The 72,089-nt window shown below is 41.5% G+C and overlaps 1 protein-coding gene across 1 annotated transcript; it reads left to right on the top strand.

Moving 5' to 3' along the window:
• The first annotated feature begins 28,242 nt into the window (after window positions 1-28,242).
• LOC122671728 (DEAD-box ATP-dependent RNA helicase 15-like) lies at window positions 28,243-62,839 on the top strand. Its single transcript, XM_043869117.1, has 12 exons — window positions 28,243-28,342; window positions 28,441-28,557; window positions 29,697-29,797; window positions 30,372-30,544; window positions 30,680-30,911; window positions 31,107-31,225; window positions 31,871-31,927; window positions 32,014-32,198; window positions 61,976-62,120; window positions 62,210-62,293; window positions 62,377-62,440; window positions 62,647-62,839. Exons 2-12 carry the CDS (start codon window positions 28,442-28,444, stop codon window positions 62,655-62,657), a joined length of 1,287 nt encoding a protein of 428 aa, XP_043725052.1. The 5' UTR covers window positions 28,243-28,342; window position 28,441; the 3' UTR covers window positions 62,658-62,839.
• The last annotated feature ends 9,250 nt before the right edge of the window (window positions 62,840-72,089 follow it).

Raw genomic sequence — 72,089 nt, 5'->3', positions numbered from 1 at the left:
AATTCTATCGATCAAGTGTATGCTACTGTGATAACTCGGGAGACACTGAGGGTCACTTATCCTATCGCCCCAGTGAAACCTCAATTATCACGAGGGGACCTACACCGGTAGAAGCCATCATGACCACCCAGTAGCAGACCCCGATAGCCATGACTACCCCTGACCTGGCCTCAACTGTCTCCACAGCCATCAGGTGCTCAGACTATCCAACACATAAACCCCTATTGGCAAGGGTCATAGCATGAGGGAATACGCATCCTAGCCACAAATATACTATATGCAGGTCCTATCATCCCGAGAGGTATTTCGGGTGCATCAACGTCCCATTCCATCTAGTACCCGGGTACCAGCATGGCACAGCACATACAGTTTAAGATGTCATATAGCAGTTTTCACAATTAAATAAATTGGGGTTTCAGCACCGGCACACCCGGCACCGTAGCCCGATATAATGGAGAGCATAATATCACATTCACAACAATTCACATTTAAGATAATTAATGCAATGCGCACAATGCTTACAAATATAATAGCATGCTTAAGATTTCATATTATATATATATATATATATATATATATATATATATATATATATATATATATATATATATATATATAGATATATATATATTGAAACCCAACAAATCATCCAGAACCCACTCACCTAACACGGGTGTCACCGTGTGTGGTTGACATGAATCTCACCTGGGCTTCCCGCTATCAATCGAGTTGGGTACTCTAGGAATACAAAAAAAATCATTAAAGCATGCCTAGGTGGGTCCCATGCTAGACCCCCAAGGTTAAAATCAAGTTTCGGCCAAAACAGCACGAGCGAACTCACGAACGGTTTCAGCAGAGGTGAGTCCGTCCCTGACTCCGTTCATGCCAAAAGGTAAAAACAGAGCGAGCGGACCCATGAGCAGAACATCTTACTTGGATCCGATCGTGTGTCCGTTTGATACCACAAGCACACCAGAAAGGGAGCGGATCAACGGGCGGATGTGCTTCTTGGGTCCGCCCCTGCATCCATTCGATCCCTGAGACATACCCGAGAGCAATTGGCCTCGAGCAAATGCAACAGACTTGAGTCCGTTAGTTCATCCGTCCAGGTTATTTCACAGGGTTTATACTGGGCGGGCTTGTGGGCGGTACCATGATTGGTGGATCCGGTCATGCGTCCGCCAGTAATCCAGTCCGAGATTTCAAAGAGCTTCTTCTCCAGCTTGAAGCTTGGAGCTCCTTTTCTCATCAGGGTCATGGAGGGCTGTCTAAGCCTCCCTAGGGTCACTAGAACCTAGGTTCACCTCTTGGATCCAAGATCCTTCAAGAGTTTGGTCTCAATTGGTCCAAGGGTTAGGTTTTAAGTGTTCAAAACCAAAGCTTCACCAACCATAGCTACAATGCAGCAAAATTAGGTCTGAAATGGGGTTTGGTCTATATTATTAGGACTCCCAAATTAGGGCCAAGCACCACCTTGAGTCCCAAGTGGAACCCTAGGTTAGCCCTAGCTCAAGAAACCATCAAAATACAAAATGGAAATGGAGGGAGATACCAAGCTTGGAGTCTTACCATGGTGAGATTCTCCTTCCAACCATCCTCTCCATCTCTTCTCCTTCACCTTTCTCTCCTCCCTTAGTCCGGTCATCAAGAGAAGGAGATGTGGGGTAGCCAGCCATTTTGGCATAGCTCCCATCTTCTTCCCTTCCCCTCCTATTCCTCTCCTACTTCTACTTCTTCTTCTCCCTTCCTCCTTCTCCTCCTTTCCTTGTCCTTTCTCCTCCACGGTTTACTTGGGAGGGGGAGAGATAAGGGAATAAGGATTCTCTTATCCTTTTAAGGGTTAAATGGGCCTTAGGCCACGTTTGGTTTAGGTACCCCCAACCACTTAGTGGCCCCCTTAGGTTTTTAAATGGGTTTTAGTTAGGTCTTAGGGCTTGTTTGGCCTTAGTCAAAACCATTAGGTCCATTAGGTCATGTTTGGGGTGCACTCTAAGTCCATAGGACTTAATTGTCCTCTAAGGTCTGTTTAGTTTTAGGTTAGGGTATATAAAACCCATTTATTCTTTAAGTTAGGCTTTGTGGGCCTACTTCGTAGCCTAATTAACCAATCAATGGTAAGGGTAGGTCCATATGGTCCAAAGGTCCAATTATAGTATCCGGGACACGAGGATGTGGGGCCCACAGAAAATAATCCAAAAGGGCAAGTAACAGTACGAGCGGATCCTCGAGCGGATTCAGTACAAGTGAGTCCGTTCGTGACTATGGTGTTGCTAAACTTCAAGCAAAGTTGCGGGGGGCTTTGGCCCACACTTCCAGGTCTTCACGGGGATACTCTTAGTAATATTTTAAGTCTAAGGTTACAGGTGTTGGCCAGTGCCACCGTGGCATTGCCCTCTAGGTAAAGGCCTAAATTGCCCCAGGGTATAGGGGTATATTTGTGGTGTGGGTGTAACAGTTACACTTTCAGAAAATCAAGTCGTGATGCAGTCTCATCGTTACTCTTTCAAAAATTCGGTTGCGATGTCATCTTATTGTTATATTTGATTGCGATGTTGTCTCATCGTTACACTATCATCTCTCAGTTACAATATTATCACATCATCAGAAGTACAGGTGAGCAATGCCCAAATATTAGGTTCCCGCCTAGAAATGTTTAAACGCCAGGAGGAAATCTGGTCGAGCAATGTTCAAAGATCAGAATCCCCTTAGGTTCAAACTTCAAGCAGAAACCCAGCTGAGCAATACTACCCATCAGGTAAGTACACGCTCAGGTAATGCCATCTGAAACCTTAAAAGGTTTTACCAAATGGTTTGCCAAAGCGTTGTTTAAAAATCCATTGCCCATGAGCAAAGTGTCACGCCCCTATCCCGATGTAAGATATTTTACCACATAAGGGTATGACTGGGACAATCACACATCATCCCAACACCTACCAGGATCGTAGATACAGTGTCCTAAGCCACAGTCCACCCTGTCATCACATCTTGATAACAGGAAGGAGCGTATAAAAGAAAATAAAACATTCCAGATACAGAGTTAGCGGAAGCGAAATTAAATTAAATCATGTGAAATTATAGAGTATCGGTTCTCTAATGATAACGCATATACAATTCTAACATAAGTAACCATTCATTACTCTCCGTATACATAAACATACAGTTTATAGATGATTGTGGGATGAAGATAGAAAATAATAAAATAACAAATAACTGCCCCAAGGGCACCAATCTTGGGTGTACATCTACATCCAAGTCACAGCCATCGGCTCCACTTGATTCGCATCCAACGGTGCTCATCTAAGTAGTACCTCCTGCATAATCAACTAAAAAGGGGTTACGCAACGGGGCTAGCTACACTAGCTAGTGAGGGAGCAAAGGGGAATGCACATACACCATACCATCAATATCAATCAGAATGATACACGCTAATGTTAGTTTCATTTTTCACCTAGCACACAATTCTATCGATCAAGTATATGCTACTGTGATAATTCGGAAGACACTGAGGGTCACTTATCCTATCGCCCCAGTGAAACCTCAATTATCACAAGGGACCTATGCCGGTAGAAGCCATCATGACCACCCAGTGGCAGACCTTGATAGCCATCACTACTCCTGGCCTGGCCTCTCCCACCTCCACAGACCATAGGTGCTCAGACTATCCAACACATAAACCCCTGTTAGCAAGGGTCGTAGCATAAGGGAACAAGCATCCCAGCTGCAGATATACTATATGTAGGTCCTATCATCCCGAAAGGTATTCTGGGTGCATCAACATCCCATTCCATCTAGTACCTGGGTACCAGCATGGCACGGCATGGCACATACAGATTAGGATGACATACAACAGTTTTCATAATTTAAATAAATTGGGGTTCCAGTACCAGCACACTCGGCAGCGTAGCCTGATACAATGGTGAGCATGCTATCACATTCATAACAAATCACATTTGGATAATAATGCAATGCGCACAATGCTTATAAATATATAATAACATGCTTAAGATTTCATATTAATATATATTCAAACCCAATAAATCACCCAGAACCTACTCACCTAACACGGGCGTCGCCGTGTGTGATTGATATGAATCTCACCTGGGTTCCCCGCTATCCGTCGAGTTGGGTAGCCTAGGAATACAAAAATAATCATTAAAGCATGCATAGAAGGGTCCCATGCTAAGCCCTTGAGGTTAAAATCAGATTTCAACTAAGACAGCACGAGCGGACTCACGGACGATTTCAGCAGAGGTGAATCCGCCCCTGACTCCGTTCAGGCCAAAAGGTAAAATCAAAGCGAGCGAACCCACGAGCAAAACTTCTTACTTGAGTCTGGTGGTGCATCCGTTCAACACCTGAGACACACTAAAAGGAAGCGGATTAACGGGTGGATGTGCTTCTTGGGTCCGCCCCTGCATCCATTCAATTCCTGAGACAGACCCGAAAGTAACTGGCTTCGGGCGGAGGTAAACAGAGTGAATCCGTGCCTTCGTTCACTCAGGCCATTTCGTAGGGTTTATACTAGGCAAACTGATGGATGATACCACGATTGGTGGATCCAGTCGTTCGTCTGTCGGCAGTCTCTTCTGAGATTTCAGAAGGCTTTTGCTCCAGCTTGAAGTTTGGAGTGCCCCAAGCTCTTAGGGATAAAGGAGAGGTGTATAAGCCTTCCTAGGGTCACTAGATCCTAGGCTCACTCCATGGATCCAAGATCCTACAAGGTTTGGGTCTCACATTGGTCCAAGGGTTGGGTTTTAAGGTTCAAACCAGGGAATCATTAGCCATAGCTGCAAATGCAGCATTTAGAGGCCTAGGTTAGCAATATTAGAGCTCCTAACTAAGGTCGAGCTTCACCTTGAGTCTCAAATGGAACCCTAGGTTAGCCTTAGTTCTAAAAACCATCAAAATCAAAGAGAAATGGGGGAGAGCTAGGTTTGGGGAGCTTACCTTGGTGAGCTTCCTTCTTCCAGCCACTCTCTCCATCTCTTCTCCTCCTCTTTCTCTTCTCCCTTGGATCCGGCCAGCTTGGGAGGAGGTGTGGGGCTGCCAGCCACCTTGGCATGGCTTCCATCTTCTTCCCTTCCCCTCCTATTCCTCTCCTACTTCTACTTTTCCTTCTTCTTTTCTTCTTCTCCTTCTTCTCTTGTCTCATCTCCTCCACGATTTATTGGGGAGGGGGAGAGATAAGTGAAAGAGAGGGATTTCCCTATCCTTTAAGGGGTTAGATGGGCCTTAGGGTGTGTTTGGTTTAGGCAACCTCCAATCACTTAGTGGCCCTTAGGTCATTAAATGGATTTTAATTAGGTCTTAGGGCTTGTTTGGTCTTGGTCATAACCATTAGGTCCATTAGGTCATGTTTGGGGTGCACCCTAAGTCCATAGGACTTAATTGTCCGCTAAGGTCTGTTTGGTTTAGGCTAGGGTATATAAAACCCATTATTCACCTAAGTTAAGCCATGGTCCAACTAACCATCCAATGGCAAGGGTAGGGATCCATCTAGCCCAAGGGTCCAATTAGGGTGTCTGGGACACGGGCGTGCGGGTCCCACAAAAAAATAATCCAAAAAGGCAGATGATAGCACGGGCGGATCCTCGAGCGGATTCAGTAAGAGTGAGTCCATTCGTGACTCCGATGCTGCTATCAAAGCCCAAACATCAAGGAAAGTTGCGGGGCTTTGGCCCAAACTTCCAAGGCTTCGAGGGGATACTTTTTGTAATATTCTAGGTCTGGGGTTACGGGTGTTGACCAGTGCCACCATGGCATTGCCCCTTAGGTAAAGTTTTAAACTGCCCCGGGGAGCAGGGGTATATTTGGGGTGCGAGTGTAACACAAAGTGACAGCAATTTTTGTTCACCGAATGGTTTTACCAAAACGTGGTTTTATCATTCAACTCCATCACCTATGAGCAAAGTGGCAGTGATGCATGCTCCTGGTGACAAAATCAAGCGATCTTTTATCTTTGCGCTTCGGCTGTTAGCACAGGCCTCGGCCAAAGAGGGGCAAACTATAGATGCTGAATTTCCTCACCCCTAGCGATGACGACGATCGGACGCAGATGACTGGAAATATCCCCGAAAACCAAACACTGCATCAGAAAACATCTCTACTCGCCCCGTAAAGCGTACAACTGTACGTATGACCCCCAAGGCAGCCCGTGCAACCCCACAGGGTAGCATCACGATCGTAGCCCCACACTGCATGGTCCTCCCATGCGGTGTCGCATGCATGTGCCCTATCACACGGCGCTGTGGCCTACGCGACCCTGCCATGCGGCGTTGCACGAGCTGCGCGCACTAGTGTGGCCTTGTTGTGCGGCCCCGCAGGCGCCAGATCTGGATTTTTCTCAACCCCCCATGCGGCCCTTCCCCATACAGCCCTGCACATTTTCTGAGGCGCTGCCAAGCCCAAGATTTTCCTATAAAAAAGGGGGTCACCCCCTTATTTGCATAATCCAAGTTTGTGGGCGAGGGGGGACCCCCAGAGCTCCAATTTTCCAAATTTTTCCTTGTTTTGGGGCTTTTCCCCAATCCGATTTTGAGCCTTCGAGCCTCGTCCCTCTGTCCGAAGTCTGGACTAACTAAGCCTGGCTTCCTTGACCCTTTCTTGCCCAAATCTGGGAAACCTCCTGTGGCATAGCCACTCTGTCCAGTCTTTGAGCCCCTAGTTTCTAAAACCTTGGAACATCGTTATTCTATTTGAAATCTTAAGATCCGACATTCGTAAGCCGCTACTCTGTCCGACAAAGGGACAAAGCTAGTCTTTTGCCTCCACTAGAGCTGGGGGACGGTGTCCATCTTGCATAATTGCATTTATTTAAAGTGTACAAGTATACATTTCTTCCATTAACTTTTAATTTCATTACAATATAGTCCTTTCAAATATTCTCGTGTAGTGTACATTAGTTAGTGTGACATAGTTTAATTTAAATTAATAGTTTGTGCATCCTTATTTAGCCACACATGTAGGAATAGGACATTCATAAAGGGAGAATATTCGAAAACAAGCATCAAATAGAAAGATCGATTTATCCGGGCAAGGTGGGTGCCTAACACCTTCCCACTCTCGTAACCTGACCACTTACCCTGAATCTCTGACCAGACCAACCGAAGTCTCGTAGCCCTTCTAGGGCTACACCAATGGGTCCTAGGCCTTAATCCTAGGTGGCGACTCCATTTCATTTTATTGTATGACCCCCATCCCCCGATAAATTGACACCATGCCCTTGAGAAGACGCATTCCTTCTCTCCCTCCAACCGAGGAGCACACATAAAACCCCTTTATGCACCTGCCAAGTGCGGGGAAAATGATAGATCCTCACATAGAGCAATTGCATCTTTTGTCTGGGAAGGAACTCTTGGGCAGAGCAGGATACTAGACTTATGAATATTAACAAAATGTCTCGAAACTAAACAATAATCTATCAATAATGACAATAAAGTCTCACTCTTTGTAAGGTTCGCTTTTGAAAACAACATGCAATCATCAGCAAAGAGAAGATGTGTGACACGAGGGCCAGCTCGACTAGTCTTAATACCAAAAATTTGTTTATTAAGCTCAACCTTCAAGAGATAAGAAGAGAAAGCCTCTTGACAAAGAATAAAAAGGTAGGGACTAAGGGGACACCCTTGTTGGAGGCCACGTTGAGGAAGGACTCTTCCAATGACAAATCCATTGAACTTAATGTGGTAGGATACAATTGAGACACATTTCATGATCCAATTAACCCATTTCCCCTTAAACCCCATCCTAACTCATATGCTAGAGAAAAGACCATTCAACTTTGTCATAGGCTTTGCAAAGATCAAGTTTCACAGACATAAACCCATATTTAGATTTAGAAGAGCACATTTGATAGAGAATTTCATGCACAACAAAAACATTGTCTGAAATTGCTGTTGAAGGAATGAAAGCACTTTGATATGGATTGATTAAAGAGTTTGAAATAGGTTTAAGACGGTTGATAAGACACTTGGCAATGACATTATAAAAAACACAACAAAGGTTAATAGGTTTGAACTAAGAAATGTTTTTAGGATGTTTTTGCTTAGGGATTAAGACAATGGTTGTGCAATTAAATTCTTTGAGCATGTGCCCAGTTTCAAAGAACCACAGTAAAACAGCTACAACATCTTTCCCTACAATGTTCCAGTGGGCCTGGTAGAATTTAGCAAGGAAGCCATCTAACCCAAGGGCTTTATAGGCACCTATTTGGAACATAGCTAATTTGATCTCTGCTTCAAAAAAAGGAAGGCAAAGTGCAGAATTTTGATGCTGAGAGACACGAGGAGTTACGCAATCCAAAAAACTTTCAATGCCAACCAGAGTCGAGGTTAGAATCAGAAAAGAAGTCAATAATATGTTGCGAGAGTTCAGCCTCGTCACGTATCCAAGCCCCAGAAGGCCCATGAAGCCTAGAAATATGGTTGTATTGCCTCTTATAGGCAGTAGCTGTATGAAAGAAGGAAGTGTTCCTATCTCCAGCCTGGAGCCACTTAACCCTAGAGGTTGGGCCCAATATTTCTTTTCCTGAAGAAAAAGATCTTCCAACCTTTTACGACACTGACTCTCCTCAACTTGTAAAGAAGATCGGGTGGGAGAACTTTGAATCGATGAAAGTGTAGAACTAACTTTTGCAATTTCTATAGTGTTGTTATGGAACTGGTCTCTACTACATTTCTTAAGCCTAAACTGGCATCCTAATAACTTTCGAGCTAGGAGAAAAGAAGGTGACCCAGGAATACAAGAGCTCCAAGAGCTAAAAATCACATTTGGGAGATCGAGATGTCCCTCCCATTTGGCTTTATAATAAAAAGATTTACCTTTTTTCCTATTTGGAGCTAAAAGCTGCACCACAAGTGGTGTATGGTCCAATCCTACCATGGGTAGTCGGTGAACATCCATACAGCTAAGAGTTCTTAGAGCCTCCCCATTACAAAAAACTTTATCTATACTTGATAAAACCAAATCAACTCCTAATTGCATATTAGACCAAGAGAAAGAGGGCCCAGAAAATTGCATCTCAACCAAACCACAATCATTGATTGCATCTTGGAATTTTGTTATTTCAGCCAAGCTCTTCAACCTTCCTCCAAATTTCTCTATTAATGATAAAACTTTGTTGAAATCTCCAAGGCAGATCCAAGGCCCAGAAACTGTTCGCCCTATTTGAACCAACTCTCGCTAAAATCCATTCCTAAGCTCAGAGCGGGGTTCGCCACATACAAACGACAGTCTGACTGATCCTAGCAAAAAATGGAGCGATGATGTGTGTATCTATTATTGTTACACCCGCACCCCAGATATCCCCTTATACCCGGGGCAGTTTGGACCTTTACCCAATAGGTAATGGCTTATGACCATAGTCAACCCTGATGGCCTTGAGCTGGAAATACCATAGGTAGGACCCCCTCGAAGACTGGAAGTGTGGACCTAAGCCCCACCATTTTCCTTGAAGTTTAGGCCATGACAGCAGCACCGGAGTCATGATCGGATCCACTATTGGTGAATCTGATCGATAGTCCGCCCGTGCTATCATCCGCCTTTTTGGATTATTTTTCTATGGGACCCACATTCCCGTGTCCTAGACACCCTAATCAAGCCATATGGACCCCTACCCTCACCATGGATTGGTTGTATGGACCATGAAGTGGGGCCCATAAGGCTTGACTAGGTGAATAATAGGTTTTAAGAACCTAACCCAGACCAAACAGACCCTAGTGGACAATTAAGTCCTATGGACTTAGGGTGCAACCTAAACATGACCTAATAGACCTAATGGGCATGACTCAAGCCAAGCAAGCCCTAAGACCTAAACCCAAAACCCATTTAAGACCTATGGGCCAACTACATTCTAAGGCCCCTAAACTAAACACACCCTAAGGCCCATCTAAACCACCCTTAAAGCTAAAAGAACCCCTCTCATTCACTTATCTTTCCCCCTCCCCCACAAACCATGGAGGAGAAGAGATAAGAGAAAAGAGAAGGAGGAAGAGGAAGGAAGAAGAAGGAGAAGTAGAAGAGGAATAGGAGGGGAAGGGAAGAGGATGGAAGCCATGCAAAGATGGATGGCATCCCCACACCTCCTCCTAAGCTGGCCAGACCCAAGGGAGAAGAGAAAGAGGAGGAGAAGAGAAGGAGAGAGTGGCTGGAAGAAGGAAGCTCACCAAGGTAATCTCCCACAACCTAGCTCTCCCTCATTTCCCTTTCATTTTGTTGGTATCTTGAGCTAGGGCTAACCTAGGGTTCCATTGGGACTCAAGGTGAAGCTCGGCCCTAGTTGGGAGCTCTATTGGATGTTGACCTAGGCCTCTAAGTGCTATAATTGCAGCCATGGCCATGGATCCCTTGGTTTTGAACCCAAAACACAACCCTTAGACCAATTGGAGACCAAACCGTGTAGGATCTTGGATCCATGAGGTGAACCTACGACTTACTGACCCTAGGAAGGCTGAGACACCTCCCCCGTGTCCCTGAGGTGCTATGGAGCTCCAAGCTCCAAGCTGGAGCTGAAGCTCTCTGCAATCTTGGAAGAGATGGCCGGCGGATGAACGATCGGATCCACCTATCGTGGTACCACTCGTCAGTCCGCCAGTATAAGCCCTGTGTGTTGGCCTGAGCGGACGAAGGCATGGATTCACCCTGTTTGCCTCCGCCTGGGGCCTGTTGCTTTCTGGTCCTGTCTCAGGAAATTGAACGGATATAGGGGCGGACCCAAGATGCACATCCACCCATGGATCCGCTCCCTTTTATGATTACCCTAGGTGTCGAATGGATCGACCACCGGACTCAAGTAAGAAGTTTCGCTCGTGGGTCTGCTAACTCTATTTTTACCTTTTGGCCTGAACGGAGTCAGGGGCAGAGTCACCATGTTTTCCTTCGCCCGTGAGTCCGCTCGTGCTGTCTTGGTTGAAATCTAATTTTAACCTTATTGGCCCAGTGTGGGACCCATCTATGCATGCTTTAATGATTGTTTTTGTATTCCTAGGCTACCCAACTCGATGGTTGGCGGGGAGCTCTGGTGAGATTCATGTCAACCACACATGGCGATGCCTGTGTTAGGTGAGTGGGTTTTGCGTGACTTTATTGGGTTTGTATTATTATATTTGATAATCTTAAGCATGCTATTGTATATCTATACGCATTGTGCGCATTACATTTTATTCAATTGTGATCTGTGATGATTATGATAGCATGCTCACCATTGTATCGGGCAATGGTGCTGGGTGTGCCCGTACTAGAGTCCCAATTTATTTAAATTATGAAAACTGTTGTCTTGCATCCTGAACTATCTCTGCCGTGCCGTGCTGGTACCTGGGGACTAGATGGAATGGGACGTTAATGCCCCCGAAATACCTCTCGGGACGATAGGACCTACATATAGTATATCTGTGGCTAGGATGCTTATTCCCTTATGCTACGACTCTTGCCAACAGGGGTTTATGTGTTGGATAGTTTGAGCACCTGCGGTCTGTGGAGGTGGGAGAAGCCAGGACAGGGGTAGTGATGGCTATCGGGGTTTGCCACTGGGTGGTCATGATGGCTTCTACCGGTGTAGGTCCCCAGGTGATAGTTGAGGATTCATTGGGGCGATAGGATAAGTGACCCTCAATGTCTCCCGAGCTATCACAGTAGCATATACTTGACTGATAGAATTGTGTGTTAGGTGGAAAATGAATCTAACATTGGCATGCATCATTCTGATTGATATTGATTGTATGGTATATGTGCATTCCCTTTGCTCCCTCACTAGCTAGTGTAGCTAACCCCATTGCGCAACCCCCTTTTTAGTTAATTATGCAGAAGGTACTACTTAGATGAGCACCGTTGGATGCGAATCAAGTGGAATCGACAGCTGTGGCTTGGATGTAGATGTACACCCAAGATTGGTGCCCTTGGGGTAATTATTTATATTTTTATTATTTTTGTCTTCACCTCCACATGCATGTATAAACTGTGTGTTTATTTAGTAATGAGTAGTTACTTATGTTAGAATTGTAATATGTGTTATCATTAGAGAACCGATGCTCTATAATTTCACATGATTTAATTTAATTTCGCTTCCACTAACTCTATATCTAGAACGGTTTATTTCTTTTATACGTTCCTTTCTGTTATCAAGAAGTGATGACAGGGTGGACTGTGACTCGGGACACTGTATCCACGATCCTGGTAGGTGTTGGGATGATGTGTGATTGTCCCAGTCATACCCCTATGTGGCAATATTTAGTACATCGAGTTAGGGGCGTGACAGAGGGGTATCAAAGCGTGATGCTCTGCACCGACCACAGTCCAACGTGACCTCTTGATTTACTCTCCACAATTAGGTTCTAATTAAAAATCTCAAGAACATAAACTGTTGTATGCAGACTTACGGAGAAAACTGATTGGAGTGGAAACTGGAATCTAGAGGAATAATAGGCAACATGGAACTTAGAGCTTGCAACTTAGGCTTTGAGTTATTAATTATGTACCTGCTTGGTTGAGTCATAAATAGATATTAGTTGGGTAGATATATGCTATCATTCACACACAGTAATGAATTAAATATAATCAACCCACAATAATCCACAATGATCTAAACAAGAGGAATTAAGTAATATATATATATATATATAGATAAATTATGCATAATCAATTACAAAGTCCCAATTGTTCTGAGTTCTTGTTTGGGCATGATCTCGCCCCCTTCCATCCAAAATCCGCAAGCTTTCACCTGTGTTAACCCAAACCATCTGATTTGTTCCATCCAGAATTAAGATTACATTCATCCACCACAATTTAGAAAGTTCTTAAAAGTTCAAATAGTTTACCCAACCATCTGATCAGAAGAAAGAAAGGAAGGAAAAGGGGAAAAGGGAAAACTAAAGTAAAAGAGCAAAGTGAAGAGTTCCATAAAGATCCATCAAGGACTGGATCAATAAGAGCTGAGTATGATAACTGTAAAGAACTGCTAGAGGAGAACTGGGCTAGGCATGTGCACCACCTCTACCACCGCGACCCAGGAAGGCATTAAGATCATCCATTCCTCTCTCTATGCCCTCCAATCACCGAGTATGATCGGAGAGTTGCTTCTTAACATCATCGAAGTCATTCGCCATCCTCAAGTTCAGTCGTCGGATAGCCATCAGAATATCGCTGCCTCCCCCTGGTGCACTAGAAGTACCTACTGCTGAAGGTTTGGAGCCCATGAACTCCAGATCATCATCACTATAATCCTCATCCTCCTCCCTGCCACCTTTGCCCTCCTAACACTGCACCTGCTCTCCTGCACTATCATAATCATAATATAAGTTCATTTTCTGCAGTGCATTAAAGCCAATGGGTCCCTCAGTACATGTTTCTTTGGGTTCATGGTCAAGATCATCCCCAAGGAATAAGAAAATCCTAGTAATCAAGCGACCATAGGGCAATGTGTTATTGTGAGCAGGATTCATCATCTCGCGGGCCATGTGCTGCATGACCACGTGAGGCAGACAGATAGGCTGGCCAGTATATAGAGAATGAGCTAGAACTGTAGACATCAAAGGAGGTGATGTGCTATGAGCCTTAGAAGGAGCCAGATTGGTCCTGGCTATAAAGATCAAGACACGCTGCGAAGGAGGGAATTTGGAGAGATCTTCATTCTCTTCGAACTTGTCATTGGACAGAATCTTAAACAGCTGTCGCCTCTCATCTGAAGGAAGACACTGTCCAGATGACTGCCTAGAAGGACCCCCAACTCTATTGCTGTGAAACCAATGGTAACCCCCTTTACATAGGAGGTCAGCCTGTACTCATCATCTTCCTCCTTGGTCAGGACCAGATTTGCATAGAACTCCCTGACCAATGTGGGGTAGTAGAAGTCCGGCTGGATAAGCATGTTGGTCCATTGCAGTCTCTCAAATCTAGCCCCCACCTTGTAAGCTAGAAACTCTTCTACAATGACGTCTCTCTCCACGAGAATTTTCCTGTTGAAGAGATGCTCTCAGTAAATCCCCTCGGTCTTCTCAGAAATGAAGCGGTGCACATTGTAAGCTATAGGGGCAGAAGCTACAATGGATAAGTCTCTCTTTCTTTTTGGGGCCATGATTGAATGTCCTACATACAAGGCACAAACCCAAGAAGGACAGCAACTGTAAGCCCAATTGAAATGATGACATACAATTGGCAAATAAATTATAGAAGTGGAATGCTTAAATGATATGGAGATGAATTGAACAGAAGGCTATGCATGATGAGAAAAATAAATATATACATGTGAATGATGGGAATATAGAATGTGGAATATGGATATCGTTTGAGATATGTGAGGAGAAAAGAAACAAGGTAAATTCATGTGTGAGGTCTACATGAGATCCCTAGTGTTGAAATATGAGGCCAATACAAGTAATGTATGTGCTCTTGAATATTATATATTTCAACCAATGTCAAGCAAGCATAATGTTGAATGAGAAACCCCAACAAGAGACAAGGATTATTTAATAAAGGAAAACAGGATAAGCATTGAGAATTATGCAATCAATCACAAAGATAGCAATGCATTGAGGATACACCAAGTGAATAAATTAATTGGAAGATAAAGCATAGGTTTCAAGGATTTTATCAGAATCATACAAGCAAGAGGAGATGTTTGGAGATAGGACAATGAGATAATTTTCATGAGATTTTAGAGCATACAAAGAATTAAACATGAACTTGAAGGATTAAGGTTTTACCCAACCTAAACCTATCATTATCTAAGTAGAACCATCTACACTTGGCAATCCTAGCATACAACCTTCAAAAGGCTTGTAAAGGCTTTAAAATGTATAAGAACTACAATACACAACAAAGAATCCAACCATATAGTGTCATTGATCGATTAGGGCTTGATTCACACCCAAAACCCTAGCTTAAAATCGATTTTGGGCATGATCTTGGCATATATGCCCATCAAAGTGTAAACAAAATCCAATCCAATCACAACCTAGGCTTATCTATACCAAACCCTAGAAGAAAGAAAAGAGAGATAAAGAGATACAAGCCAAAAGTTCTACAATGGGAGAAAAGAATGTATAGAGACAAGCAAATCTTACAATGGAAGAGGAGAAGAGGAATGGGAAGAGAAATTTTACCTTGAGAGTGTGAGAAGGAACCTTAAGGCTTGAGATTGCAAGAGATCCACCCAAAGGAGTGCTAGGAAGCCCAACCGAAAACCCTTGTAGAGCCCTCTCCCTTGCGGTTGTGTTTTCCCCTCTTTTGGAGCCAAAGTGAGTTTTAAAACTCACGGCTCTATTTTGATTAATCCCGCGAAAGGAAGAACGAACGGAACCACTTATCATGACTCCGCCCGATAATCTGCCCTGTATAGAACTTAAAATTTTGGGGGAATTAGCTTGAGCAGATCCACAGTTATGAGTCCGCCCGTAGATCCGATCGATTCATCTTCTTTCAGCCTTTTGACCTTCTAAGAACGGATGAACAAACGAATTCACGTTCCGCATCCGCCCGTTAGTCCGCTCTCCTTATTTTCGCGGAGGAGCCACGAACAGACCCAGAGTACTGACACCGCTCGTGAGTCCGCCTGAGTTATATTAGATTTTTGAGCCCAGATGTTGGAGATCTTTTGACCTCACCTATGCATGATGATTTTATGCCTATACCCTAGCTTGGACACCCCGGGTGTGTGACCCATTTGTGGGGACCACCTCAGCCTTATCTAATACCTCGAATTTGAAAGGGGTTCGGACTTATACCTGACGGAGCTAGCCAATGGGATGGCAAGCATCAGTGTGTGTTGTGACTCCCCTCCTATGTGAGAGAAGGAGAGTTACCTGTGTGGATGCAAATCCTCAGACCCTGTCAGTGAGTGAACCCAAACCCTGGTAATGTAAAAACCCTTAATGGGGTATATAGAATCCAACCCTTAGTTAGACCAGAAGATGAGATCTTAGGTTGAATCATAATAAATCAGCCTGGGTGAGCAATAAAGACCATGTGTACTTGGGAATCAGTCAAGACACCTAAAGCTAGTGACGACTTTATTTGTACTGTACTTGGTTCATCTCAACTTTATATAGACTCATAGAGGTAGTCCTGCACCGTGATTTGATTTCCAAAGAGACCTAGTATACCATACCTAGAGCTATCCTTGTTCCTATGGATTGACTCAAGTTATAGATATGTCCATAAGGATATGAATGTAATTATTAAACTTATATTTATGAATAGCGTGGTAAAAATAAAGTAATGTTTCTTTTACCCTTGTGTGAGGCTAGATTTGTTTTCCTGAGCCACAAGTGTGACTCTGCTTTGACCTTACTAGGATAGCCAGTTAAGCCCTAACCTTGGTCCACCAGACCATAGGATAACGGGGAATTAATTTAGTGACGACTGGATAGATTAGAAATGGACCCTACTTAAAGAATTTGACTCGGACTTAAACTAGGAGATGATTGTGTGGTTCTCGAAAGAGGACAAGTGTGGATTTTCCCCTATGGGATAACTTGGCAATAGGGTTAAAAGTTGTGAAAGCTGAAACTGAAGGATGTAACAAGATCTTTTCCAACAACAGATATGAAGGGAGTAATTGGTCGCCAATGCGTTCCCTCCGTACTGGGAGTGACACATATGGGGGTCCCATCAATATTCCAAATTATCCTGAAGTTGGGTTAGGTAATGAAATAATCTGAAGTGAAAGCATTCGAAATTTAGATCCTGTGCTGGGAACTAGGCAGGTTAAGCCCTGTAACCCAATGGTGACCAGAATAGTAAGGACCTGTGTGGTATCACTGAATCGGGAAGTTCCAGGAAACTTCCTGTTCTTCATCACACAGTTTAGTGTAGAAAACAATGAAGTTGTCTTTGGAATGTGGAGATTACCGACCCTTGACCCAATGGAGCTTAGCGTTACTACGAACCACATCTTGTGGTGATGAGACCCTAGGAGGACATAGGATTGTAGAACTTGACCTACTGTGTCATGTAGGCATTGCCTTACCCTGACCTGACCTTTGACTTGGTCCCAATTGTGGACAGTTAGACATGGTAAAACACAGTGCGTCAAATTTCGAGGATGAAATTTTTAATAAGGTTGGGGGGATGCTACACCCTCACCTCAGATATCCCCTTATACCTGGGGCAGTTTTGACCTTTACCCAATAGGTAATGCCTTATGACCAAAGTCAACCCTGATGGCCCTGAGCTAGAAATACCATAGGTAGGACCCCCTCGAAGACTTGGAAGTGTGGGCCTAAGCCCCGCCATTTTCCTTGAAGTTTGGGCCATAACAGCAGCACCGGAGTCACGATCGGATCCACTGCTGGTGAATCCGATCAATAGTCTGCCCGTGCTGTCATCAGCCTTTTTGGATTATTTTCCTATGGGACCCACATTCCCGTGTCCCAGACACCCTAATCAAGCCATTGAACCATATGGACCCCTACCCTCACCATGGATTGATTGTATGGACCATGAAGTGGGGCCCACAAGGCTTAACTTGGTGAATAATAGGTTTTAATAACCTAACCCAGACCAAACAGACCCTAGTGGACAATTAAGTCCTATGGACTAGGGTGTAACCTTTTTGTTAAACATGACCTAATAGACCTAATGGGCATGACTCAAGCCAAACAAGCCCTAAGACCTAAACCCAAAACCCATTTAAGACCTATAGGCCAACTACATTCTAAGGCCCCTAAATCAAACACACCCCAAGGCCCATCTAAACCCCCCTTAAAGCTAAAAGAACCCCTCTCATTCACTTATATCTCCCCCTCCCCCACAAACCGTGGAGGAGAAGAGACAAGAGAAAAGAGAAGGAGGAAGAGGAAGGAAGAAGAAGGAGAAGAGGATGGAAGCCATGCAAAGATGGCTGGCATCCCCACACCTCCTCCCAAGCTGGCCAGACCCAAGGGAGAAGAGAAAGAGGAGGAGGAGAGATGGAGAGAGTGGCTGGAAGAAGGAACCTCACCAAGGTAAGCTCCCTCAACCTAGCTATCCCTCATTTCCCTTTCATTTTGTTGGTATCTTGAGCTAGGGCTAACCTAGGGTTCCATTGGGACTCAAGGTGAAGCTCGGCCCTAGTTGGGAGCTCTATTGGATGTTGACCTAGGCCTCTAAGTGCTATAATTGCAGCTATGGCCATGGATCCCTTGGTTTTGAACCCAAAACCCAACCCTTGGACCAATTGGAGACCAAACCTTGTAGGATCTTGGATCCATGAGGTGAACCTAGGACTTAGTGACCCTAGGAAGGCTTAGACACCTCCCCCTTATCCCTGAGGTGCTATGGAGCTCCAAGCTCCAAGCTAGAGCTGAAGCTCTCTACAATCTCGGAAGAGACGGCCGGCGGACGAACGACCGGATCCACCTATCGTGGTACCACCCGTCAGTCCGCCCAGTATAAGCCCTGTGTGTTGGCCTGAGCAGATAAAGACACGGATTCACCCTGTTTGCCTCCGCCCAGGGCCTGTTGCTTTTGGGTCCTGTCTCAAGAAATTGAACGGATGTAGGGGCGGACCCAAGATGTACATCCAGTTAGATTCTAGGGTTAAGAGATAAGAAGTGAGATGGAAGAAGTTGGAGGAGGAAGAAGATAGCAAGAGAAAAGAGAAGAGAGGAGAGAATATTTTAGTTGTAATCGATTGTGTTGGAGAGGCTTCTCCATACACCATATATTCATTCAATCATAACTAATAGAGAATTACATCTACCTCCCTAGGGAGGTATAAGGGAAATAAAGAAAAAAAATAGAATTACATAATAAGGCAACTAGTAATAGAACTAGTTCCTAAACTACCCCTACTACATGACTTCTAACACTCCCCCTCAAGCTGGAGAATATATATCATGCATTCCTAGCTTGCTTAGGAAAGAGCTAAACTAAGGAGAGCCAAGAGCTCTGATGAAGATATTTGCCAGCTGATCACCAGTCTTCACAAAAGGAGTGCAAATACAGCCAGAGTCTATCTTCTCCTTAATGAAGTACCTATCAACCTCAATGTGCTTAGTCTGATCATGTTGAACAGGGTTGTGAGCGATACTGATGGCAGCCTTATTATCACAGTACAGTCTCATGGGTCCTTCAGTGGCAAATTCCAGTTCCTGAACTAGTCTTTTCAGCCAGATGAGCTCACACACTCCATGTGTCATAGCTCTAAATTCTGCCTTGGCACTAGATCTGGCCACAACATGCTGTTTCTTACTCCTCTATGTGACTAAGTTACCTCCCACAAAGGCACTATAGCCGGAGGTAGATCTCCTGTCTGTAATGGAACCAGCCCAATCGACATTTGTGAAACCTTCCACTCTCAAGTGGTTGTGCCTTGCATAAAATAATCCTTTCCCTGGAGAGGACTTCAAATACCTCAGAATGCGATACACAACATCCAAATGGCCACTCTTGGGCGCATGCATGAATTGGCTGACAACTCCCACTGCATAAGAGATATCTGACCGAGTCATAGAGAGATAGATAAGCTTCCCCACTAGCTTTTGATATTTTTCCGCATCAACAAGAGAAGGACCACAGTCCTCTCCTAGTTTGTGATTCTGTTCAATAGGAGAGTTTGCTGGTTTGCAGCCTAACATCCCTGTCTCTGTCAACAGGTCAAGAATAAACCTCCTCTGACATATGTTGATCCCTTTATTGGTCCTTGATACTTCTATTCCTAAGAAGTACTTCAAGGGACCCAGATCTTTGATCTCAAATTGTTGTGCCAAGTAGCTCTTCAATCTACCTATCTCAGCTGTATCATCTCCTGTAACCACAATATCATCAACATAGACAATGAGGGCTGTGATAGTACCATTACTCCGCTTGGTAAAGAGAGTATGATCAGCTTGGCTCTGGGAGTATCCATTCTTCAGAAGAGCCTGTCGGAAGCACTTAAACCATGCCTTTGGTGGCTATTTGAGTTAAGGAGGCACACTTTCCCTTTAGCTGAAGGCATCTTGAAGCCTGGTGGAGTGTGCATGTACACTTCCTCTTCTAAATCACCATGAAGGAAGGCATTCTTCACATCCAACTGATATAAAGGCCAATCTTTATTGGCAGCCAAGGATAAAAGAACTCTTATCGAGTTATGCTTGGCCATAGGAGTAAATGTCTCCTGGTAGTCAATTCCATAGACTTGACTGTACCCCTTGGCCACCAACCTTGCTTTGTATCTCTCAATACTGCCATCGAATTTATACTTGATTGTATAGACCCATCTGCATCCAACTGGGACACGTCCCTTAGGGAGGTCAACAAGTTGCCAAGTACCATTCTTCTCAAGTGCCATCATCTCCTCCGACATGGCTTGTCTCCACTTTGGGTCAAACATAGCATCAATGACATTCTTGGGAATGGAAGCAGTAGAGAGAGCAGTAATAAAGGTAAGGACTGTAGGAGAAATTACATCATAGGAAACAAACTGGGATATAGGATTAGTACAAGTTCTTTTCCCTTTCCTAATAGCAATAGGAAGGTCCATATCAGATGGAGGAGATGAAATGTCACCTGATTGAGGAGGATGATTCTTAGGATGTGGATCTGGATTTGAAGAGGACTCTTGGTAGGTCTTCTTTCTTGTATTATGCAAGCCTTCACCTTTTTTTGTATGTAAGGTGGTAATCCTTACCAAAACCACTTTCAACAACCAAATCTGTATTCCCCCCGGGTGGTTGGTCATCAACCTCAACCACATCTACAGTCCTGTGTTTCCCAATGTCAAGCATAAAAGGAGATGTAGGTAGAGGAGAAAGAAAGAAATCATCAGTAGTCTGTTCAGTCCCACAATTCTCCCCCTGAAGAGGATGCTGAGAAGGGACAAAGAAAGGGATAGACTCAAGAAAGGTAACATCCCTGGAAATGATACATCGGCGGGAAGAAGGATGATAACACTTGTACCCCTTGGTAGTAGAGGAGTACCCAAGCAAGAGACACTTTAGAGCTTTGGGGTCAAGTTTAGTGCGAGCAGATTTGTTAACATGCACATAACAAACACAGCCAAAGACTCTAGGTGGAAGAGAAAAAGCAGAGGCCTTGGGAGATAAGATGTCCAAGGGAGATTTGAAATTCAGAAGCTTGGTAGGCATACGATTGATGACAAAGGAGGCAGTGAGAAGAGCTGCAGACCAAAAGGTCTTGGGAACATGCATGCCAAACAATAGGCTACGAGTGACCTCCAGTAGATGGCAATTTTTTCTCTCAACAACTCCATTTTGTTGGGGCGTGTCAACACACGCTAGCTGATGGATAATGCCATGAGTAGTAAAGAAGGTTTGAAGGCCACCAAACTTGTACTCTCCCCCTTTATCAGATCGCACAATTTTGATGCGGGTCTCAAATTGAGTAAGGATCATTTGATAAAAATTCTAAAAGGCATCACAAACATCACTCTTATGCTTCAAAAGTAGAGTCCATGTGGCACGGGAAAAATCATCAACAAAGGACACAAAGTAACGAAAGCCAAATAAAGAAGTAGTAGGGGAAGGACCCCAAACATCAGTATGCACAATATGAAAAGGAGCAACAGTTCTATTACCATGATAAGGATATAAAGACCGACAATGTTTGGTAAACATACATGGTTCACATTGAAAAACATGAGAAGAGGCAATAGATAAAAATAAGTGAGGTAATTGTTTTCTCATTACTACAAAAGATGGATGGCCAAGACGGTCATTGCCATAACATAACAGAATCCACAGAACTACTGTCATTTCGACCACATACATAGGAATGAGCTATGGGCAAAAGTGGATAAAAAAAGTAGAGGCCTTATTCCTCACGTCCACTACCAATAATCCTCTTCGTCACCAAATCCTGAAAAAGACAGTGAGAAGGAAAAAAAGTGACACAACAGTTGAGAGATTTAGTCAAATGACTCATAGATAAAAGATTCAGTGTAAGGTTAGGGACATGAAGAACAGAAGAGAGAGAAATAGATGATGTCACAGGGATATTACCCTTACCAAATATAGAGGAAAGGGAGCCATCAACTACCCTAACCTTGTCCTTACCAGAGCAAATGGTATATGAATCATAATAATGAGACGTACCAGTTATGTGGTCTGTGGCACCCGAGTCAATGACCCAAGACTGGGCAGCAGTGGAAGCTGAGGTGAAGACCTGCAAAGCTGAGGATGATGAGGATCCAGCCATACTAGATGTAGAAGATGTGCTCAACTGTGACACAACCCTGCGAACCACTGCATCCATGAAGGTGGAGTCATCCTGAGGGGTATCAGCATCAGTCGCCGCTGCGGAATGAGCCCGAGCTCCCCCTCTACGGCCACCACGATCACGCATACCAGGAGGACGACTATGGAGAGACCAACGCTTATCCTTGGTGTGTCCAGTGCGTCCACAATGATCACACTTAAATCTATCTCGCCCAACTCCACTGGCACCAACTGTCTCCAGGGTATTGGCTTCCTCACGATTAGGCCCTGGGCCTCTACCACCTCCACGGATGTCTCGAACAGAACTGGAATTGAGAGCTGACCTCTCAGATGATGCTGGTGGTGGTGCCATAGTAAGCCTCCTGGTTTCTTCACTCTGTAAGTAACTACAGACTTCACTAAGAGAGGGAAGGGGAGACCGGCCTAACAGCTGGAGTCTAACTGGCTCATAGTCAGAATTCAGACCACCAAGTAAAGAGAAGACACGCTCCTTTTCCAGGGTCAGAAACACTTTGGCCTCATCCTCTGGGTTGGTCAAATGAAGGTCCCTGTAGTGATCATACTCTTCCACAAGACTAAGGAACGTACTGTAGTACTCAGAAATAGTGCTGTCACCCTGTTTCAATGAGTGAATTCTCTGATGAAGCTGATAGACCTTGGCAGTGTCACCTACTCTGTCAAAGGCCACAAAGACACTATCCCAAATAGCTTTGGCGGTGTCCTTCCTGATAAATCTTCTCCCAATCTCGGGCTTCATGGAAAAGATTAACCAGGTCATAACTGTAGAATTTTCAGTCTCCCATTTATCAAAGGCAGGTGAACCAACTGTGGGAGCCTTGATAGCACCTATTATATATCCAAGTTTTCCCTTACCCCTAAGGGAAAGCCTCACAGAATGTGACCAATCTAGGTAATTAGTACCATCAAGCTTAATAAAAAAAATCTGTTCATGTGTACTCTCATAAGTCAACTGAGGGACAACAGTGGGAGGTTGTGAATCAACAATACCAAGCACAGAGGTATCCGAATCATTCATGATGGATACTAACCATAAACAAGATCACAAAAGGCAAGGGGGGGAGTACACACTCAACCCAAACAAGCAAGAAGTCCCATAAGCAGCCTAGGATAGCACACTGTCTAGACAATCCTAGCAGCAAAATTCTAAGAGGACTTAAATCAAGCACTTCTAGTGCATTAAAATATCAGGCTAGCAGGCAGTCCCTAAAAAGGAGGCTTCACAAAGCTTTGCAAGGAGTAGTAACAACTTCAAACAAGTAAAAAAGCCTCAAAAAGGTTGTGCAGACATATCTCTCAACCAAGAGCATCAAACTGAAGCTCAAAGCAAGCAAAAAAGGTGTAAACACTCTCGGGTTTACCTGGGCAGAACAAAGGATCCCACACAAAAAGAAGTCTGCTCATATGGCTTCTTCAATCAGCAAGGGAGATCATAGCCACTCTCATAAGTGTCCTTGGGCGATGCAAATAGGCCAGACCAAGGCACAAAAGTAATCCAAGAGCAGCAGTAGCTGCAACCTGAACCTGAACTTGGCGAAAATGGTAGCAGCAGCTGTATGAAGTCCAAACCTTCAAGAGAGCTTCAAAACAGCTCAGGTTTATCCTTCAATCATCAAAAGAGGCTAGCATAAGCCTATTCCATACTCTTGAAGCAAAGTTGTACACAGAAATGTCCTCTTTGGAATCCTTAGACACAAAGGATTTCAAAGAGAAGAGAAAGAATGAAAACAGGGACTGAACCAACTCTCAAACCTTGAACCTGCTCTGATACCAAGTTAGATTCTAGGGTTAGGAGATAAGAAGAGAGAAGGAAGAAGTTGGAGGAGGAAGAAGATAGCAAGAGAAAAGAGAAGAGAGGAGAGAATATTTTGGTTGTAATCGATTATGTTGGAGAGGCTTCTCCATACACCATATATTCGTTCAATCATAACTAATAGAGAATTACATCCACCTCCCTAGGGAGGTATAAGGGAAATAAAGAAGAAAAAATAGAATTACATAATAAGGCAACTAGTAATAGAACTAGTTCCTAAACTACCCCTACTACATGACTTCTAACACATCCGCCCGTGGATCCGCTCCCTTTTATGATTACCCCAGGTTTTGAATGGATCGACCACCGGACTCAAGTAAGAAGTTCCTCTCGTGGGTCTGCTAGCTCTATTTTTACCTTTTGGCCTGAACGGAGTCAGGGGCAGAGTCACCCTGTTTTCCTCCGCCTGTGAGTCTGCTCGTGCTGTCTTGGTTGAAATATGATTTTAACCTTATGGGCCCAGTGTGGGACCCATCTATGCATGCTTTAAGGATTGTTTTTGTATTCCTAGGCTACCCAACTCGATGGTTGGCGGGGAGCTCTGGTGAGATTCATGTCAACCACACATGGCGACGCCTGTGTTAGGTGAGTGGGTTCTGCGTGACTTTATTGGGTTTGTATTATTATATTTGATAATCTTAAGCATGCTATTGTATATCTATACGCATTGTGCGCATTGCATTTTATTCAATTGTAATCTGTTGTGATTATGATAGCATGCTCACCATTGTATCGGGCAACGGTGCTGGGTGTGCCCGTACTAGAGTCCCAATTTATTTAAATTATGAAAACTGCTGTCTTGCATCCTGAATTGTCTCTGCCGTGCCGTGCTGGTACCTGGGGACTAGATGGAATGGGACGTTAATGCCCCCGGAATACCTCTCGGGACGATAGGACCTACATATAGTATATCTGTGGCTAGGATGCTTGTTCCCTTATGCTACGACTCTTGCCAACAGGGGTTTATGTGTTGAATAGTTTGAGCACCTGCTGTCTGTGGAGGTGGGAGAGGCCAGGACAGGGGTAGTGATGGCTATCAGGGTTTGCCACTGGGTGGTCATGATGGCTTCTACCGGTGCAGGTCCCCTGGTGATAGTTGAGGATTCATTGGGGCGATAGGATAAGTGACCCTCAATGTCTCCCAAGCTATCACAGTAGTATATACTTGACCGATAGAATTATGTGTTAGGTGGAAAATGAATCTAACATTGGCATGCATCATTCTGATTGATATTGATTGTATGGTGTATGTGCATTCCCTTTGCTCCCTCACTAGCTAGTGTAGCTAACCCCATTGCGCAACCCCCTTTTTAGTTAATTATGCAGAAGGTACTACTTAGATGAGCACCGTTGGATGCGAATCAAGTGGAACCGACAGCTATGGCTTGGATGTAGATGTACACCCAAGATTGGTGCCCTTGGGGTAATTATTTATATTTTTATTATTTTTGTCTTCACCTCCACATGCATGTATAAACTGTGTGTTTATTTAGTAATGAGTAGTTACTTATGTTAGAATTGTAATATGTGTTATCATTAGAGAACCGATGCTCTATAATTTCACATGATTTAATTTAATTTCACTTCCGCTAACTCTGTATCTATAACGGTTTATTTCTTTTTGTTATTAAGAAGTGATGACAGGGTGGACTGTGACTCGGGACATTGTATCCGCGATCCTGGTAGGTGTTGGGATGATGTGTGATTGTCTCAGTCATACCCCTATGTGACAATATTTATTACATCGGGATAGGGGCGTGACAATTATCCTAACAGAAAAGGAATGAATTGTAAGTGAAATTGAATTATTCCAAAATAAGACTAAACCACCTGATCTACCAACTGGGTTAAAAAAATAGGCAAAAGGGAATCCTAACCTTTTCTTTATCTTCTCCATATAACCCTCAGATTGTTTAGTTTTCATAAGAAAAACTAAACACGGACGCCTTGTAGAAACCATCCTACAGAGATATTGGACTGTCAAAGGGCGACTGATCCCTTGACAGTTCCACACCAATAGGCTTATAGCTCTTTGGGGGGGGCTAGTTGAGGGTAGCTACCCAAACCCTTTCAGCAATAGAGGAGGAAGACAAAGCTGAGGAGAAGTGTCAGTGACGTCTCCGGACTTCTGCTTTGGTCCCCTGCGGAGGGGAATGCCATGTAAAGAGAACCGGAGGATGAACTCCAAGATTAAAGCGCAGTGAGATTTGAAGTCGTTGGAATTTTGTAAGCACAAAACTTGGCATATATGGTGCTTTCCACTTTGTAGCAAGAGCTCTAACTTGGTATTCAGGCTCAATTTCTTCAATTACCACAGCTGAAGGAGCAATGTCTTCTCCTAATACTGGAGGAGTCACTAGAATAATTTTTGAAGCCTATGCAAGGGTCAAGTCATTAGGATTTGTGGCCATATTTTCTTTCTCTACTATTTATGGCATAGCTAACTCTCCATATTGATTGTTGCTATTTCCCTCAGGCTTTCCAATGGGATAGGAGTACCAAGCCTGATGTTTCTACTTGGAGAAGGAACCTGGGAAAATACATATTCATCAAAAGAAAACTCCAGTGGTTTTCAATAAATTAGTTTTTTACCCAAAGAAAAAGAAGATAAGTTGGGCGGGTAAATCCTCTCCCCATAGGTGATCCATACTCAAATATATATGCTTGAAAATGGAGTTGAACATCATTTATTTTTTTTGGTGCAATGGAGTTGAACATCGATCCACCAAAATTAGGGGCAGGCTCAGCGATAAGGGCTTGCAAAAGTAGATTCAATTCTCGAGGCTTCGATTGGTCAAGTTGTGGCCAACAAGGTTCTAAAACTCGGGTTTCGATTAGGTTTCGACCAGCCAGAAAACGAGTTCGTTTCAGTTTCGACCATATCTCGGTCGAAACTTGGGACTTTCTCCAGGCTAACTCGAACCTTGGTTTCGAGGCCCAAAAGTTGTTTTTTTGCCCCGATTCTTGTTGTGCTGCCTATTTTTGACATTGTAAACTCAATCCATGCATTAGTTACACACATAGAACACTTAAAATATTACTTGAGGTTTTGATCTAAGTTTGATACTGTATATTGTTCTTGGACATGGTATCAAATAAGGTTTGACCGGAACATAATTCCTTCAATATAAATGAGATTTAAGCAATCTTGGATCTGTTAGAAAGTTTTGTTTTGATAGCTTTCCAATAAGTCCAAGATTGCTTAAATCTGATTTATATTGAAGAAGTTATGTACTGGTCAAACTTAATTTGGTGTGCGCGAATACTGTCAAAATCGCTCTAAATGAAAAAAAAATAAAAATTTGGACATCAAAACAAATGAATATTTTACTGCACTTTTGGTTTTTAGCAATGTTTTACCATATTAAGATTTATGAAATTTTTAGATTTGAGAAAAACTCCAGCATTAGAAAGTTGAAAATTGTACCTATCGTCGAAAATCCAGTTTTTGTTCTTGAACTGGGGGGTTGACTTTTTTTTCTTTTGGAATTTGATTTTTTTAACTATTTTTATTGGATTCAAATAGAGGGGAATTTGCTTATTTATGAAGAATATCTTAGGTAAATGAAATACAACTACAAAAACATTTATTTAAATGAAATTAGGCATAACTAAGTGTCTGTCTTGGTTTCTAGCATAAGACCTATCTGTCCTAGTTTCGAACCAAGTTTCCTCTAGTTTTGATGGGTATATGTGTCGAAACCACCGAAATATGGTTGAAACCAATCGAAACCCAGTCGAATCTAGAGATTTTATAAAATTCCACTTCAACTTGTCTCAGAAAACCTGAAAAACCAAGTTAACTCGGTGGTTTCGACAAGTTTTGATCGACTTTTTGTTCCATGGAGGCTAGGTCGTTGGTCCTGAATTGGGGTGTCGGATCGTGGGTCAAAGTACCAAGATCTGACGTGGAGGTGCTTTGTCAAATGTATGTTCATCGAGGAATCGTTATCCTCTCCTGTAACTGCACGGTGCAGTACTGGTGGACATGGCTTCTGCAGCCGCCGCACGATGCAGTATTGCACCTTGCAGTAATTGCATAGGATAAAAATTCGTTCATCGAGGGTGTTATTTGTCCAAGGAACCTGCCATTATGATAAACATGGAAGAGAAGGGTAAACTTGTACTTTTGATCACACATTCATTTTATTCCTGTCACTACTGATGCCCTAACCGTCTCGCCGTCTCTCCCTCTCTCCTCCCTCTGTCACCTTCCCCTCTCCCTCTCCTACTCTCATCTTTCTCCAAATCTCTTACTCAAAAAAGCCCTGCTCTGTGGGGATATTTTCCTCTTCTGTCTTTATCTTTTCTTTTTCTCTTTATTTTTTCCTTGCAGACTCTTTAATCCCTAACCTTTAATTCTAACCTTCTCGTGGATTCAAAGGTAAAGTCGTGCGGAAGCTTTACGCAGACATGCAAACCCTAGCCTTAATTTGTTGCAGTCGCTTGGAACTATAAAACCCTAATTTTCTTTTTGTTCAGAATGGGAGAAATAAAGGAAACCGATGCTTACGAGGAAGAGCTTCTCGACTACGAAGAAGAAGAGGACAAGGCCCAGGATTCCGTCGCGGCCAAGGGCGCCGGTGAAACAGCGAAGAAGTAATTCTTTTTTCTTTGCTCTTTCCTTTCTTTTTGTGGGATTTCAGGTCATTGCCGTTCATTAATTGTTAATTTCTTTTTTTTGTTTTTCATTTCGTCGCGGGTTGTATTTATTATAGGGATTGGGTATTACGAATTTCGTTAGACTCAAGGATGTTATGCTACTTGTTTTCTGCGACTAAAGATGCTGTTTTTAGCTTTTTCAAACCGATGTTTTTAGTTTTATTGCCAGTCAATTGTTTTCTAGGTTTATCATTGTGCCTTTTTGGTCTAACTCACATGTATCTGAAGTTTTGAACTCCATTGGGAATATTCTTTTTAGTAAAGCAAGTTTTTCTTCCTCAAGTTTGCATATTTTTGTCCATGAGGTGGTCAAGTACCTTAATTTACTTTTCAACCATACTATGGATGTATTGTTGAGAAATCTGTTTTAGAAAATGGGTATATACTCCATACTATTTTTGTGGCTTCCTCACGTTGGTTCAATAGTGTAATTGGGATTTGCTGATAGTCTCTGGTCCCGGTAGGATCAATTGATTAATCAGTAATTGTAGGATTTATTGAACTATTGGATTGTTATGCTAGTCGTTATGGAAATTATTAAACACCAACACTCCTCCCCCTACCCAAAAAAATAGAAAGAAATGAAAAAGAAGGATTTGGTGTTTACATTGATACTCTATTTCAATTCTGTTTTTATTCTTAGATTGCTTGATTGTTTGATAGTTCCCAGCAGGTTTTCTCATGATTTTTATTTGGTAGACCAACATCTGGTCTATGTTCCTTCCTCTATTTTTGTTTGGTGATTCCCTACAAGTTTCCCCCCTTCAGTTTTATTATTTTCATTTTGTGTGATGTGTCATTTTCTCATTTTATTTCAGTCTAAGGCCTCTGTTTTTATTGTTGCCCTCGTCTGAGTATCCAGATGGGGCATGAGTGTTGTGTTATGTGATTTTGAAGTTTGAGACTGCAGCTTTGGTTATCATCTAGTAAATTAGCACATTTGCATGTTGGGTATGAATGCTTGGACTTGCTCTAGGAAGAGAGATTGTTCAAGTTAGGTTTTGCTTTGATGCTTGAGATACTATTGTTGATGCAATCATCTAATCCTTATTGTCTTCCCATCTTTTATGGTATAGGGGCTATGTCGGAATTCACAGCTCGGGATTCAGAGATTTTCTTTTGAAGCCAGAACTTCTGCGAGCAATTGTTGACTCAGGATTCGAGCATCCTTCAGAAGGCAAAAACTCCTAGATTCATCTTGTTGCTTACAGAAGTTGGATTTATTTGAATGCATAATGAATCTCTGCTCTCTTTTTCTATGAAGTTCAGGATGCACTGAATTTTTTTTGTAAATGATAACATGAGTTTTCAATCATTGTGGCCAATTGACATGACTTCGTGCATGTACACCTGAACGATTTTGATCTATTATGTGCACTGATAAGGTTATTTAGATGACGAAGTAATTTTCTAAATGTTTGTGAGGCAAAATATTCGGTACTCGCTGAGTTCCTAAAGCATTTTTTGGGGAAGGGGGGTGTTCAATGAGTCTGACAGTTAATGTCAATGACGTATTTCAATCTTGAATTTAATGTCAGAAACAAGGCATCTTTTGCTTTATACATTTGCTTGCATGTGTTCCCCTGTTCTTAAGGATTTTGCTTGATTCTTTTTCAGGTAACATACTACTTCCATACTACTATTTTGAGACAGAAAACTGGTTTGGTAAACCATTCAATTAAAAGGACCCGGAAGGTCTTTTATAGTTACTGAGAGTTCCTTCGCTCCAATTTTATTTGGTTCTTCATCAGTGCAACATGAGTGCATCCCTCAGGCCATCTTGGGAATGGATGTCATCTGCCAAGCAAAATCTGGAATGGGGAAAACAGCTGTCTTTGTTCTATCAACTTTGCAGCAAATTGAGCCTGTTGCAGGTCAAGTTGCTGCCCTTGTTTTATGCCATACGAGGGAGTTAGCATACCAGGTGTGTCTCTGAGACTATGGTCTTCATGTTGTGGCTTATTGTCTCGAGATTGACCCCAAATTTTGGTTTCTGTACAACTTCTTTGATGGCTATGTTATACTTGATGCAAAAGTAATTGCCAACTATTGATTGCAGATTTGTCACGAGTTCGAGAGATTCAGTACCTACTTGCCAGATATCAAGGTTGCTGTCTTCTATGGTGGCGTCAACATCAAAACTCACAAAGATTTACTGAAGAATGAGTGCCCTCATATCGTTGTTGGAACACCTGGGAGGATATTGGCACTAGCAAGAGAGAAGGACCTCTCATTGAAGAATGTCCGACATTTTATTCTTGATGAATGTGACAAGATGCTCGAGTCACTTGGTATGTTCTTATATCATCTTCAATTTTCATAAAGGTTCTAAGTTCCTTCACTACTCTTCTTTCTTTACTTCTTTCATTGTGACTGTTGTTGTCATCACCATCTTCATCTTTATCTTTGGACTTTGTATCTCAGCTTCTAGTTTGTTTCCATGCTTATGCTTCCCGTCTCTTTTCTTGGATGTGTATGTTTTGCAGACATGCGGAGAGATGTCCAAGAGATTTTCAAGATGACCCCACATGACAAGCAAGTTATGATGTTTTCGGCAACACTCAGCAAGGAGATTCGCCCTGTTTGCAAGAGATTTATGCAAGATGTAATGTCCTGTGACCAGTATTACTCAAATTTAGAAGTCAGTACTTTTCTTACTGCCAGTTTTCTGCAAGATATATGCCAGGAATAGTGATTAATATGATCTTGCAGCTGCCATGCTTATCCATGCCTAGCTATAGTGGTCCTCTGGCGAAGTGTAGTTTGGAGCTTGGAGCTTGAAGCTTGATAGAGTATTGCCAGAGAGTGGGAATCACTGGATTGAGCCTTTTAGTACTTAAGGTTATTGAAACCATAGTTTGTGCGTTGGTTTTCCTGGGCTCATGATTTCCTGCCCATTTTTTTTTTAGTTCTTGCTGTGGCCACTGCTGATTTCTTAGGCTAGCACTTCTCGTCCTCCCATTTCTGCTCTCTCTACTGCTCTTCTTTCATTCCCCCCCTTATTGTGGGGTGATGGGGGTGGTTGGTGTTCTTATCTGAGTGCAGTTTGAGTTGCCTGTATACTGGAAGTGGCAGGGTTTACACTTATTTACAGGTCATTGCCTGAAAATACTTTCTACTAGGGGTCGCTTATTGCTAATCGGGAGGAATGGAATCTTGGGCCGGGAATTGTTTCTCCATTCTGTACTGGATTGAATTAGTTTCATTAGGGCTCCTAATCTGCTTTCATGTGACATTTGTTCCCTTTCAGCCTATGGAAATTTACGTTGATGATGAGGCCAAGCTGACCCTCCATGGTCTTGTACAGGTATTTTATGTCACGCAAATCCTGCTTTCTGATTTGGTTTAAGCTAGATTCTATAAACTCATGTATCACCCTGCTATTCCTTGTAGCATTACATTAAATTGAGTGAGCTGGAGAAAAACCGCAAGTTGAATGACCTACTTGATGCCTTGGACTTCAATCAAGTTGTGATCTTTGTCAAAAGCGTGAGTAGGGCAGCTGAGCTCAACAAGTTACTGGTGGAGTGCAATTTTCCATCTATCTGCATCCACTCTGGAATGTCGCAGGAGGAAAGGTTAGGAACAGTCATACATTCTTTTGCATACAATTAGTTCAATGCACTTGATTTCATGTTAGACTATTTTGTTAGCTAGTGCTGATGTCAATGTCTAAACCAAGGTGCTAAAACTCGAAACTTGACCCTGGGAAAAATCGAGATCTCGGTCGAGTTGGTGCATTTTTTTTTCAACTCGAAACCTCAACTTAGTGGGTTTTAGACCTAGTTTGGGTTTGAAACTTGGTATTCAGCCTATTTTAGGCCATTTAAACACAATGGCATTATCAGATTTTATAAAAACAAAGTCCAAATAGGAGTTTAACTTCGGACCCTAAGTTGGTAGGCGACGACGCACTAAAATACCCTACTCTACACATAATTTAGTAATAGAAAGCACTAGAGCCAGCAAAACATTCAATTAGTAGCTAAATAACTTAAAAGAGCTTTAGAAATTTTGAAGTGTACAATACATCAATCTGTTTAACAATGTTACATTACATAAAATGTGATTGAGTAATGAATTCAGTCCCAAAACTATACGCATAGAATTCCCATGTTATAGTGTTGTTGTTGTGTTGCACATAGTTTGACATAGCATTCATATAAGTGTTGTCATCAACATATGCCAAATCCCCTATCAAATGTGTAGCTGAATCAACTCTCCCCGCAGTTTACAACTTCAAATCCAGAGCCAAAATGACTCATAGCCTTCAAATGGAGAAGAAAACAGCCTTTGGACAAAACTCGATCGAGTTCTGTCGAGTTTTGTCGAGTTAGGTGAATTTTAAAGAGGTAGATGGGTCGAGATCTAGGTCGACCAGAGATCTGGAGTAGAGTTACCCGAGATCTCGATCAAGAAAGTGTACTTTTTTTTAACTCGTATGGCAACTTGACTTGACTTCTCAAAAAAAGGAGATCTCGACTGAGCTCTCGAACTATGGTTTAAACAGTTTCCCTCTGGCCATACGTGATGGAGGGATCGGTAGGAAAGAAGTTGCAAGGGAGAGGGGTAATTGCATAAGAAGAAGAAGGTGCCAAGGGGGGGAGAAGAGTGTTCACACGCACAACCACACAGGCTACTCAACCATAACTATTCTATTCAATCTGAGTTTTAATTGCATGATTACATGGTATAAATAAAAGGAACCAAACACTTATATTCTAATTTTAACACTGAAACATAATGAAACTTTATCACTGCTTATACTGTATTCAAAATAAAACAAATGATTAAAAGATAAATCCAAATAAAAAAATAGACTACTAATATCCTACTAGACTGAATCCTAGATTTGGACCCTAATCATCTTCGTTTGGATACCCAAATGGGTTTGGGTTGGTCCAAGGTAGTGTATTTGCGTCAATACATGCATAATTCTCTAATATACCGGCTACTTGCACACATGTTCAGCAAAATGTGCTGTTGGTGTCGGAATTTCTTTTATTTTTAGAATATTCAGGGTTCACAAACCATCTAAGTTGAACCAAGCAAGGCACTTGGTGACTGTGTGACTTGGGGCCTGCATGATAACACTTCTGTTTCTGGGCCATGGTTCTATTCCAGAAGTGACTTTTTGTATTTCTATTACTTGGCCAAATTTCTGGGCAAAAAAACATGTTTGGTAATGCATAATAATTTCTATTTCTTGGCCAGAAAAGAAACAAAAACACATTTGTTATGCACAATCATTTATGCTCTAAAACTTTTATAAAATTTCAAAAATGCCATTAAGTTAAGTGATGCAGATCCTAGCCTCCTCGAATTGAAGAAGCCACCCTAAACCTAGGGTTTCAGTAGCAGCCTTAGTTTAGCTTAGTTTGTTTCCATACTTAGTTTTTATTTTGTGTTTTATTTGAACCGGGTTAAATTGGTTGCATCCAATTGGTTCAATTGGTCTAATTTAAGTGAAGTGATCCTATTGGCTAAGAGGTTCTTATATCCTATTGGCTACTAGGGAATCTTCTTTTATTTTAAGTGAAGTGATCCTATTGGCTAAGAGGTTCTTATATCCTATTGGCTACTAGGGAATCTTCTTTATTTTAAGTAGTTTAAGTTGTTTTTAAGTCATTAGGGGTAGAAGAGTCTTTTCTTTTGAGTTTTTAAATTGTTCTAAAATTGGTCCACCTCTCCACGATTTAAGTGAGAGTTGATTTGTAATAGACTTAGTAATGTAGTCCTAGAATAGGAAATAATCCTACTAGGAGCCAAGTAAAAGCAAGGTCTGGTCAAGCCTGTTGTTTGGGGCTGATTAGGGCAAAATTAGGGTTTAGAATGGGAATTTGGGAATGGGGTTTATATGGTTTTATTCTGCAGGTTTAGGGGGTCATTATGATATAAAAATATCTGGATTTGAAACAGTTTTGAATTCCTGCAAAAATTAGGGTTAGGGTTTCGGGTTTTAGAATTATGAAAAACAACAAAAACTAGGGTTTAAAGTAGGATTCAGGGGCTGGGGTTGAGGCCGAGTGTTAGAGGGATTAAGGGGAAGGTTCGGCTGCAATATGGGGAATTTCTGATGGCTGAATATGCCTAAACAGAAATTAGGGTTTCTTAGGTTTATGGTGATTAATGGAGAATTAGGGTTTAGGGTGATGGGAAGGGGCAGCAACTTAGATCGAGTATAGGCAGGGGTGTGAGGGGGCTGTGGACTGAATCTGGTTGGATTCTAATGAGGGATGAGTGTTTAAAATAACCTAGATGATCTAGGGTTTCAGAAATTCAACTAGAAAACAAGAGGGATCGAATGGGCGGAAAGAGGAATGGAACAGAAATTTAAATTTAGACTTACAACAGATATCCACAGCAGCAAATCTAACACTGAAGGATAGAACCACCTTCACAAGGAAAGCCTCCCAGCCGTCACGGCGTAAAGAGTCGCAGGATGCAAACACTCTTGAAGAGCAAGGAGCAGCAGCAGCAATCGGCCAGCAGCAGAAAACAGTGTTTTAATTCAAATATCAATGTGGGGGAGCCTCCCACGATCCCTTTACTTATAATAAAGGCCTAAGGCCAAATCCTATTACAACTTAAAGGCCTCTCCTTCACAAAATCGTGGAAGGGAGAGGTTTAAATCTAATTGGACTAATTTAAAACTTAAAATGTCCTAACTACCGCTACTAACTTAAAATAAAAGAATATAACTTAAAAACAACTAATTTAAAGAAGATTCCATAGCAGCCAATAGGATATAAGAACCTATTAACCAATAGGAACACTTCACTTAAATTAGACCCATTGAACCAATTGGACGCAACCAATTCTAACCCGGTTCAATCGAAAAACAAGAAAATAAACTAAGTATGGAAAATATAAATCATAACCTACGGCTCCCTAGTCAAACCCTAGGTTCAGGGTTTCTTCTTCTTCTTCTTCCTTCTTGGAGCTGCATCACTTAGGAATAGGCCTTTGGCCTCTTTATTTAATAGATCGTGGGATAGGTTCCACCCACAAGTTTTATGATTTAAAAATTTCATTTCTGCTGTTAGCTTTTGGCTGATGTTGCTGTTCTTTTCAGAGAACTGCCTTGTGAGTAATATCAAGGTGAGGGCTGGTGGACTCCGGCTACTCCTTGCATCTTGTAGATCAGGAGGTCCTTCGTCTTCTTCAATCAAGTTCCTTCAAGGTTGCTGCCATTGAAGTTCTTCCATTACAAGTAAGTGATTGCAGAATTCTGCAAATAACCCTTTTCTTCTTGTTCTCTAACCTAAACCTACATTCCCAATCGATTTTCCCCAAAACCCTAGCTTCTCTAATTACATTCCAGCATTCATCCTTCATCCATATTCATTACAAATTAGACCATAACCTCTCCATACCATTTCCTCCACTCGATCTCAGTTGCAGCCTCAGCTATCCATTAAAACCCTAAATCCCTCCATCACCATTAAAACCCAAAAACCCAAAAACCTGTCTAGACCTAACCAGCCATCAAAACCCAACCAAATTTCAGTCGAACCACCCTCTCACTGCCAGTAAAACTCGACCTGAATTCCAGCCCTGAACTCCCATCCTAAACCCTAGTTTCAGCCTAGATTCTAAAACCTAAAACCCGAAACCCTAAACCTAAAATTCTGGAATTTTAATTTCTTATTTAAACCTAACTAAACCTATACCATTAGCTTCCTAAAAACCTGCATATCATTACTACATAAAGCCCTAACTTAAACCCCTAGTTTTAACCCGAATTCTGTCCTAACTTAGCCTATGCTGTCCCAATCAGCCAGCCCTAGTGTGTGACCCCATTACCTGGCTCCTAGTAGGACTATTCCTACCTAGGACTACATTATTAAGTACCCAAATAATTGGTGGAGGTGGAGGTGGAGGTGAGGCGGAGGTGGTGGTGGTGGCGGAGGTGGAGGTGGAGGTGGAGGCGGAGGTGGAGGTGGAGGTGGTGTGGTAGTGGTAGCAGTGATGGTGGCGGCGGTGGTAGTGGCGGAGGCGGAGGCGGAGGCGGAGGTGTTGGTGGTGGCGGTAGAGGTGGAGGTGGAGGTGGTGGAGGTGGAGGTGGTGGTGGTGGTGGTGGAGGTGGCAGTAGTGGTGGTGGTTGAAGTTGCATTGGAGGTGTTGTTTTATTTTGAACATGAAATTACTTCGTTGCCCCATAAAATTAAGTATGTGCTCATTAAAGAGTAACTACCCCTTATTTCTTCCTTTTAATTCTTCGAGAAGCTTCAAATTGGAGCTTCTTTTTTTCTATTTCTCAGCAACTTTTTTGTCCTGGTTCATTCCCAGGATAAAAAAAAATGAACCAGTGTTAACAAACGGATGTCTCTTATTTTTTTTGTTCCTAGGAACCAAAAAACAGAGAAATAGAGAAACAGAAGTGTTATCATGCAGGCCCTTGAATTCCAGTATTAGAACCTCAGGTGCTAAGGTTGTATTTGGTTGTCCAGAAAGTGGAGTATGTGAAAAAATGCACTTTTTGATCAATAACCCATGCTTTTTGTTGTTTGATTGTCGTGGAGACTGAATGTAAGACTAGAACCAGAATAGGTCTAATTCCAGCCAGGATCAAATAGAAAATCTCCAATAAACAAGAAAGAGAACAATGGGATCTCAATTGAGGGAACTTACCTACTGTAGTAACAAATGGGTTGAATACTTCTCTTGCCAATGGGTTGATGCAGATCCGGGGTCCTGAAACCCTTTTCTGATCGCTTCTGGGCCCTCCTGATCGAGAAAAGTTAAAGCAATTGAAAGGCAATGGCATTTTCATAATAACCAGAATTTTCTAAGGGACTAGTAGTAGGAAAGTAAAGTAGAAGGGATGCAAAGGGGGTTACTATTTGTTAATTAAGGACACACTTGGAAGCAAATATAAGGTATGGGACATGGGGGAAATAAAAGGTAATGGAAAGAGTATGTCAATAAATACCAGGGAGAAGGAGAGTTAGGATTATAGGAAGATTGGTCTTCTTCCTTGCGTCAGTAACTAATGGCTGAAAAACCAGATTTATTATTAGAGGAAAATTGGTAGTAATAGGAAAGTGAAAACTATGACAAATACAAGGAACAATAATGCAAAAGCAACCTCGAACCGGGGAAACCATTGAGGGATCTGTTACAGCAGGATCAATATAATAAAAGCAATAAAATTAAATAATTGAAACTCTTTTTTTGTTGCTATTTTCTGTTTACATATGAAGAAGAACATCAAAGGTCAACAAAGAAGAAGAAAGGGACATAGAAGGGGGGGGGGATAGGATCACCTATCTCAGCCTATTATCCTCTCACCCACGGTATCTCTGTTGCAATTACATCACCAAAAGAGGCTTATTTTGATGGGAAGAAGTCTAGGGTTGGGTTATATACATGTTGGGCCTTTCATCCCATGGGTTTTCTATGTAATAGGCCGCTTTTATGGGCTTAAAGTAGGGGTACATAGGTTGCATACGGGATTCGCCCTATACTTAGTTTATTTTCATGTTTTAAATTGAACTGGTCCAAAACTAGTTTGAAATGGTGGTTCAATTTAAGTGACTTTCCAACAACATATTCTTTATCACACATGGCCAAACCACCTTATTATCTATGGATTGTCCCGATTTAGAAGAAGGGGGACCTTTTGTTATCACTCTTGGTGGATTCCTCAAGAGCTCTTTGTGATTAGGAGAGCTCCATAGGTTGCTTCGTATTGGAAATCTACTTTCTCCTAATGTTTTTTTTTCTTTTCTATTTTTCTTGCTATGTTTTGGATCTTTTAGAGCCTAGCAGATTTTTGATTCTGTTGGACATGTTTTATGTCATAGAAATTCGTATTTTACTTGTCTTTTTTAAGCTTTGGTTTCAATTAATGATGATTGAATAGGTGTCGTGAATATGTTTAGTGTTAGAGCAAAGGTTTTGTCAAACTACTTTCACAACGTGGCTTGTTTTGCTTCTAGATTTTCCTATTTAGGAGACTTATTGGAAACATATAGAGAGGGCATGAAGGATCTCCATATGGTCTTTATCGACTTGGAAAAAGCCTACAACAAAGTTCCTATAGAGTTAATTTGGCAAATACAGGAGAAGAGAAGGTGTCATGTGGATATGTTGACATTATTAAAGATGTGTATAATGGTGTAGTGACAAGCATAAGAACTGTGGGGGGGGTGTCAAGGTAGTGAATTCCCAATTATAGTTTGGTTACACCGAGGGTCAGGTTTAAGCCTTTATTTGTTTGCACTTATCATGGATGATTTAACCATGCAAGGATGTAAACGGACCAATTTCGTCGGATAGTGGCATTATCATATTAGGACGGATTCGGGTAATATCTTATTAGTTTTCGGATGGATTCGGAGAATATCCTAGCCGTTGACATCTATACCGTTTTGTTGAGGGTTGAGACATGAGAGTTCAGCAACTATCCTTTCTTCTACTCTTCTTAGTCTTTGATTTTCTTATGTTTTCTACTTTTGATTTTATCTTGTATTTATTTTAGTAGATATGTGATGCCATGTATCACAATGCATAAACCAATAGAAAATATAGAAAAGAATCACATTATCTTAACTTATAAAATTATAAAAATAAAAAAATGTAATCAGATAGACGAACACATATATTTTTGACATTTTATTACCGTCGGATTGTTAAATGAATCGGATAATAATTTGTCGGATAGGGGGATTATCATATTTGTATCCGATTAGTTTTCGAACGGATTCGGATTTTTCTAAACGGATGCGAACGCAGATCGAATACGGACTTTCGAATATCCGTTGACATCCTTAGTTCCATGGTGTATGTTTTTTGCTGCTGTTATTGTTCTGGTAGATGAGACAAAAGACAGGGATTAACGCCAAGTGGGAGTTACGAAGATCTACTTTGGAATCAAAAGATATTACGATAAGTAGAACAAAGACGTAATATATGGTGTGTAAATTTAGTCACACTTGAACGGTTGATGAGGTTTTGAATATTGCTGAGAAGGAGATTTCATAAAGTGATTATTTTAGATATTTGGGCTCAATCGTACATAGAAAGTGATATAGACGATGATGTGATGCAGAATCATCACCAAATAGGGCTTATTTCTTTAGAGATAAGCCTAGGGTTGGGTTATATACGTGTTGGGCCTTTGTTCCCAAGGGCTTTTTTTATGTATTAAGCCACTTTAGTGAGCCTAAACTAGGGGTATATTGGTTGCATACGGGATTAGCCCAATATTTAGTTTATTTTCCTGTTTTTAGATTGAACCGGTTTAGAATTGGTTGCACCCAATTGGTTCAATTGGTCTAAGTGAAGTGTTCCTCTTGGTTAGTAGGTCCTTATATCCTATTGGCTAGTATGGAATCTTCTTTTAAATTAGTTGTTTTAAGTTAGATGTCTTTTAACTTAAGTTAGTAGGGTTAATTAGGTCTTTTCAAGGTTTTAAGTTATTAGTTTTAGTTTTAATTCCTTCCCTTCCACGATTATTGAAGGAGAAGACTTTAATTTGTATTAGGACTTGGCATAAAGCTATATTATAAATATATTAAATCATGGGAGGCTCCCACACATTGAAATTTGAATTAAAAAATCTGTTTTGCTGCTGTCGACTGTTGCTGCTACTGTTACTGCTCTCTTGAGTGTGCATCCTTGTGGATTTCAAGGTGGATAGGGTAGGTGGATTCCTGCGACTCCTTGCATCGAGACGATTAGGAGGTTCCTTCAATTGCCAAGTTGCTGCCGGTGGATTCCAGTGGTGAGTTTGAGGTTCAATTCTGTTTTTTCATTCCTTCTCCTTCTCCATTCAATCCCTTTAATTGTTTGTTTTACTCTCATAAACCCTAGACTGCTGAATTCTGTCCAGATCTGTTTCTCCATCAGAAATCAATCAAACTTAGGCCATAGCCTCCCCACACCATTGTCCCCACTCGACCTAGCCTGCTGCCCCATCTTCAATAGCTAAACCCTAATTCCCCTTCATCTCCACTAAACCCTAAATAGTCAAAAACTTGTTCAGACCTAATTAGCCATCCAATTCAGCCCAAATTACTATCGAGTCTCCCCCTTACTGTTTAGTACATTCGATCAAAGTTCTAAGACTCAGGTCTCGGTGGCATCTCGGCCAAGCCAGAAACCGAGTCGAGCCGAGATCTCGGCGAGTTGGTGCAAATTTTTTTTTGGACTCGGACCCCCAACTCGGTGGGTTTTACACATATTTTGGGTCTGAAATTTGGTATCCAGCCTATTTTAGGCCATTTAAACACAATGGCATGCCCAAATTTGCCAAAAAACAAGTCCAAATATGAGTTTTACTTTGGACCATTGGTTGGTAGGCGACGAGTCATACTAAAAGTCTAAAACAACCTACTCTACATATAATTTAGTAAAACTTAGCAAATTTAGCTATCAAAACATTCTAATTTGTACATATCAAATTATCAATCAAAACATTCAAATAAAAAGAGTACATTACATCAATGTTCACTGAATTTGTTACATAAAATATGAGTGAGTAATAAATTCATCCCCATATTGATCCACAAAGAATTCTCATGTCATGGAATTGCTATAGTGTTGCACATAGTGTGACACAACTGCCATATAAGTCTTTTGATCAACATATACCAATCTCCCTATCTTAGGGTACATGGGAGGCTGTTGGTATGAAGTGTAAGATCCATTGCTACTGTCATATTGAGTTTGAGGCATGTATGGCTGGTTTGGGACTGGGAATATGTACCCAAAACTTGACCCAGAGCTTTGTCTGTCATACTCAGCTGCTGACTGCCCATGCTGACCATAGGTACTATAATCAGAACCGGTGCTCTCCTGGCCATAGTCATAGCCATGATTATGTTGAGATGATTGCCATGACTGATGCTCACTAGTAGTATCTATACTCATGCTTCCGAAACTTGCAAGCATTGTGTTCATACTGCTGTCATCATCTTGAGCATCTGACTGATGTGAGTGTTGGCGACCCTTCTTTCTTTTGTATGTTTTAGGGTGGCCACCATGGTCTTGATCTTGAGTGGCATGCGTAAACTGAGACTCATCGGTGAAACGCACAGGGTCCCCCTGCGTTCCCACCTCATGTTGGTACTGCTCGCGCATCCCCTCATGACGATCATCATAATAACCGCTACTCACCACCACCACCACCACCACCACCACCACCACCACCACCACCATTAGCAGGACTTCCTACAGCAGGCTCAAAAGGTTTCGGTGACTCTGCATGTGCACGGCCCTCTTGCGACAACATATAATCCTCAACATCAGTGCCTCTTACAGACGCAATGGTGGGGTCAGGCCTACCCCCAGGCTGATCCATATCAGGTATACCACGATCCCTCACCCACTGGAATAGGGGATCCTCATCGTCATCAGAGTCCTCTTGGAAAATGTTGGACAGTTCAATGGGTTCTTTATCATTGGCCTCAATTCCTTCACGTATGTGCCTCATCCTTAATCTCATATTGTAGTGCACATACACAAGCTGCTCCAGTCGTTCGCTACCCAACCTGTTCCGCCTCTTTGAATGTATCAATGAGAATGTACTCCAATTGCGCTTATATCCGGAGGATGAACAAGTTTGTGAGAGCACTCTCACTGTTACCTTCCTCAGGTTGGGTGAACTTGTACCATAAAGCACCCACCAGTCGGCTGCATTACATATATAGAATAGTAAGAATATGTACATTCTAAAGAGAGAAAATTATAATTCATAAATGTGAATATGTAATATCATGCCACCTACCAGGGTCTGACTTTTGTCTACCCTCTACTGCAGCTTGTCGATCGAAACTTGCTGAGGCCTCTCTAAAGTATTTGATCTATTTTCAATTTGAGGAATTAGTATTTCCTATTTAGTAATTACATTCATAAACTAACTACTAAAGTACCAAAGTCCCATACTCTCACCTCATCATTGTAAGCAGATTGTGTCTTTGGATTGAGCTATAACTTCGCAGTAACAGTTTGAACTGCCTCTAACAATTCTATGTCTAGCCCAAGATCATGGGAGTAGTGATACTTTGGATTCAAATAGTATGCTGGTAAAGTAGACACCACAAATATGATTTGTTAGTAGTGACTTTACTAACTTAATGCCTTTGGGTTTTGAATATGTAAATGTAAAAAAATTGTAACATTTAAAGTGTAAAGTATGTTGAACTCACCAGTTTTATGCAATGGATGACTCAAGTGCTTCTCCCACCGCTCATCAATGATGTTAGTGTAGGACTTTGCACTTCGAGGTATAGCAACTTTAACCATTTCTTTCATTTTTTGGATGGCAGCATAAATGTGGGCCAAGGTAGGCTTCTTCTCTGTATCAACCACTGGCTCTAATATGGCAACCACTTTCCCCAAGTCCTTCCAAAATCCATCACTTGCAATGGTCTATTGTGCTGTTTTTGCATCTTCTGACTTAGAACTTTGCCAACCAAACCATTTATCACTTGCAAACATAGACCTCAGACCTATCGCCTTAGTCTGAAAGCTCTTCAATGCAATGTAATTGGTGGCAAATCGAGTGACACCAGGCCTCCCTAAATCTCCATTACATTTCTCCCTCAACAAGGCTAAAGCATAAGAATGGTTGTACACAAAAGTTGTCACTTGTCTTGCCCTATTTACCACACTCGCCACCAAAGTCTTTTTCCCCATGTCCTTCAACATTAAACCAATAGAATGGGCTGCACATGGGGTCCAAAAGAGCCAGATCCTCTTACTCTTCTTATTCATCAACTTCTCTTCAGCCTTTTTAAAGTTGGAACCGTTATCCGTCACAATTTGGATAACGTTCCTTGGTCCTACCTCCTCCACCAATTGCTTCAACTCCTTATACAAGTATGATGCATCCTTTACATTATTTGATGCATCGATGGACTTTAAGAATACAGTCTTTCCATTGCAACTCACCATGAAATTTATGATGGATAGTCTAGTAGGTCCAGTCCATCCATCAGCCATAAGAGTAACCCCATATGTCTCCCACATTGGCTTCAAACTATCAATGTAATCTTTCAGCTCCTGTACCTCCTGAGGCAAATATACATTATATAATTCATGTGGTGAAGGTCCTTTCCATCCTGCACCAGCCCTCCCTGTAGCATCAAGGAATGCATTATAGTATGTTCTTTGTGCTACATTGGCTGGAATGCCATGGTAAAGCATAAACTTGCTGAAGGCTTTTCGTGCTTCCTCTTGTTTACCACCAAATATTTGCGGGATGGTTGGCTGGTAGGCATCTTGTTGCCTAAAAGTTGTGGGATCCTGCTAAAAAATGGGCTCTGGAGCTTGTACTCGTGGTCGGGTTTGGGGTCGTCGTATATTTCTTGTCCCAGTGCTTTTTCTCCTCTCATCTTCTTGCACTGGTGCAGCTGAGCCAGATCCACCAGCTCCTCTTGCTTGCTCATATGTTCTTATATTCTCAAAATGAAAACTTTGTCTACTCTCAGCCAAAGTCTGCTGATAAATTCTCCATTCAACCTCTGATTGAAACTTACCAGGTGGAGGCCCAATGTCATTATCATCTCCGTCACGAACCTCTACACCAGTCCTCTCTAGTACTGCCTCATCAAACTCTTGTTGCATTCTTTCCATCTCAGCTTTCTGTAATCTTCCTCCTTTCAAGTGTTGTGCCATTGCCACTTTCACTTGGACAGGAACATTTGGGCATGAGACAACATCCTTGTCTGTACCAGACTAGTGTTGCTTTAACCTAGTGGCTCCTCCAGATAGCAACTTCCCATAATAATTGCATTTGGACTTCTTTTTCTCTGCGGACAAGGGGACTCCATGTTGCCATGCTATATTAGCCATTGTGTACAAAATGTCTTATATTTTACACTGTTACATAAAAAAACATGTATTAATAACCATGGATCACTTAAAGTAAGGTATTCAAGACTTAAAGTATGCTATTCATAACTCTTAAACGTAATGTCAAGCAACTAGAACTATGAAATAACTATCTCTTATTTATCCCCTAACTCTAGTATTTATTTCTTAATTAAAAATAATATTTTGAATTTTTTTTAAAAATATTTATACCTTAAAGTATAAGAAAAATATAATGTAATGATGTATTTGACACCATTTCAAGTTGAATATTATGTACATATGTTGTACATAATTTTCCATAAGCAACAAGTATTTTTCCTTAATAGTATATATATTTTTAAAATTTTTATAATATATTTATTAAATCTGAAACAGAAAATAATTTTTTTAATGGGTGAAAATAAAAAATTAATCTATGGGGCTGTAGAGCATCCCAAGTTGTTTAACATTTACAACTAAAAAAAAACAGAGAAATGTGTATCGAGACTTGGCCGAGATCTCGAGATCTCGCTGAGATCTCGCCGAGAAATTGCAGTTTTAGGAACCGTAGGCCATCTCGACTCGCTATCTCCCGAAACCAAGAAACTCGGCGAGATCTCGCGAGTTCTCGAACCATGCATTCGATCCCAAGCCCAGCCCTCACAGCCCACTTGAAACCCTAGTTTTGGTAGTTTCCCTAAGTTCTAAAACCCAAAACCCTAACCCTAAATCTGCAGAATTATAAAACCTAATCAAATCCTATTTTTTTTATATCAAATTTATCCCCTTAGCTTGCTGATCATTACCATATATTACATTCATCCCTAACCCTAGCCTAAACCCTAAATTTGCCCTAAACAGCCCCAAGCTGCCTAGCCAAACCGGCAGCTGTATTTAGATCCTGTTGCTTGGCCTCTAATAGGATCCTTCTCCTATTTAGAGCTACATTATGATGTTACCCAAAGGATTAAAATAGGATGGATGAAGTGGAGAGATGCGTTTGGGGTGCTATGTGATCGTCACATTCCTTTAAAGCTTACACGAAAATTTCATAGGACTGTTATAAGACCTACTATGGTATATGGTGCAAAATCTTGGGCATTTAAGAAGCACCATATATGTAAGCTAAGTGTTGCGAAGATGAGGATGTTGAGATGGATGTATGGCAAAATAAGGAATGATAATATTAGAGCTGATTTGGGAGTTGATCCTATTTGAGATGATCTTTGAGAGAGTTGTCAGAGGTGGCATGGTCATGTTCAACAGAGGCCTTTAGATGCTACAATTTGGAGGAGTAGCTTGATTCAGATTGAAGGGTACTAAAGGAGCTAGGGGTAGGCCTAAAATTATCCTGGGAGAACTGTGGAAAGACATGCATAGCTTAGGCCTTGTTTCAAGTATGACCTTGTGATGCAGATGCATCACCAAAAGAGGCTTATTTTAATGGGAATAAGTCTATGGTTGGGTAATTATATACATTTTGGGCCTTTGATCCCATGGGTTTTCAATGTAATAGGCTATTTTTGTGGGTCTAAACTATGGCTAATAATGTTGCATACAGGACTAGTTAGTTTAGTTGCCATATTTAGTTTTATTTTTGAAGTCTTTTGTTTTAAATTGAACGGGGTCCAAACTGGTCCAACCAGTGGTTCAATTTAAGTGATATTTTAGTAGTTTTCTTTTATTTTCTTTTAAGCAATGTAAGTTGGGTAGGATTAGGACTCTATAAGTCCAGCCATGTGGACTCTATTTCCTTCAGTATTTCAGTTTCCTAGTCAGTTGGGTCGGGTTAGGCCTTTCCTTTTTAGTGTAGGAGTCTATTTTTGAGTCTTTTATATAAGGTTGTAAGGGGTGCAAGAATTGGACAATTTTTTTTATTAATAAAAAGTTTTTTGCTGCTCTTCTCTTCTTCTCCATTGAAAATTTGTCTTGTGTTCGATCAAGGCTGAAGGAATCGGTGTTCGATCCGACTAACACCTTGCGGTCGGAAGCCCGGGTGGATCGTTCGAAGGAATCGGTGTTCAATCTGATTAACACCTTGCGGTGGGAAGCCCGGGTGGTTTGTTGTGGTTCTCTTTGCATTCCATTATTGTTCTACAGTCAAGCAATCTGATCTCAAGGTTTATTCATCATCAACAAGTTCAAACCCCTAGACCTTTTCCCCCTTTCTTTTCCAAGTTCTACATTCATCCCAGCCTAAACCTGCCATGAGAATCTTCCCATATTTAGATCGAGTACTTCCCTGCCCCATTGGAGAACTCGGTCCAAATATTGGCTGGTTCTGACCAGCCGAACCCTAAAACCCTAATTTAGCCAGTTTTTACCGTGCTTTAACCCTATAACTGATTCACCTTTTTGTAAAAGATTCTGGTTTGGCTCCTAGTTTGACTATCAAACCTGGGACTACATTACCTTGAACAGAGCTGATTGGAGGCAAAGATCCATGTAGCTGATCCCATGTTAGAATAAATGCTGAGTTGTCTCAATATTGCTGTTTTGTTCTTTCTTTCTATTTTTTATTAATATATTTTGTTGTTGCAAGGTACCATGTAGCTGACCCCATTTAGTTGGGATAAGGCTGAGTAGTTGTTTTTGTATTAAAAGATGGCCTTGGTATGGACTTAATGAGGAGGTAATGCCCCATCTAGAAAAGACAGACAGATGGTTCAACAACTAAAGTCGGCAAGATTCTCTGATTAGTGCTGGTTAAATTAACAGTAACTGCATTCAGGATTAGTCCGGAGGTGGATTAGATAGTTATCAGCTGCCAATGTTTTGTAGGTGGTGTATTTTGCTGCATCACTCATGGAGGATTGGAGATTTCAACTCATGATATGATGATAATACCTCGGCTGTCTTGTCTGGCAGTTGCTGAACCCACCCACTCCACATGAGTGAACTAGAAAGTAGCAGTGCAGCTCCACAGATGACAAAACGCTGGAAAATGTTGTGAAACTTGAAAGTGGAAGTGCAAGTTTTCTTTGAATGTGATTATTCCTAAGGCAACGAGGCTTATATTTTGGAATTTACAGTCTAGAAATTTGCGTTTAAGTCAGCTTTATATTTTTCAGATCTATCCGGGATTAGCTTTGAATTTTTAAATTTTGTTCCCCCCGCCCCCACCTTACTCTGTACCAGTAACCCCTAAGTATTAGATGTGTTATTATATTTCATGTCTTTTTTATTTATTTTATTTCACCAACATTAATTTGTTCTCTTTGTTTGGCTTCACTCATCTTAAAGTATTTTGCCACAAAGGCATCCCATTGTAATTCTGTGGACTTCATTCCAGTATATATGATGCAGGACATTTGGGGGCTGCTCCTACTAGCCCTAGCCCAGGCCCAATTGGATACTCCAAGAGATACCATCTCAGGCCCAAGCCCAAGCCCTACCAGCCCTGCATTTAATTTATTTTTGTTTTATCTTTTATTTTTAGAGTTATATGACAGTTATTGTTGTAGAAATAATCATTAGGGGGCAGTTATTGCTGTAGAAGTAGTTGTTAAGGAGTTATTTTCTTCTTCTTTTTTTGATTTTGAGTTTTTAAAAGAATGTATTTTGAGGGGAATGAGAACAGAATTGAATAACCAAAGAATGAATTGAGTTTCAGGCTGTGTGCATGTACACCCTCCTTCCCCCCTCTCCTTTTCTTGTCTCCCTGCAACTCTGATCGCCCCCCTCTTCTTCTTCTCTTTTCCCCCCTGCAATTCTGATTTCCTCCTGGATTCTCTTTCTTTCTTTCCCTCCCCCATTATCTGGTATTAGAGCCAAAACCTGGGTGAATCTCTCTTTCTCAGATTCTTCTCCCTTTCAGTCTCTCTTCCCCTCTTATCTTTCTTCTCCTATCTAAGTTCTCTTATCTTGTTCCCTTCCCTGTTCTGGAAACCCCAAGCCAAAACTCCAAAATACTCATATACACTACCTTATCTTCTTTACCCTAACAGCCATTGACCCCCTTTAGCCACACGATTGCAACAATCAATCGTTCCATATTATTCCATCTTATCCCAAATTGGAATGAAGAACAACAGCGGAGATGCTGCAACAGTAATGACGTATGACTTCGACATTCCACTCAACAATATCGAGAGGACGTGCTGTTTCAAGATTTCAACTCCTCCTCTCGTGAATTAGCGGAGCTTTTGAACGGCATGGATGTGCATCACATGGACTGGTTTCCTGGGTTTATCCGAACTCGAGGTCAAGTTTTTTTAAAGCAAGGGAGAGTTGATGCAGGACATTTGGGGGCTGCTCCTACTAGCCCTAGCCCAGGCCCAATTGGATACTCCAAAGATACCATCTTAGGCCCAAGCCCAAGCCCTACCTGCCCTGCATTTAGTTTATTTTTGTTTTATCTTTTATTTTTAGAGTTATTTGACAATTATTGCTGTAGAAATAGTTATTAGGGGGCAGTTATTGCTGTAAAAATAGTTGTTAGGGAGTTATTTTCTTTTTTTTTTTTGATTTTGAGTTTTTAAAATAATATATTTTGAGAGGAATGAGAACAGAATTGAATAACCAAAGAATGAATTGACTTTCAAGCTGTGTGCGTGTGCACCCTCCTTCCCCCCCCCCCCCCCTCTTGTCTCCTTGCAACTCTGATCCTCCCCCCTCTTCTTCTTCTCTTTACCCCCCTGCAATTCTGATTTTCCATCTTCTGCTTCTTCTTCTCACGGTTTCTCCTCATTTCCCCCTGCAATTCTGATTTCCCCTGGATTCTCTTTCTTTCTTTCCCTCCCCCATTAATATATTTGGAAAAGTTGTCCATGACAATTGCATACTCAAGCATTCGATCGGTCAATCCTGACTTTGTTGCAGAATTTTGTGATCGAGAATGTGGTCACCTTTCAGCTCCATAGGCAAGGTTCAAAATCTCGTCTCGAGGAGGTGTCTCAACCAGATTGAGATTCTCGAGACCTCGGTGAGATTGTATTTTTTTTTGTTTCGGTTGATGTTTCCGTGGGCAAATGGCCATAGTTGGTTCCAAAACTTTTAGAGAAGCTTGATTTAGGCTTAATAAACAAATTTAAAACTTCAAATTGTGAAAAAAGCACCCAATTTTGTGCTTTGGATTTGCACCCTTGGTTGGCAGTAAATGTCGAATTCTTATGTAATATTTTCCTATACACATTTTCAGAGTGCTATGAGACATAATGGGCAAATAAAACAAGTAAATTTCACAATAATGGATGAAGACACATAATATTGAATAATTATTTAAGAAATAGTTAATGACTTATAAAGTAAAAACTACAAAGTACAATGAACAATGCATATTAAATAGACACCCAAGTACTGTGAACAATACATATGTTATAGACACCATAGTCTTTCATGTCCCAACAATACAATATTGTGAGTCTGTGAGATGTAGATCAAAACATGAAGAAGAAGAGGCCAAAACACTGTTCACGTTATTGTTCACATGAACAGTGTCACAGCCCCATATTTGACTTGGTGAGAATATTACTAGGAGATTATGGGGGCAGAATAGTATTTTATTTATTAGAGATTTAAGTGAAGGGTATATTTGTCTCTTTGGGCTTACAGTAATTAAAGGCTGCTAGTTAGAATTGAAGGAGCTTTCTTCCAAGGTGGGGGACCACCAATAAAGAGAATCAGCAGTAATATTTGATCATTTAAATAAGTGGGGTCCACAAGGAGATTTGAAGACTTTAGAAGATTTAGTTAGTAGTTTCTATTTTATGTTAGTCCTAGTTACTAATTCTTTAGTTTGTATTTAAGTCAAGTTTCTATTTTTCACTGTAACTTGAGAATGAATGAATGAAGATTGCTTATGCAAATATGATTCCTTTCTCAAGTGTTGAATGTGACTTGGAAGGGTTGAGAAACCTGGCTGAGAGAGCCGAAGCATGTTTATACCCTTTTCTCATATCTTATTCTTTTTCCTTCTTCCCTGCTCGATCTCTGCTGGTGACTGTTGCTACTACAGAAGAACACCATCTATAGGCTGCTGTGATACCTCCCTCACATCTGAGTATTGTTGCTGTTGCTGATTTGACAAAAGCAGAGGCTGAACAACCCCTGCGGATTCAAGCTCCACTTGGATTTCTGCTGTTAATGTCAAGGCTAATAACTCCTTATCCCTCCATCAAAAGTTGCTGAGTTTTGAAGCACAACTCCACCCCATCATCCGCTCCACTCGACCCCACTTCCATTCCATCCACTTGATTGTCATCCCCACCTCATTCCACAACCTGAAACTCTCAAATTCCACAAACCTTCTATATTCGTTCCACCCCCATAACTTCACTTCTACTCATCAGAACTTAATCAAACTTGCAGCAGAGCCCTCTCTCCATGGATCTTACACTCGATCCAAGTTTGATCACCATCACACGGCTGGTTTGGTCTGCAGAGAATTAGTTTCTATTTTGGGAGTTGCTGTCTTATCTTCCAGCTCAACCATCAGAATCAATTGAAACTTTCAGCAGTGTTTCTACCTTATAAGAGCATCGTTCAATCCAAAGCTGGGAGAATTCCTTTGTCTGATTTGGTTGATTTCATATACTTTCTAATTCTGCCTCTTGTTTCTATTTTGGGTTTATGGGTTTATCGATCCTACTGTAGAGTGGTTCTTGATTGAACCCCTTCTACATTATTTGGTATCAGAGCCACGGAAGAGGGGAGGTCTAACATCCCTAACCATGCTCCGTTGAATGCTAATGAAGCTCTTGCCTTTAGTTGTTCGACAGTTGACTGCAGAAGATGCTTCTATGAAGAGAGAGATGCAAGAATTGAAGGGATCCACTAGACAAACTAATGGACAGCAAACTGTTGAGAGGTTTGCTTGTTATCCTCCTCGTACACCATAAAGAATCATCCATCAACCAACCTTGTACGATGTAGAAGTCTTGATGGTCAAACTTTGTAGACATGTGATGATGCAGATTCATCGCCGAAATGGGTTTGTTTTATCAGGAATAAGTCTAGTGTTAGGTTCTATACATGTTTGGCCTTTGGTCCATTGGGTTTTAAATGTAATAGGCCACTTTCATGGGCTTAAAACATGGGTAGTAAATATTGCATACAGGATTTCCTTTATTTGGACTTAGTTTTAAGTTAGTGGATCCACATCAGCAGTGGCTATGTTTAGCTGAGTTTGGTAATGGGTTTCCCAATCCTACTCTAAGCCTTTGTCTTTAGTTATTTCATTGTCACTTAAAGTCATAGGCATTTTAGAACTTAAAAGTTTAAATATGTTTTGAGTTAGTTTCCTTCATTTAAGGGAAATTATCATCGCCACCCCTTGAGATACAACATTATTTTAAAGCAACCCCACTAAGTACCCAACTATCAAACTGAACCCAGAATCTAACGAGGTTAACTGTGTGAAATACAATTGACTAAAATACCTTTTACACTAAACATAAAAAACTGGGTTAACCTATGAAATGCAATAAAAAGATTATCCATATTTGAGTGTTTCTCCTAACTTTCTAGCCAAATTTACCCTTACTTTCTTCAACCTCCCGTTCTGTGATTTGCAATCCCTCTCCCCGCACACGGTACACCGACTACACCCCACTCTAGACGACATACCACCGTTGCCGCCCCCGTCTACATCCCCTCAACCTAGACATACCCCTGCAATCACAACCTAGACGTATCGCTGCCCGGTCTAGGTTACACCTCCAACAGCCGTCAATGGGGTTTCTCGTCAAGCACGGCGACGACCCCGAAAATGCCTCCGCGACATCAATGCATTCACTCTCTTGAGAACACAAACTTAACACATTAAAACTCAACATTAGCTCAGACCCACGTTCATTCTCACAGAATGGTGTGGTTCACAATGCCTTACCTTGAACTTGTTGAACATCTTCGGGGTCGGGATGTTGATGGGGATGAGTGAGGTTAAGAGATGCTCCAATAAGGAGTGTAAAGCAGCTTAGGAAACAAATTAGGAGAATGCAGGTACTAGGAAGCATTGTGGATGATGGGGAGGAGAGAGGTTTGGTTGGTTTTGGGAGGGGGGAATTGCGTGCCGGTCAAATCCGGACTTTCTTCTTGTTGAATGCATATTAGTAAGACCCAATTTGGGGAAAATGGTGAGTATTATATAAAAATACTAGTAACAAAGAAAATGTATAATTTTGCTGTTAAGGTTTTGGTATTTTTGATTATTCTAGCTAGCAAGAAAGGTTGGAAATGGGGGATGTGGTAGGTCATTGGGACTTCTAGAGGTGAGACAGTGAGAGCGAAGAAGAAGAGAATAACCTCCCCTCCTTTCTCCTCTCTCTCTCTCTCTCTCTCACAATTTGCCCTCTCCCCCTTGTCAATTCTATCTCTCTCTCAATTTATCTTACTCGCTTACATTTCAACCTTGATTCTTAATCATTCCAAAAAGGATTTAATCTGGTAAAACCCATAAAGGAACACGAAACAGAGACTCAGAGCTCCAGAGAGGAAACCATTTTCTCCAATATCTCAAGTTATCTTTCGCTTTTAAAATAGGGAAATTATCAGTGCCACCCCCCGAGATACACAATTATTTTAATGCAACCTACTAAGTACCCAAATATCAACCGGTACCCAGATTTTAATGGGGTTAGCCTTTTAATTGTTAAGTAGTGATGTCAGCAGATTATGTTTTTTTAAAGACATTCTACCCTTTCAAATAAAAGAACCAAACACATCCCTTCTTCCTCCTCCCACCCCTCTCCCTCCCACCCGCCCCTCTTCTATACCTTACCCTCCGCCAACATTTACTTTGGAATCTTGGAGAGAGACGGAGGGCAGCCATCGACGGTGGTCGGTAGCAAGACAGCATGAAAGAGAAGGAGATGATGAACAAAGGGAGGCATGTTCGGCGACATATCGGCACGATTCACCTGAATCCTACAATGCATAGAGAGAGGAAGGGCAGCCATCGACCACCATTGGCAGAGGGAAAGAGAAAGATGATCTGATGACGAGAACTTGAACAAGAAGAAGAATAAATTATATTTTAAAGGGTAAATTACTTCCCCCTACCCTCGATTATGCTCGAATGACAAGCCCCACCCTTGCATGTTGAGTAATAGCTCTCCCTCCCCTGAAATCAAAGGATTCTTCTATCAACCGTACCCATTCCGTGAAAAATCGATGTTAAGTAATGGGGTCACCCTTAATATATTCAATTAAACCCCAAAATGTCTTATGTATGTGATATTCAATAATACACCCTAATAACAAGAGAGTAAATTAAAAGAAAACTTCCAAAGTTCTCCTTCTTCCTTCGTTCGAACACTCTGGCGGTAACCAGAGCTTGATAGCCGAAGTCCACGGCTGCCGCCAATGAAGATGGAGTTTGAACACTCTCATCTCTACTCTCTCTTAAAGAATGGAAGAACAGTTAAAGTTGCCCAAATCCTTGCAATTAGATGATGTACTTTCCTTGGGTACCGATCAAATAAGATAACAAAAGGATGTGAGCCACCAGCATGAACACAAACGGAAAAATTGCAGCAGCAGCAGTTGCAGCATAAAAACAAATTCCTCTTACTTTTGAGCCCAACTAGAATTCTGCCAAATTTTTTTTTTTCTTTTTTTAAACTGAAGTCAGTTTCTTTGAATGGGAAGAAAAAGCAAAATCAGAGAAGTGAGCCATGAAAACTTGCAAGTGGATGGGCAGCATGAAGAGACCCAGTTGTTCCAGCAAGTTCGGATCGTACAACAATATTTCGTGGCTCCTTACACCAATTTTGCAAGTTAATATCATAAAATAGTTAATAGACGACATTCATGTTATTGTTGATGAAAGGGTTCCACATTGTACCACCATGTTTTCTTCAAAACATAGTTAATGTTTGTTTGCACAACTGTGGAAGGAAGGAAGAATTAAACTAAATAGACAGGAACAATTACAAATTTCCATCATCACCGTGACCCACTCCCTCTCTAAAACCCAAAAAAACGAAACCCATCTTCCCATCTTCCTCACTTCAGCTCAACTCAGACGATTAGTAGCTCACATGGGGAATCAAAGCACTGATAATGGATAGTGAGAGGGTTTTTTTGGCACTCCCCAACCCCCACCCTAGGGTTTTGGTATGTCTAGGATGCTTACCAACATCCCAAACTACTACCAGGATCTCGATGTAGTGGCTTGAATCACAATCACCTCAATATAATTCTCAATAATATTTGAGTGCAGAAGCAAAAGGAGTAATACATTTCCATATTTAGAAATCAAGAGTGCGAAAGGGTTTTATTAACGAATACAAGGTCCAAAAATCTAAGTGGCATATACTATTGTATATTACATTTTATCCTAAAAGATTAAGTTAAAAGTTACAACAGTAATGTTACAGAAGTGTACAATGCGACGATAAACTAAGAAGAACAGAGATGAAATCATGCCCTAATGGCACAGTCCTCGAGTGTACACAAGCATCAAAGTCCTAGGTAATCGGCTCCGAACGATTCACATCAAGAAAAAGGAGCACAATCAAAACCTGCGTGCATCTAAAAAGGTTGCGCAATGAGGGGTAAGCTCCACTGAGCCCAGTGAGAGGATGGGAATGCACACACAACATTTTCAAATAGTCCATGATGCATGTAAATGTTGGTACATTTTTCATTTAACACACAAAACTAAGTTACTAGGTATATGCTATTGTAACAACTCGGGAGACACCGTAGATCACTTATCTTATTACCACAGTGAAACCTCAATTGTTACCTTGAGGCCCGCACCGGTCAAAGCCCTAGGCCACTCAGAGGTAGACCCTGATAACCAGTGATCATCCCTGACTTGGCCTCTCTCACACTCCACAGGCAACAGAGAACCTTGATTACCCAACACCTAAACACCTGTTGGTAAGGGTCGTAGCATAGAGCATGAAACCCGAACCACAGTTATACTACATGAAACCTTTCGTCCTGAGAGGTATTCCCGATGCATCAACATCTCATTCCATTCAACACCCGGGTACCAGCACAACACGGTGTATATAGACCAATATGACAAGCAAATGACAATTTATATCATAGAGTCCCGATGTCTGTATAACCGACACCGAAACCCAACATATATAGTTATCTTCAAAACCACATCACATAGACATCAACAAGATTCATAAGTAATAGTTATAAGATGCAAAATGCAACATGCTTGATTAATGATGCAATTATGAGTAATATTATATATATGAATACATTCCCAAACTATCAACCCAAACCCACTCACAGTATAGATCGTGATTTGTAACAATAGTTCGTCTCCGCTTGTCGTTTAGTACGTCTCATCGCAAGTGTAGTTACCTAGGGAGGTGTACAAGAAGGTGTTATAAGGAGTAGGAGAGATCCCAAGAGGATCCCACTAGATTGCATAAGGCTAAGGCAATTAGAGTACGATTAAATAATGAATCAAAACTAGGGTTTGAAATAATTGAAGCCCTAGGTTTTCAATTAAGGTTAAGGGGGAAGAGGTCAATAGGTCACCAAGAGGTGAACCTTAGCACCACTTTGGGTAACCTAAATAACATGTTTAGAGAGTGAAGATAAAAACCTCTTAAAGCTTCCAAAGTCTACATAATCAATCACGAAATTAGCGAGGTCACCAGGGTAAAAGATTCAATCTTAAGACTGCTGTCAAAACATAACAGCCAGGTTTGGGCCCATTCGAGGGCCTTACTCGCTAATTGGGTCCAAGGTTTCTTCATAAGAAAAGTAGCTATTTAAGTCTAGTTTACAAAGCAACTTGAATCGCGTTGAACCGATATGTATCGACCAAGTTATGGCCAAAACATTGGGCAGAGGTTGAGTGCTTAACAACAGCTCTGGGGAGGGGTGGTTTTAAGGGCGGTTTTTAACAGTATAAGAAACCGGGTGATAAACCACCCCCAGCAGAAGGTTATCAAGTCAGGTGGTTTTTGGTGAGGTTTTACCAGAGCCTAAAACCGGGTGAAAAACCACCCAATTTCCAGCTCCAAGATAATGAGGTTTCCACCTCAAAAATCCATCTCTTGGATCTAAGGGCCATAGAGACTAGAGGGGAAGTACCCTAGGGTCCTACAATGTATCTTGAATCCATTTGGCCCAAACTTTCAGGGGATTTGAGGGTGGAACCATGAAGGTGTCCTAATCTAGGGTTTTAATGAAATGAAAACCTAAGCTCCAAGGAAGGTCTTCAATGGGATTTCAATGCCCTTTACAAGTGGCCAAGGAAGGTCTTTGAAATCCACTTGTAAAGGGCATTGAAATCATAAGTTGTCATGGCATCGCCATGGCCCCGCCATGGCGTCCTGGCGTTGGAGAAGCATGCATGGTGACCTACGCCATGGCGTCCCTCTTCGATTTCTTCTTCCTGTCTCTCTTTCCCTGTTCGATTTCTTCTTCCTGTCTTCGATTTCTTCTTTCCTCTTCGATTTCTTCTTTCCCTCTTCGATTTCTTCTTCGATTTCTGAATTTTCTTCTTAAAACTTGAGAAATAATAGAGAAAAAATAAAACATGGCTTGAGTATACATCTATTAAAACATTAAAAATAGAGAAAATAAAAAATAAAATCTCGCCATGGCGACGCCATGGCGGGCGACATGTCGATATATCGACGTGATACCCCTCCACCGACTTGGATCGCCGTGACGCCGTGAACTATTGAAATCCCATTGAAGACCTTCCTTGGAGCTTAGGTTTTCATTTCATTAAAACCCTAGATTCGGACCCCTTTATAGTTCCACCCTCAAATCCCCCGAAATTTTGGGCCAAATGGATTCAATGGGATTTCAATGTCCTTTACAAGTGGGTTTTAACAACCCAAGGAAGGTCTTTTTAGGGAGGTTTTGACAGCAACAGAAACCACATGAAAAACCACCTCTACTGAAAGGACCTTTTTACACTTCAAAACTTTCCGGGTTTTGGCTCAAACTTCAAGGGCTTCGAGGGAACTTGTATAAATGACATTTAAGGGTTAACCTTTGAGTGGTTACATCGCTCATTGAGGCAAAATTCCATCCTCTTGGTCAACCACTCAAACCTTGACTGCCCCAGTCCAAAGTCACCAATATCGACAGTTGCCCGTGTTGTAACTCCTAACAACGAAATTTCAAATTAGCCCAGAAGATTAGGGTGTATTTTGGGCGCAGGTATAACATTTTCAGTTAATGGAGGAAAAAATGAAAAGGAGAAGGAGAAAAAAGTGGGTTCAGAAGATAAAAAGAGTGGAAGAAGATGGGTTGCAGGTTCATGGAGTTCGGTTTCGGATTTCAGATGGAAGAGAAGTGAAGAGAAAGGAAAAGGGTAGAATCGGTTCGGTCGGAGTATTGGAATGGAGAGAGAATATCTTAACCTAGACAGTGGAAATCGGAGAGAGATGAGAGTGAGAGATGTGTTGTAGGTCTTGAATACCTCGTCGAAAGTTGCAGGTCTTGAGTATGAGCAAGGCCGTTGCTCCTCTCTGATTTTGTTTGCCGAAAGTTTTAGGTCTCTCTTTCGTCGGAGACGATATGACGACCTAGTTAAGGTTCATCAGTTCATCCCTTAAAGCGGAAGGTATAGAAAGATGAGGGTATTATTGTCTTTTTATTTGCATTTTTAACACCGTCAGCCAAAATGGGTACAGTTGATAGAATCTTTTGATTTTAGGGGAGGGGAAAACTATTACTCAATATGTAGGGTGGGGCTTGTCAATCGGGCATAATCGAGAGGGGGGAGTAATTTACCCTTTCCCTTATTTTAATTTCCTAGTCAGTTTAGGTTATCTTAATTGTTAAGGATTGGGTTAGGCCTTTTTTTTTAAGTACTTGAGGTTGTAAGGTGGGCATAATCGAGGGGAGGGGGTCTATTTTTGAGTTTTTTATATGAGGTTGTAAGGTTGGGGGGGGGGGGGGCAGCGTTGTACACGGAAATTGATTAATGAAAAGCTTTTGCTGCTCTTATCTTCATGATGTGAAGAAATCTTTTGTGTTTGAACAAGAAACCCCTTTTGTATGATCAAAGGTGGATTGGTGTTTGATTCCGTCGAACACCATGCAGTGTGAAGCCTGGTTGAGTTGCTTTCTTGTTCGTGTTCTGAAACTACCGATGTGCTACTGGAATTGCTGCTTAATTTATGTTTAGGGAAAAAGAACTGTGTCCAGGAGTGTGGCCTATGCCAGCACTAACTATCTCTTTCCTCCCCATATGAAAAGACACCTCTTCCCCCTTGTTTTGAGTAGGAGAGAGATAGACACATGGGAGTGATGGTGTAGGCCACACTCCCGCTACACCATCACTCCCGGACAGAAAAGTAGTTCCCTTATGGATTCTGTCATTAACAAGTAAGTTCAGACCTTGAATTTGTCTGCAATTCCTGAGTGCAGTCCTTGAGTTTTTCTTCAATTCCTGTTCTACCTAGAATTTACATGTTACAATTTTTTTGAGATTAAGCAATCCAGCCTTTAGATTCCTTCAAGATTTTGACCATATGTTCAGGAACCCCAATGTTGAACTCCATATGAGTTTGACCTAATTCTGACATTCTAGTCTTGAGAAATTTCTGTTTTCCCCATTCTGCCCCTAGCCTCTATTATTGCTACTGTTTTAACCTTGTTAAATGAATTCTGAGATTATGTCATATGCTGTTGAATCAATTGATCACTACAAACTCTAATTTCTGAATTATGACTTTCTTAGTAAATTAGTAAATTACTATTTTACCCCTACTTCGGTTACTGTTTGTTATGACATTGATATACTTGTTAATTATTGTAACACAGTAAAGGGGGTTTTCCCTCCTAACGTGACTTATGTCTTGGAGTCCTAGTAGTATGTTTAGGAGTAATTACAGTTTGTCTTTGAGTTATTTACTCGTTTCTTATTCCTATTACAAATAGGAGTCTAAATTTATGAAATCTGATTAGTATAAATAAAGACATTTGGGGGGGGGGGGGGGACTGCTAGCATTGACTATTGCTCTCTTGCCAGTCCTCCTTTCTCCCCCATCTCATCTCTTCTCTGCTTCTTAAGATTCTGGTTAAGATTATATTTCTTTAAATGGTATCAAAGCAATGAAGAAGAAGAAGGGGAAAAAACCCTACATTGTGTTCTCTTGTTTGCTGATTTATTTTTGTTAAAGAAATAGATCTTCTACTGCTATTTTGTATACTGCTGTTGCTGCTGAGGTTTCGTTTGTTGCAAGCTCTTTGTTCATCAATTGCTACTTGCTGCTATAATCAAAGACTAACTCTAATTACTCCTAAACATACTAGGTCTCCAAGACACTAAGTCACGGTAGGAGGGAAAACCCCCTTTACCATGTTACGATAATTAACACCCCTTCTCAAGCTGGAGTATACATATATGAAAAGAAGGCTCTAGCTTGGACCAATAAGAATAGATATTAAAACGCAACACTAGTCTTGAGCATAAACAGTAGTGGTAGACGCCAGTGAGGACAAGGAGAACTTCACCCAGATAGCAGTATCAACTCAAGCACATCAATCATCAGCAACTTCAGTAGATAATAATCTTCATATCGAATAATTTTAATCAGCAACGAGTAAAATAGGCGGCACAAACCACATCCACAAGATCATAACAACAAAAATAATATCAAAGACACTTCTCAAAGAAGGCCGGTAATTGTCTTCTCAAAGAGAGATAAAAGTACAGCATCCAACGGCTACATCATAAATGGCATGTAGTAGGTAGTAATCTTCCCAAAGAAAGATAATAGTGTAGCTCCAATAGCTAGACATAGCTCTTTTCAAAGAAGCTAAGTAGTAAGTAGTATTCTGCTCAAACAAAGGCAGATATAGAGCCCCAAATTGAGGTCTTAGATAAAAACTCCAATGGTAAATAGGCAGTATAGGTTATCACATGCCAGACAACATCAGGTTGATGTAGACTAGATAAACAATATAGGTTACTATGGACCAAATAGGCAGTATAGGTTACTGCAGACCAGACAGCATTAGGTTGCTGTAGACTAGATAAACAATATAGGTTACTGTTGACCAAATATAGGTTACTGTTGACCAGACAATGTTAGGTTGTTGGAGACCAGATAAACATGAATTGTTGCTGAATACCATCTTCAGATAAAATTGTTGTTGAGGACACGAACAAATAAATAATAATAATCTTTAAATAAAAGTAGTCTTGAGCTGATGACTTGAGCAGATAAGAGAATAATAAACTTTAATAGCAGATAATAATCTTGAATCTCTCCCTCACGTTTAGCATTACACGTGGACAAATAATGAGCATCACAAAAAAATCCAATAATCAAGAGTAGGGTTGCAACATGATCTCAATAGTCTCCAATTCACCCCTTCACAGTAGAAAAAATCTTCATGCAAGTAAGATCCCAATAAATAACCAATCTCTCCTCACGGTAGTAAATAACTGTCATGCAAGTGCCAATCTTCGAAAATTGAAAATCCCAAACTGATATAATCGAGGGCCCACCAAAGTAACTATTTGGCAAATATATAAGCCCAATGGCAATTCTGTAATTACTTCATACAGTTCCCAACTGATGCGGAAATCGAGTCAAAATACACAATTGGGTTCAGTATGTATCCATCCAATTGCACAATAGAAAATAATGCAAGGGGTTAATGGCAGTTTGGTAAAAAAACTCTTTTGGGGGGGGGGGGGGGGAGAGAACTGCTAGCATTGAATATTGCTCTCTTGTCAGTCCTTTCTCCCCCATCTTGTCTCATCTCTTCTGCTTCAGATTCTGGTTAAGATTATATTTCGTCACAATACTGATGTTCAAATCTGTTTTAATCAGTACTACATAACAGACTTTAGTGTGAATAGATTACCCTGTTTTCTGTTATTGTTTGCTGATTTATTACCTAAATTTCTCCTAGATCTACTAGTATTGTCCCATACAGCCTGAATTATTCATTGATTTAAAGATCTTGTGTGTTAATGTCAGACTATTTAGACTTCATATTTTTGTCGGATTGTAGTTTGGATTTTGGAAATTGTTGAGAGTATTATACATGGTGCTGATGCTACACTATTGAGCTGTTATGAAATTGTTGAGAGTATTATACCCTATCTGTCCTTACCATCACAATGATCAAATGAATCCTTTACAAAACTCATCTAGGCTAGGATGGGCTTGGGGGCTGAGCATGGCATAATTATGCATAAATAGTGTTCTTGTAATTAATTATTGGGAAAAGGCTGGGCACAACAACACTGGTGTACCATAAGCTAGCATCCACTGTCTCTCTCTCCTCTCTTTAAATGACTCCCTTGCCCCTCCTGTATGCCCCATCCTGCACCCCCATTGGTGCCACCTGCTAGTTTACACCACAAGGGTGGTGTGCTTATTCCTCTTCCTTAATTATATATAGAAGAACTTTATTGGAAGATATTCAAAATAGTAGGTGTTGTTTCTTTTGGCTAATATGTGGCATCATCATCATCATTTTGTTTCTGATTTTTAAAACTTTGTTTATATTTATGTGTCTGGATTTAATATGCCTTGGCTAAAAGCTCTTCAGGATGTCTGGGTCAAACATGGTCTTAAACTGGCTTGCGTACAGTACGAGTTCTGTACTACTATTTCTCAGCTAAAGTGGCATAACATGATTTTTGTAGGTTGACACGTTACAAGGGGTTCAAGGAGGGGCATAAAAGAATTCTTGTGGCAACTGATTTGGTGGGCAGGGGAATAGATATTGAACGTGTCAATATTGTTATCAACTATGACATGCCAGAGAATGCTGACACCTACTTGCACAGGGTAGGCCCTCCCTTTGGCAATTTTTGTATGTCTCTAGCTTTTGTAAATCACATTCACTTAGCATGTATATGCTTTCAATTTCATAACAGGTGGGCAGAGCTGGCAGGTTTGGCACCAAAGGACTTGCAATTACATTTGTCTCATCAGCTTCTGACTCTGATGTTCTCAATCAGGTTGAACTTGTTAGAACCTAGAACTACATTGTACTGTTTTTGGAATTCTCTGGATGTCTCTCAACTGTATGATTTGAGTGCAGGTTCAAGAGAGGTTTGAAGTCGACATAAAAGAACTCCCAGAGCAGATCGACACATCTACTTATAGTATGTATACTTTCAGCGTTAGTTCGACCTAGAAATTTAGATGGTTATAGGGTGTTGACCTTATGCAGTACAAATTAGATGTTAATGCCTATTGGATCCAAGTTATCACTTCGTCATAATCAAGAAGAAATTCGTCTCTGGTTTGTGCTATCATTTTGTAATATGTATGGTTGTCTCAAGGGTTTTTTTTTGTGATTGTCTTGCAGTGCCATCTTGATCGAAGTTATTTTGCTGAAGTTTAGTAATTCTATTTATTTCAAGAATCTGGGAGTTGGGTAATTGTAAGAGCTGTGGTGAGGATTTGGATGAATTCTTGTTCAATCAATCAATTGGGAGGTGCTCCATTTTCAATGGATTCAATGCCTGAGAAGGTTTGTTGTTGGAGAGGAAAAAGGGGGGAGGGGAGAGAGCTGTTGTTTTCGCACTTGACTGTTTTTTCACTTTATGTAATTGTTATTGAAATTAGAGCAAATTGGTACATGCAAACTAGATTTAGGTGAGAAATGCTATATAGAATCGTTAATCGTAGTTCTGTAACCTGAGCCGAGTACCAGGCGCTGCTATTTCCACTTTTGTATTTTTAACACCGAATGATGCTACCTAAATGAATGTTCTATCTTTGCATAAAAATAGATGTTTCATAAGTTGTAAAGCTGCCGTCATTGTTTTGCTTTTCAAATCTTCCGAACTTCCCTTGAAAATGTGGGGACAAGGTACTAAGCTGAGCAGTCCACTACTTAGTTCGGGAACGACAATTGATTGGGAATGGATACATACGGCAATTAAACAGCTTAGACGGTAATAATATTTTTAATAAAACACACGGTAATAATATAACGTGTTTAATACGGTTGCTCTATAAGCATAAATACTGATATTTCAACATACATAGTGAGTGTTAGGCAATTAATAAGTCTTAAAAAAGTAGGCATGCAGTATTAAACGATTACATGAATGCATCATACACGATTTCTATGCATAAAAAAAGTCTAAAAAATAAATCAAGATCTAATCCTCACTCACTTGTGGTCTTGACTTGGTGATTCTAACCAAAATCTGATTCTTGCATGTACCTATACTACCTTTCGGATGGTTGTAGTTGCCTAATTTAACATGTTTAAAAGAGGCAATCTCCATAATCTTTCAAAATCCCTATTTAAACATCCTCGAAGTAGGCGAGGTCACCGGAGTAAATGCAGTTCTACTAAAGTTGTCAATGCACAACAATCAGCTTTGAACCCACTTCGAAGGCCTTACCCTCCAATTGGATCAAAGATTTCTTAATATGAAATGTATCCCTTTAAGTCTAGTTTGTACAATGCATTTTGAATTGCATTGTTTCGTTATATATCGACCAAGTTATGGCCAAAACAATGGGCATAGGTCAGTTTGAGCAATAGGAACAATTGTGCCCTGTGACCGATGCATGTCTAAAGGGTGTTCCTACCGGTGGCTAGCAGAGCAACTTCGGCAAGAGCCACCGACAGATAGGCTTCAGGTGGCCTTCCTGCCGGTCCCCTTGTGAATAACAGTCATGCCCGAGAAGCTGTGAAATAGCTAGGGCTTGGGTCTTAGGTCTCTTTTAAGCTCATTTGAGCTATGAGGGGTGTTTGGGTGGTCTTCTTACACCTCCTATAGGATGGTTATCCATCCCTTGATTAGCCCCACTATGAAGTGGGTGCAAAACAAATTGGATTTTGGATAAAAAACTTCATTTTTGAATGGTTTCCTCCATGGCAGGTGTTGGTTTTCAATGGAGGAAGGTTGGAAGATATATGAGGGAGTGAACACACCCCAATTAAGGCATTAAACATGCCTCAACTGAAATCCTAGGGTCCTACCCCATGAAATCCCAAACAAGAGAAATGGAGGGAGAGAGATGGGAGGGAGGGAGAGAGAGAGAGAGAGACTTACAAAGGCAATGCAAGCTCGAGCAAGGGGGCTTCCTCGTCCTCCTTTTCTTCTTCTTGATCTCCTCTTCTTCTCCTCAACGGTTCTCTCCCTTTAGTGAGAAAAGAAAAAAGGTTAGAATGTGGGATTCCCAACTTCTACTTATAGACCTCACTTCACTAAGGCCCGTTTAGCTGTCCACTATAATGCACTTCTTAAAATCACATTATTAGGTGGACCCACTCATATGGAATCAGAAGGTGTGTGATAGTACAGGTACACCTCGCCCTTCATGGGACTACAAAGGAAAGGATCCCACTCCATTTAATCCAGTTTTAAAGCTTAAATGGCCTATTTTGACTCGAATAGACTGGGGACTTTCTCTAGTACACTTGTACACCTTTGAGGACATTAATGCTATGGATCATACGCATCAAATGCCAATAACTACCATGCATGGTTAAATTTGATTATGCATGGTTAGCTATGTCACACCCCACCCAAACTAAACCGGGCTATGTGACTCAATGTCTACAAACATGCCCAAAACCACCAGGATCTCAGTTCTGTGGCTAACCTCACAGTTAATAATCATAGTAATCAATATAAATCAGAGTAATACTGCAGAAGATGAAATACTACATACACTTCAGTTTACAGAGTTCTTTATGATAGTATAAATAGTTAAATAGCCATACTGCTGTTTAAGCTTTACAGTCACTGTTTGTTAAGAAATAATAACCACAAGCGTACGGGTCAATCGTAGCTACGGGTCGAACACGAGGAGGTCAACCTTGAATAAACTTCCACTTTTAATTAAGGCGAAGTGTACTCAATCAATTTAGGGTTGTCACTATCCAACTACTCACAATGAAAATAAAAACAGCAATCCTATCAATGAAGATAATAAAATTCAGATTAAGGAGGAGACACTTAGGGATAGATTCCACCATGAGATATGGCCAAATCAATGCTCAACACCACCATTTAAAAGCATGCTAACGAAATAGGTCAATAGGAGATACAGTCATGGACAAAAATTTTCTATGAGTTTAAGCCTAATTGAATTAATGCTAGGGTTTAAGCATAATAGTTATTTATAGACAAAACCTTGGGTGCCCCTCTCACTTGGTCGACTTCCACTAGAAGTCTAGACCGAATAGAAAAGGGGAGGGGCTGGTCACTTAAGTGACCAACCCCTCCAGAGCTCGGATCTTGCGCGGCCAGCCCCTTGTGGGCGCACTAATTTGGGCCCAGCCTATTTTCGTTTACATCTCCCACTCGCCCACACAGGGCGCATAATTTTAATTGTGCATTCAAGTTTCTCTCATTCCGCGTTATCCTCCATACAGGTAATGGGGCGTGCGACCCGTCGAGATGGTACAAGGTAGGAGTACTATATCAAACTTCCATCTAGCAAACATAGTACATCACTCTCAAAAGTCTCGAAATACCCAAAACGATCCACTTACACCTGATCTAACACTCTCGATCCCTCATGATGAGCAGTGTTAATTCTTGGTATGTAATGTACTCATGACTGTGTCGATCACAAATACGACATGTCGCCCGGGCAATGAGTCACATAACAAAGGTGTAATGTCCAATGATTTTCCGTGAGCCCCTCATGTCAATCCAAATATCCCCAACAGCTTTCCCAATCGCTTCCCGCTGGACCACATCATCTATGGTCCTAAGGAGAATGTCAAAGTAGCGTCATTGGGTGTCTTTTTCATGACATTGTCTCAGGTAATAAGGGTACTTTGGGATTAATATAATCCACGTGGCTCACACAGTGACGAAGCAGGGATCCATTCGGTCACTCTCACAATCAATCGTCCTGAGCACATGCAGTATGATATGCATGCTATGGCGTAACTCCCACTAGGGTGGGCATGTCACTCGCAATAAATAAACGCCATACAAATCTTAGTCTAGTCACTTCTCTAAGCGCCTAACCTGAGTCTCTAGTGCAGTCACCCTCTTGGTTTCTGCCTAGAACCTCACATCTGGCTTCTAATAGGCTATTTGGAAGTGTGGTGTCTTCCAAGTTGGACCAAGTAAATGTCTCATCTTAGCTCTAACTAAGGCGCCATAGAGCACATATGCTCATGGGCTTATCTCGCTTGCTATACCCCAGCGCCGAGGTGAATCACCAGTGTGAGTGGGTTGATTCTAAGCCTGGTGACATCTTTACAAACAATGAGAATATACACACAAGGTTACTCAAACAAATATATGCTCATCAATAAATGTAAGAGAAATACAGATAAATATCCATCACAAACAAAGTGTTCTCAAAGCAAATACATATCAGATCCGCCTGAGTCTCAAGTTCCTAACGTGAACTAGGAAAACATCTCTGACAATGGGCTTAGTCAATGGATCAGCCAACATATTGCCAGTGGAGATATACTGCAGAACCACTTCACCTCGCGCTACCATGTCTCGAAAGTAGTGATACCGTATGTCAATGTGCTTGGCTTTACCATGGAACTTGGGGTCCTTTGCAAATGCAAGCGCTGCTGTGCTGTCACAGTGTATAAGCACAACGTCGTTTGAGTGAGCAAAAATACTAAGTCTCTGCAAGAACCTCGTGAGCCAAACAGCCTCCTGTACTGCTGCTAAACATGCTACATACTCCGACTCCATCGTGGATAGGGGGATGCAGGTCTGCTTCTTGCTACTCTAAGTGACAGCCCCGCCTCCTAGGACAAACGCATACCCCGAAGTGGGCTTGCACTCGTCTCTATCACTAGCCCAATCAGCATCACTGTAGCCTCTCAGTCTCAAGTCTAAACCACTGAAGGTGAGAGAGAGGTTTGCAATGCCACGTAGGTATCGAAGTATCCTCTTTATTGCCTGCCAATGAGCTTGCCCTGGGTTACTCTGGTAACGGTTCACCATGCTAACGGCAAAGCAAATATCTAGACTCGTGCACATCATCGCATACATCAGACTGCCTGCTGCCGCTGCATAGGGTATTTTGGACATTTGGTTTCTCTCTTCATCACTCTTAGAGCATTGGTCTAGGCTCAAAGTGCATGCCTTGTCCATTGGAGTGTCAACGGGTTTTGAGTTGCTCATATGGAACCGTTCCAGGACTTTCTTTATGTAAGTCTCTTGAAACAAACTAAGAAGTCTCCTAGTGTGATCCCTCACAATCTTCACCCCCAACACAAAGTTGGCCTCACCCATGTCCTTCATCTCAAAAGTAGTGGACAACCACTCTTTAGTGGCGACAATCATTCCAATGTCATTCCCAGCCAATAAGATGTCATCAACATACAATGATAAGATAAGAAACCCTGCCTTGGACCGTTTAACATACACACATTGGTCCTCTTCAATCATGTTAAAACCCGCAGTAGTAATGGAATGGTGAAATCTAATGTACCACTGCTTGGACGATTGCTTAAGGTCATAGATGGAACGTTTGAGACGACATACTTTGTGCTCATGTCCCTTTTTCTCAAAGCCCACAGGTTGAGTTATAAAGATCTCTTCGTCTAATTCTCCATTGAGAAAAGCAGTTTTAACGTCCATTTGGTAGAGTTCCAAATCCCACTTTGCGATAATGGCTAGAATGAGGCATATTGAGATCATTCTCACCACAGGGGAGAACGTCTCATCATAGTCTATACCCTCCTTTTGGGTATATCCCTTCGCCACAAGATGTGCCTTATGCTTGTCAATTGATCCATCTACCTTTCGCTTGACTTTCAGGACCCACTTGTTCCTGATGGCCTTGCGCCCAGGTGGAAGATCAACTAACTCCCAGACTTGATTCTTACTCATAGAAGTCGACTCATCTTCCATAACAGCTTGCCACATTTCCTTAGCTAGAGAAGAGAGCGCCTCACCCACTGAGGCTGGCTCATCCTCATCCCTTGGGGCACAGACAAGGACAACGTCCCCTTCAATCTCAAAATGATGTCAGGGAATGTGTCCATGTGCGCTCTTACGTGCAGAGGGTTCTTGACCCGCAGGTTATGCGCTTTCATTAGGTAGCGCACTCCCACTAGGCTGATGATTACTCTCACCCTCTCTGGCGATCTTAAGATGAGTGTTTAATTCCTCACCCTCGCTAAGAGTAGGTGAGACGCTTTCATCAATCTCTATCTCAAAGAGATCAAGGTCTCTGCCAGCGTCACTGATGCTAAGAAAATTGATCTCAAGAAAATCCACATCGCGGGACTCACTCTCTGTCATTCCTCCATCTTGATGTTCACCGTACACTACATAGCCTTTCGAGGTATCGGAATATCTTATAAAGATACTCTTTTTAGCTCGAGGGCTAAGTTTCCCAAACTTATGGGGGGTACTATGAACATATCCTGTACATCCCCATGGTTGTATAAGCCCCAAAGTGGGCTTTACGCCTTTCCACAAATCATAGGGAGTGGAGGGAACTGACTGTGATGGCCCGCGGTTAAGGACGTAGGCAGCGGTCAACATAACATCCCCCCAGAAAGATATTGGGAGGTTGGCCTGCGCCATCATCGATCTAACCATATCTAAAAGCATCCTATTCCTCCGCTCTGCTACACCATTTTACTGTGGAGTGTGGGGAATAGTCAGCTGCCTAGTGATTCCTTTTTCCTCACACATCTCTTTAAATTGATCGAACAAATACTCGCGTCCTCGGTCAGTGCACAGAGTTTTTAACCTCTTACCTTGCTGATTCTCAACCTCTGCTACAAAGTGTTTGAAGCAATCTGGTGCTTTGTAGCGGTGAGCGATCAGATATACATAACCATATCACGAATAATCATCGATAAAAGTAAGAAAATAGGAAGCACCATGACGTGCCTTCACGTTCATAGGTCCGCAGATGTCCGAATGGACAAGCTCTAGGGTCTGGGTTGCCCATTTAGCCTTTTCAAAAGGCTTTCAGTGGGCCTTACCTGTTAAATAGGTCTCACATGTCGGTAGGTTGACTTTAGCGAGTGAGCCAAGAAGGCCTTCTCGAGCTAGCCGTCCCATCCTATCTCGACCTACGTATCCTAGTCTAGCATGCCAAGTAATTGAATCAGAACTAGTATTAGAATCAACTACAAAAGATGAAGATGAAATGATATGAATTATCAAATCTAATTTAATAAAACCATTCTCAAGCCTACAATGTCCAAAACTATTACTATCCAATCGTATCTCAAAAGAGTCGCCATAAAATATAAATGAATATTCTAAATTCAATAATGCAGTAACTGAAAGTAGATTATGCTGGATTTCTGGTGCGTATAGCACATCATGAAATAGCAAGATGCGCATTGGGTGCAAGGTGAGCTGGTAGGTACCAACTCCTCGAACTGCTTCACTTGTGCCATTCCCCATGTAGATACTTTGGGTGCCATCCAAAATCTTTCTATAATCTAGGAACCCTCCTCGATCTCGCGCTATGTGTCTGGTTGCACCTGTACCCAACATCCAATCAGATTGGGTTTGGGTAACCAAAACATGTGTACATACAAAAGTACAAGGAGAGAAAGGCAGAAATGGTACCCGCTTCGCTTCAGTGCAGTCACAAGAGAAGTGCCCCATCTTCTGGTAGTTATAGCACTTGACCTTAGTGATATCTTTCTTTCCACCTCGCTTGTCACGTCGGTGCTTGGTGGTCTTACGCCCAGTTGGCACAGCTTTCTGAGCTTGATCCTGATTCCTAGTGGTCCTTTGTCTCTTGTGCTGCCACGCTTGGGCGAAAAGCGCATGTGATTGGGTCGCCTCTAGGCACTCCGCCTCTAGTTCCACATGAGCGGCAATGTCATTAAATGTCTTGACAGTGCCGTTATCTGTCAGAACTATCTTCATCTGCCCCCAGGAATCAGGCAACGTCCTGATGATGGCCTGTACTTGCAGCTCATCGGTAAGGTGTACCCCAACATCATCCAATTTTTGGATCATGTCTTTCACGACCCTAAGGTGTTCAACCATAGTGTGCTTGGAGTCCTTACGGTATATCTCAAACTTCAAGGTCATGGATTTAAGTCTGGTCGTGGATGTACCGCCACAATCGAGCCTTACCTAGTCCCACATGGACTTGGCAGTCTCGCACTTCTCATACTGGCCGATAAGATCATCGTGCATCGTGCTTAACATAAGAAAGCGTGCACTATGATCTCTCTTAAACCAATTATCGTAAACCTCTTTTTCTTGACAGTGACGGGCGGTAGTACCCACTTCGGGTGGGGCCATCTCAGTGGTCAGGAGATCTAGGTAATCTTGGTCATTAAGCAAGAACTTGGCCTTTCGGTGTCACATATCATAGTTGGTGCCATCCAACTTGTTGCCTTGGTTAGGGTCGGCCACAACAGTCTTAGAAGTTATCACTACAATGTGCAAGGGAGGACATTTAGTATATATCCATAAATCCATAAATTTGTTCAAGAAACCCTAATTAAAATTAATGGTACCCTTTCCCACACGGTGAGACTAAAAACTTCGCTAAGCTGGTAATCAAATCTCACAATGTGGGGGTCTAGGGACATATAACTTTAACTGAATTCGAACATATGTAGGAGAAAAAACAAGAATCTCCTAACCATAGTTTAATGCGCTATACACATGGGTGCGCAAGGGACTCACACAAGAGTCCCAAATTTGGTACTCGAAGTGATATGCCGAGTCGGTACAAGGTTGTGATACGCAGTGCAATAGCTCCTATTACATGGCTTCTCAAAAAATATTAAAATTACAACCGGCTCTTTACATTCAAGATCCTACTACAAACTATCGGCGAGCATTGCACTTTGTATCACTTCCAGGCAATAACTCTAATGCACATCTATCCAAATAAACACATCACTCAAAGGACCAAATTCATCCCATGAGAAATAAATAATAAAACATATGGTTGCATAGGATGGGGTGTTTGACAACAGTACCCTAATGGCAGCATCAAACAGGTTTGTACCGCAATGGGGGGAATTACATGTTTCTTTATTAACAAAGTGGCCCTGGACGATCCCCAATACACATGGGAAAAATATGGGATGATATGGGGTAAAACCCTATGTCCCATTTTTCTCCCATGGATCTCACAAAATGATTTCTCACTAATGGGGGTGTATATGACATAAATAAAATACCCCAAAAAATGAGAAATCCTACAGGGGAGATCCCCAAAATTTGGAGAGGGACACAAGAACAAACCATGAGCATTCATATTAATTGAACAATCCACATATGATATGCATTTCAATAACATACATGTTTTCTCAAAAAAAAACAAAGAAAACATATAACCAACTACAACTCCCATGCTCGAGTACATAACCAATTACATGCATATAAGACATATGTATCACCAATCAATCAATCATATACATATTGTTAGAACCAAAAGTATAAGCCCAATTAGGAAAAAATAAAGGGGGGGGGGGGGTGGGTGAAGGGATTCCCACTTCACCCATCTCCTTCCCCCAAAAAAAGCCTAAAACAAAAGAGCAAGTACCGAATCTGGCCCCTTATTTTCCATTTTTTTTTATTTAATCCCAATGACTCAATGCCACGACAGCCGAGTGGCACACAACCCATTCTGCTGTGCGTGCTATTACACAAGACACGTGGCCATAGAGGGATCAAGGCCAGGCAAGTCAAGCCCTGGCCGTGGCAAAAGCAGAGAAAAAAAAAATATATAATAACACACCATCTGAACCGAATGTTATTAAAAACAAAAAAAACATCATCATTACTTTTATTTATTTTTTGTTTCTTCTTTCTTCTTCTTTCTTCTCGATTTACCCTTTTTTTTGTTTTT

The sequence above is a fragment of the Telopea speciosissima genome, chromosome 8, assembly GCF_018873765.1.
Source record: "Telopea speciosissima isolate NSW1024214 ecotype Mountain lineage chromosome 8, Tspe_v1, whole genome shotgun sequence".
NCBI classification, from domain to species: Eukaryota; Viridiplantae; Streptophyta; class Magnoliopsida; order Proteales; family Proteaceae; genus Telopea; species Telopea speciosissima.
The sequence above is the reverse complement of the archived record's forward strand: the minus strand, read 5'-3'. Positions and strand labels throughout refer to the sequence as shown.

Bases quoted from the DNA above. Each gene is read 5' to 3' on its own strand.
- LOC122671728 (XM_043869117.1), top strand. From the start codon at position 28,442: ATGGGAGAAATAAAGGAAACCGATGCTTACGAGGAAGAGCTTCTCGAC. The intron at 28,558-29,696 runs GTAATTCTTTTT...TTTATGGTATAG, and splicing joins GCCGGTGAAACAGCGAAGAA to GGGCTATGTCGGAATTCACA. The intron at 31,226-31,870 runs GTAATGTCCTGT...GTTCCCTTTCAG, and splicing joins GCAAGAGATTTATGCAAGAT to CCTATGGAAATTTACGTTGA.